The sequence below is a fragment of the Mytilinidion resinicola genome (genome assembly GCF_010093595.1).
Source record: "Mytilinidion resinicola strain CBS 304.34 unplaced genomic scaffold BDZ99scaffold_18, whole genome shotgun sequence".
Taxonomy (NCBI): Eukaryota; Fungi; Ascomycota; class Dothideomycetes; order Mytilinidiales; family Mytilinidiaceae; genus Mytilinidion; species Mytilinidion resinicola.
This window is the reverse complement of record NW_022985454.1, coordinates 560,493-624,297: the sequence shown is the minus strand read 5'-3', so window position 1 is coordinate 624,297 and position 63,805 is coordinate 560,493. Positions and strand designations below refer to the sequence as shown.

The window sequence follows — 63,805 nt, the reverse complement described above, 5'->3', positions numbered from 1 at the left end:
TTGTGCACTAAACTTGCCCCGGAGGTCGAATGCGATTCTCTAAAAAAGAATGGGTCACAAATCAAATGCCTCCTAAGCACATTATCAAACACAAACAAATGAGAACCACTGGCAAAATTGGAGCTTCTTAATTTATAGCTTGGTGTTGGATCAAACATACGCTTGTCATTTCTCGATCACTGGTGACGGAAATTGTTGCTCCACGTGGGTATATGCATTCATCTTCAAATATCATTCCTTTACATGGTCTGCTTTCGTCCGATCTGCTAATTGATCCCTGGGGTACTACCAAATTCCTGGTAAGGAAGTTTAGCTCCACCGACTCCGGACGGTCAATATAACGTTTACAACATTGCCCTCGGGCCTCGCCAGCATTTACGTTGTTGTCTGATTGAGCTCAAGAGTCACGGTAAGCGACCCTTACTTCTAGTCGGGACATGAATAATGCCAATGCACTCAAGAAGAGATACGCTGCGTCTATGACGCTATTCGCGTCAGTTCCATGTGAACATCAGCCTGCGCTGCCTTCCGGGCATCGGTAAGCAACCGAAGGCATTACCGAGCTCGTTTGAATACAGTACCCTTAGCAGTGACGGGGAAGTTCATGCAGATTTATGATAAGGCATTGTGCGCATCTCCTTGAGTCGCCCCGGAGATGGTCCTAGTAAGGACGACCAGTAGTAAAGGGGAGGGCTAATCGTACACCCCCTAACGAATAATCGTACACCTCCTAACGACTAATCGTACACACCCTACCCCTGTCACTTCACCGCCTTCTGATTGGCTTAGAGGGTTGCTCCGGAGCTTCCGATTAGCTCGCTTCACTTGCCCACTAATTCCGAATGCTCTCTCCAAATGCGGCCACGTAGCCTCCAACGCAGCCTATCTGGTTTGTGTAGCTGTATATACGGCCGTACGTGAGCTCGTACGTGAGCTCGTACGCGAGGCTATACAAATCAGCATGGCTATACAGCCTCTCTGTTTTACAGTGCATCCTGCCCGATTTGTGCAGCTGTATATACAGCTCGTACGTGAGGCTGTACGTGAAGCTGTACGTGAGGCTATACGAATTGGAAAGGCTATATAGCCGTACGTAAGGCCGTACGCGAGGCTATACAAATCGGAAAGGATGCGCCGTAAAACTGAGAGGCTGTATAGCTATGTCGATTCTTATAGCCTCACGTATAGTCTCACGTACGAGCTCACATACGGCAGAGATGCACGTGCAGATAGACGTAAGGGTGAATGATCGGAGGCCTCCTGCCGGACCTCCGAGCCAATCAGAAGCGGTAAAGTAGGGGTTGTATAATCATTCGAAAGGGGGTGTACGATTATTTGTTAGGGGGTGTACGATTATTCGTTAGGGGGTGTACGATTAGCCCTCCCCGTAGTAAATAAGCAGTGGCGATTGGCGTGCTTGCACTAGTAATATAATCCTATCCGTGCTACTTATTCACGTGGAACAAGGGACAATATAATAGCATGACGCCCCAGTGGAGCGTGGAAAGCCGGCCATCGACTTGAGGAAGCAAAATGCGTTACTTTATTTCAACTAGCTTTCACCCTTACGCAACAAAACCCACGTTCGCGAAGTATTACCAATCCCATCCCATGTTGTCCCATTACAGCAGTCGGAATATGTCCCCTAAGGGGTCATGCCACCTGCATTCTTGTAATCCATTTTAATCATCTAGACCATAACCATATTTGTCCCCTTTAGATAAAGTAAGGGAGAGGATCCTCGGGTGAGTTAGGGTCGTCTTTTACTCAACCAGCACCCCTTCATTGCCGTCCCATATGTGCCACCCATTATCGAGCAATAACATGCCCTGCTCTTGTGGATCGCTCATAACGCCATCTCTTTCGATTAAGGTCCGTAGTGCATCCCACTCATATTCCGGCATCCAGAACTCCCTCTGTCTATCATCATGGCTCTCCCCTTTCTGCGGCGAGCGATACTGTATTCGCCATAATTCGTCTTCTCGCGAATTGGCGTAGTTGGATACACCTTCCTTCCCAGGGTTATATTGCCATTGAAAGATTGGATAATGAACTTCAGTGCCGCCGAAAGCCAGGCCTCGGTACCACCAACCGCGACATGATCCACTCCCCAAAGTCCAGCCAGGGGCTCTAAGCAATACTGGACAAGTGCCTGTCAGTAGGCCTTGGGAGCCAGCGCTGGTTAAGAGCACTGTATGGATACGCAAGACCGGCCGAGATGACATTTCCGTTAACTTAATGGTCCTATTAGCTTACTTAATAACCTTAAAATGCCAGTCTTCTTAGATTAACACTAAGTTAGACACTCTTATTTTGCCAGTGTTCCTAGCCCTATTCCGTCCATGAGACTCAACCCGATCCACAATCTACGCTTTCAACCCGTTTCGACTAGTGTTATCTATTATATCAAGGATCTGAACATTCATTTTCAAGTTTTCAAGTCTGAAGGCCTTTCAGCCTTGCGGGGCTCTGCGAAGGCTGTGCACACCTTTGCAACTTCAGCGACGCAGCTCCACAAATCTCCCACCACCAGTATCCCATCAACACTTGCGTAATCTGCAAATTCCCCACAGGAAAATAGAGTACCATAGTCCACTCATCGCACTGTGTGGTGTCAAGCCCTATTGCGATGGTGGAGAATGATGAACCGAAGACCGGCGGGCCGGCTTCGACGAGTTTCCTGCTCAACAACGCTCTTTTCTCGATCATGCAGATTTTAGGCTCTTTCAGAGTCCCCTTGGTTGCGAAACATGCTCCCAAGTCATCTCAAGGTACTGTGGTAACTTCAGAGGGCAGCCTACGCTGTTGGATTTGAAAATCTCTGCCGGATCTGGGTGTCGACGCTGTGACTCAGGTTGAAATTGATGTGAACTCTGTTGTATTGTAGATGCCGTAAAGGCGGACTATGTAGAGGAACGAGATGAACTATCCCTTAGGGCGCTCCCTTGGTCGTTCCCTTGGCAGCAAGGAAGGCGCCAAGGAAAGGCACTCCCTTCCCTCGACAGCAAGGAAGCACCACAACTCCGTAAGGAAGAGAAAGGGAGAGTAAGGGATACCTAGGGGGGCGGTGTGCACGCAGGTGAACCGTATGAGTTGCTGATCCTAGGTTGCTGCAACCCGAGTCTGTGCCTTTCTCTGGGATGGCATACTTGTAGCCGCTCCTGTTATTCAAAAATGGCAGAAGTGGGAGCTTCACAAGGTTTCGGGCAAGTTCATCCCTGGAGCAGGAAGCTACTTAAGACTCGGCATCCAACGAGACGGTCTGAACAACGAACCAACTGAGTGGGTAGACTTTTTCACAGAACCTGAGAATGGTGAGTGTTCAACAAAGCCAGGTAAATCATTGAATATGCTTACTATTGTTGATAAAGAGGATGTGAAGCTCTGTAGGGCCTCAGCAGTGGCAGAGCCCACTTCTCCCGAGCGGTATGAGACAGTAAGAGCATGGATTAAGGAATGTGACATCAAACATCGGGATTGTGACGCATTTTTGAAGGAACGTCAATCGAAAGATCAAGTGAGCTCGAGATACAATCCGACGAGACTCTTGAAAAGTAAATCTCGACGATGGAACCCTAGATGTTGCTCTCCGGAATTGGTCCGACTATGAAGAGATCCTGGAAAAGTACGCTTGCCTTAGCCATTGCTGGGGAGGCAGCCGGCCCTTATCTTTGTTAAAGTCGAACTGCATCGAATTTACAACCGTATACCCTGGTCATCTATGCCTCCTGCCTTCCAAACTGCAATCTTCGTCTGTCGATATCTGGAGATCCCGCACCTTTGGATTGATTCTCTATGCATAGAACAAGATAATAAGTTTGACTGGGATGGAGAAATGCCAAAGATGGCATACTACTACAACAACGCCTATCTCACAATTTCTCTGTCGTCCTCACCGAATAGTACGCATAGTAGCTTACCGAGACCACCAAAAGCTGGACGGGTGCTGCCACTCCTTCAACCATACTCGTTTGTCTCCGTCCAGAAAGTGCCATCTCACTTCGCAATGTCATCAACCCGATTCTGCATCAAGACTTCAGATGCCCTTCCGCTCTTTAGCAGGGCATGGGCATTGCAAGAGCGCTTGTTGGCCCGCCGGGTTTTGCATTTTGGGCCTGAAGAATTGGTCTGGGAATGCTGCTCGCTTCTGGATTGCGAGTGCCACAAACCGCCAGATGCGTGGACTGGACTACATGAATCGAACACTGAATCTTTCAAGATGTCGCACAGATGAGCATTGAAAAGGGATCTCAACCTCAACGATTACTGGCAAAAGCTTTTGTCTCTCTACCTTCTCCGGAATATGTCTTTCGAGAGTGACAAAATTCCCGCGCTTCTCGGCTTAGTCGACTCTCTGGCTATAACTACGGCATATGGACTGCGTCCGTTTAGGGATTTTGTGCAAGGGCATTGGAGAGACCACTTGCCAGTGTCACACTTGTGGAGCAAGCTGGATCCGGAAGGCTCTCGGAAGCCCCATGTCCCGACTTGGTCATGGGCATCCATCAACGGTTCTTGGGCTTACCAAGAACCACCAACTGTAACTGGATTCATTGTGACTGGGCGTTCTGAATTTGGAGTCAAGGGTCTTAGAAGTAATGGTTTGCGACTAACGGGAAACTATGTGGACGCAGAATTATATTATGCATCGAAATTTCTTGGTTTGCATTGCAGAAGAGTTTTGATGTGGAATGAAAGCACAGAAGGCCTTGAACGACGCTTGAAGTTCCAGACCTTCAATGAAGTCTTTAACATTGCAAAGCCGAGCAAGCGACTAGAACAACACTGATTGATCATCGCGAAGAGGGGTTTTCAGGGAAAATGGATCAAAGGAGTCCTTCCCGCCATGGAAAAGTTGCCGAGAAAAGCGCCTGTTGACGACTTTCGGATTGTAATATTAGCTATAACTTTATAGGCTTACGAGGAAAGACTTGAGATGCCCGAACAATATATTTTGCTCGGCACGGGGGGTTTCTCGCCACCTAGGGACGGACCTTACCAAACTTACCTCTCGCAACTCCATCGTCTTCCAAGTAAATCTCACTTATATTTGATCAGCCCTTGCGGTAATCCCCTCAATATCTACGAGAGAACGGGATGAGCGAGATCATCGCTGCCTTCGAAGCCAGCGCGACCGCTCAGGCTGAACCACATTTGCTGCCTTGGCAGCTAAATTAGCAACCCGTCCAGAATGTCGTGTGCCGGGGATCGCGGGACCAGCTTGTCGGACTACAGTCGGTTCATGTCGCACTCCGCCACAGCTCACGCAAGCCGTTGTTCGCTCTTGTCCAGGATTGATCGCGTTAGGGAATTGAGCGTCGCGTCCGCATGGGCATGCAAGACGATCGGCGAACATCCCGTTTCGTGGCAGGCCACGAGCAGCCAGTCTGCGGTTTTTAACTCTCCTGTTCGCCCGTCCAATGCCACCCTCCGGCGTCCGCGTGATCCCTTCAAGGTAGTCACGTCCGACATCTCTCCGGCCCCTCAGTAAAGTCCACTGCGTTCGACGGTGCTCAGCGCAGAATCCAACATTAGCGGCTGGGACGGCTTGAAACATGCTGTTATAGCAGGTGCACAAGTCCTGGACTGGGGAGGCATCCGTAGGCCACTCACGGGGAGCAGCCACGGTTCCAAGGTTGAAGGGTCGGGGATTGTTGATACCGCGAGTAATCCGTTCCTGGTACAGTGCCATCTCTTGGCGCTCGCAGTCATCGCAGAGGAGTGTGCGGAAGAAGTTCCTTGAGGTTGAGATGTTGTTCGGGTTTTGGACTCCGCCAGCACCAGCTACAATTGTCTCCTGTAGGCCATTGAATTCGGTCTCCGCAGTGTTCACATCGCAGATGGGGAGCATTGTAGTGGGGTGAACACAGAGATCATCATTATGACAACCTTCGCAGACGTCAGTCCAACAATTAAGATCGAGTTTACACGACCTGCACCAGAACCGTGGTCTTGTCAGGTCGGTGCATGGACGTGTCATCCCGCAGCAGTCTGCATCGTCGCATTGGGGGTTCTGTGCCGGGGGATCCCGAGGATTTACAACTGGGCGGTGTGCGGCTATAGTCATTTTAAAGAAAAATCAGGTGTTATATTCGTTTTGAGGTTTGAGTTAAAGTAGTTGATTAGGAGAAGCTGGAAATGACCCTCGAGGCGTGTAGTAAAGTAGTGTTTGGAGAGTATATAGATAAGAAAATGGCGAAGAGCAGGACTTCTTTTCATGGTATATTGGCAAGGACAGTACAAATATACTTCCTCCTTACAACAAAGGATTGTGTTTAAGCCAGAATAGAGAACGAAAAGACGGCTGATGAATGAAGACAAAGAACAGAAAATCTTGAGACAAAGAGAATAATAATAGAGGCATTCTTTGATAGTAAGCGATGTGTTGTTCCGAGCTCTTTGTAATGTCGGGAGTCACACCTCCAGTCCGTGTACACCTAGCTGATGCTTTTCGAGTTGGCCGAACTAGTTCAACGATTGCTTGGAACTTTTCAACTTTTGCCAGTACGTTGTAGTCGTCACGGGATTCAAAATGCGTAGGGGGACCAATATTCACGTCTAAGCTGTCAGCTAATTGGATCGACATCAGAAAAAATTTGGTTAACTTACTAGTAAACACTTGACTTAGTCGGTAAGGAAGTTCGAACTCTATGCAAGGTAGAACATTGTGTTAGGCCCAAAAGAATACAGTGACATACTCTGAATGGAACGTGATGAGTGCATATAGATCGTGGGTGAGTATGCTCCAGTTTGCCTATCTAAGCTCATACTCCCTTAACCACATTCCGTAGTATCATGACCCCCCCTCTAACTTTCTTGCCTTCTCCTTCTCCTCCAGCTTCCTCCGCGCTGCTAAGATCATGTCGTCACGCCGTCGCTGCAGCATCTGCTGCCGCTCGTTCTTATCTGCTGACCATGCTTTCTTCGGCACGTTCGACTCTGGTATTGAAGATGAGGGCTCGGCGCTGATTTTCGAGGAAAGATTATAACGAGTTATGAGATCAGGGTGGGCTGGCTTTGAAAGCGGTGCCGTAGCCCGAGAGATTGGGTTCGAGGTGCGGAGAGTTGGGGGTTGGAAAGATTGTGGGGGCTGCGACCATGTATTGCATCAGCAGTGATTCTCAGAAGTCAAAAGCAGTGGCACTTGCAGACTAGCATCTGAGTGATAACATGCCACAGGAATAGCGATCTTAGACTTACAGTGTCCAGTCCCCGCCCTTCCACCAATCTCTCAACCGTCGCCGTCACATTCCCACCATTCCGCTGCAGGTCCCACATGATGTCTCTCCGACTCGCATTTGGAAACATTTGTGCAACGTTCTCGACCTGGGCAGGGTTTATCCGGACCCCACGATTGATTGTAGGAGTCGTCGCTCGCGTGCCGGTGGAAGAGGTGGTCCCTGGCGTTGGCTTTGAGAAGTACCACCGGATGGCGAGGAGGAAGAGGATTAGGAAAACGAGGGTCTGCGGTATGTTGACTGTTTGCTCCGCCATCTTTGGCTGCGAAGTGGTGTTTGTAGCGCGAGAGCGTTGTGAGGTGGAGAAGTTGTACCGGGAGCCGTCCGGCTACGTCAGCATTCGCGGTGAAGGAGCGTGAGCACGAGACAGGGCAGCGTCCGAAAATATGCTCCAAGTGGTGAATGAGGTTACTATGAATGCTTGTAGGAGCGAAATCGTGGCTTGATCGTGATCATCGTGATATGCATCCAAAAAGCTTGGGGAGATCCGTAGACTGACTAAGCTGCATATTCCACCTAGCCAATTTGGGCTCTCTGGTTCACGACATCAGCCATAGATTTTCTGGCCTTCCTAAGCCACTCCTAACAGTGACCTCGTGGCGGACAATAAACGCTGTTCACTTTGACCTGATTTGGGTCCTGCGGCTTTTGACATTCATGTTTGGTAAGAGAGGCTTCTTGGGGCCACCCTTGACACCGTCGACATAGTGGCAATATCATGGAGGTGCACATACTGTCTTGGAGGCACGGCACGCAGATCAAATTCCAGAGGCGCGCAGATCAAATCCCAGAGAATTCCCATTGCTTTTTGAGCTACTTGTAGAGCTCCGCCAAGCCCCTGGCCGCTTCAACCCCCAGAATCAGACCGCAATAGTCACGAGCTCATTTGCAGTCGGTGTGGCGCTACACATCACCCTAGTTCCAATCTCCAGAGCCCAGAACGACCAGCTTGCCATTCTTTGCATCCTCGAAGATGTCCTCAATGCTCCAAGCCTCGTATCGGTATCCCTTTGGAAAGTTGGGCTCGATTTCGAGGTTCTCATCCTGAGGAATACCCTGTTTGATACCGGAGACAGCCTTTTCGTAGTTCTCGTAAGCGTAGGCCTCGGGGTCGTGGAAGTAGATCCACTTCGCCAACCTCGGCCGGGCCCGTCGGGGGTCTATCTTGGCCTCATCCCACTTGGTATTTTGCATAAGCTCGACGTTGGCGAATCCCATCTTCTGGGCACAGGCATTACGGATGAAGCTATATCAGGTCAGTAGCTGCAGCATTAAGGAAGAAGCTTGAACGTACCGAAGGTAGCAGTGGACATCAATGGACTGTGCAACCCTCTCCTTGCTGCCCCCGATCTGAAGGCAGGAGGCAAGGTGGATCGCATCCTCGATAGCTTGCGTAGCTCCATTGGCAGAGGCCGGCAGATAGGAGTGTGCAGCATCGCCGATTTGCACGATACGACCAGTGCTTGAGGACCACGTCGGCTGCGGATCGCGCCAGAGAAGCTCGAAGTTGACGATAGATTTCGGAGGCGTGCACTTGACAAGCTCCCGGAGCATCGGAGACCACTTGAGGGGCCCAATGATTTTGTCCATCTCCTTGACGACCTCATCCGCTTCGATGGTGGCGTTCCACGATTCAGATTCAGAGCCGGTGGCGTCGTGATTGATGGTCCAGACGATCAAGTCCTTCAGAGTGAACGTGATAGCATACGTAGAGGGTCCCAACCAGGTGCGGACGATGGGCTTGCCGTCCTTCAAGGGAATGAAGTCCCTGACTTCTGGATGCTCATCCAAGACTTTTCGTGGGAATGCAGCGCGCCACATTGCCCTGCCGGTAGCCTGAGCACGAACCTGCCCACCGACAATCTTTTGCGACTTGGACCCGACGCCGTCGGCAGCAATGACAACGTCGGCAGTGTAGCGAGTTCCGTCTTCGGTGATGGCTCCAGCTTTTCCCTCGCCCTCGTCCTCGAAGTAATCGACGACCCGAGCGTTGTAGACGGTGTTGATACCGATTCGCTCAGCCTCGTTCACCAGCAATTTGTAGACTAGAGGGCGCATCTGGAACGTGCCTGGCGGAATGCCTTTCTCGAGGCCGGGGGCATCGATGCTAGTGACCGGCATGGCTGGCATCATGGCCTCGCCCGTGTGCTTGCGAATTTCAAACCACGCATCGTTCAGGGAGATGGAATCGTATGCTTCCTTGAGCTTAGGCCAGTGCTTGAAGAAACGGGTCGCGCTGAGGCCCATGAAGTACATATCGCCTATGTGTACACCGGGTTAGCGTTGTTAGACTCGCCTCGTAGGGCTAAACATACCTGCAGTGTTGTAGGTGGAGCTGCGCTCAAGCAGAGTCACGTCGTGGCCCTTGCGAACGCACTCCAGAGCTGCAGCCAATCCTGCGAGGCCTTGGCCGACGACGAGGACATTGATGCCAGTCTTTGGATAGGATTCCACTGGCTTGAAGTGCATGAGAGATCCCGTGCCAGAGAGAGGGTTTGCCATAGTGATGATAGTCGGGTCTGATTCAGAGTGGAAAGATTTGAGGACAGTAGAGAGAGCAGGAATAGAAGTCGAGGTAATGAGGTTGGAGGTTGGAGAAACCAGGTATGAGGTGGAGCGCAGGACTGAAGTAGCTGTCAACGTCGTCGCTGCCGTGTTGGTGATTTGGAGCACATGACCGTTCGGCGAATCACAGGCCTCCGATTTTAGGCACTTGGCCATTTCACTCCTCACTGCTTACACTTCTCTGCCGCTGTCTGAGGTTCCTCGAGGTGTTTCCAGAATTGCGAAATTCATATTCTGGAAGCATCAGTAGACTCGCTGGGGCACCTTAGACAGCAGCTTCAGGGTGTACATATGAAGCAATTCCCCAGATTCTCATCAACATGTTGAAGCACTACATGCACTGCCCGAAGAGTGTACACAAAGCAGGGACGAGGCAATGGTCAAGTCAAGCAGTCCGTGTACGCTTCTATGCCACCGTCTGTGGTCCCTCAAGGTGCTTTGAGATATTTCATTCAATCGGCTGGGAAAACGTCTAATGACCTTGCAAGATGGTGTCCGTATAGTGACAGGTCATAAGCCTGTGCACACGCGTTTACCAGTGCTTGGGGTACGCACATGGAATTTCAAAAATCCAGATGCGATGTCAAATTTCAAGTAGTGCAAATCAGATTGCCTCTTGACTAACTGGCTGCTTACTAGCTGGGCTGCTCCTCGCAGTGGTGTCGAGTGAGCAAGATTGGAGTCAGGCAGTGATGAATCCGTGTGCCCAGACTTACGACCTAGGATTGTAGCATTTGCAGTACCAGTATAACAGTTCGTATACAATGTTTCACCGCTGCTCGGGGCGCTTCAAAGGTATATCACCAATCGGAAGAAGGTTCAGACCCACTGTTTTGAAAGATCAGTAAATAGGTATGCCGAATCGAAGGTGGTGTCTTGAAACTTGATCGCGAGTGAAAAAAGACGCTCTGATGGGATCGTGCCTACAGGGGTTAGAAAATATATTGCAAAAATACACAAAGTAAAGTTTGCATACACTATTTTACCACTGCATGGAGGGCTTCGACGTGTTTTCCAGAATCGGATTGAGACGTAAACCCATCGTTTTGAATGGTCAATCTCAGTTTCGAGTGCTTCAAAAGCGACTTCCAGAACCAAAGGGAAACCTTTTCCATCTTCTTGAACAATCATGGTACTCGCTGGGCCACCTCAGGCGGCGGCGCCCGAATTCTCGTTGGCTCGAGCCTGTAAATCTCCGAATAGGAATATTACATATCAGTGTCTACAAATGGGCGGCGCCTGCTGGAAACATACCTAACACAGGTGCCATCTCAAGAGCGGACGCAACGACATTATTCCCTCAAAGCTCGGCGTTGAGCGAGCAAACAAACACGGTGAGATTACATCCGACTCTCCGATTCCCAATTGGCAAGCGGGATCATGCTATATCGTGCATTATCTTGCTGCAATCCCTTTAGTAGGTTGGCAGAGCAAATGGTCAGTATAATGCCTCGCCATAGGTCTCTATGCACTCTCTGCCGCTGCCAGGCGTACCTCAACACCCTTTTGTAAATCTGGCAAGACGTAAGACATAGCATCCGTCGTTATGAATGGTCTTCAAATTGACCGAGGTACCTTATACAGCAGAACTTATTACCAAACCATTATGGATGTGACATACTCGCTCGAAGTGTTTCAACGTGACAACGCCCTCCAAATCTAGACAGCGCAACATTCATCGTCCTAGAACTGGGGAGCATGTAAGCGGTACCTGGCACGTCTAGCGGTTCCATGCCGGGTGCACGGAAAAGGCCAAACTATTGTATCAATTGATACTGGCTTGCAACCTGTTGGAGGTCTCAAACGCAGTTGACTCCGGGAATGTTTAAGGAAGTTACTGAACGAAGCTGACAGTGAATAGCAGCCCCCGTTCCAGGCTTCACCAAGTAAAGAGTGCACATGTCAATACACCCCTTTCCGCAGATGTCTAGTGACGTTAGGAGTGTCTCAATGCGTCTACAGACTGTTCAAAATCATATACTTGCCTGGGTACCACGCGTTCCTGCAAAGATAGTAAAGCACCTCATACTTACAGCGGCAAGCGCGATTCGAGGTCTTGGCACCGACGATTGATCAGCTGTACATAGTGGACTGCTTTCCGAAGTCGCCTTCTGTTATCAGCGGCGAAGAGCTCGAGCGTCCAAATGCAGAAGTCGCAGCTCACCGCTTGGCCGTCACTTCACCGTCATTGCTCGCCCTGGCCCCATAGACTCTCTGCTTCATCGTCAGTCATAGATATCCTTTCCTCCACCTACCTCACATACATCGGCTGAACAAGGTCTTCAAGCCCATCCTCCTGCCATCCGCAGTCCTACCTAGGTACGTAAGATCTTCGTGATCCTCTCCTGGCGTCGTCTCTCATCAAGAAGCAGCGTCACTGACGTTCACTCTCGCTAGCTTGATGCAATCAGCTAGTCCGTTGCCGCACGCCACCTGAGCCGCACTTTCATCTGCGTCTCCTCGTGAACACTCTACAATTCACGAATTCTTTCTCTACTCTGCCTAAGATGCAATTCAGCATCGTAGCAGCAGCCTTGGCCATGCTTGCCTTTGCACTGACAACCACCGTGGGCGCATACCGTCGTTGGAACAAGGCAAACAGTCCTTGGGGGTTCCCGGGCCCGGGTCTGATCCCCTACATCGGCCACGTTCACGACCTCCCTGAATGTTTCTGGCTCAAGCTCGCAGAATGGTCCTACAAATACGGCGGTATCTACAAGACGCGAATGATTGGATGGAACTTCGTCATCATCTCGGATGAGTCCATCGCTAATGACCTCCTCGTTAAGCGCGCAAAGATCTACTCCGACAGACCCGCCGTGCCATCCCTTATTGACTCGAAGAGCAACCATGGGATGTTGTCATACCTGCCACTCATGGGTAGGAACCGTAAGTCGTCACCCAAGTCGAAGTCTCAAAACCTATGCTGATGTCAGCTGTAGAAGCTTGGGTTCGCCAGCGCAAGTGGGCTCACTCGTACCTGACGCAATCTTCTGCAATCAAATACAAGGGCATCATGGAGTTTGAGGTCAAGCGCCTGCTCTTCATTCTCCTCAGCGACTCCGAGAAGTTCAGCTTCCATATCGAGAACCAGGCTTCGAAGGTTATGTGCACGCTTGCATTCGACGATCCCAGCTTCAGTCCTCAGATGCGAATGAGTGCCTGGGGTCTACTTACTCAGATGTCACCGAATGGTCCTATCACAAATGTCTTGACACCGCTCTGGCACTTGCCACTCTTCCTTAATCCGTGGAAGCGAAGCGAACTTGTCCGCCGAGGTATACAGCAGGCTTTCTGGATGGACCTGTTGAACGGTGCACGAGAGAAATGGCAAGCTGGACAGCTGCGACCGTGCTGGGCGAGACAATATCTGGAGCTTGGGGATAAGTCCCCCCTCCTTGGCGACTTCGAGGGTCATTCTGCTCTTGGCATGCTCGCTTTGGTTGGCGTATTCACGGTCGGAGGACCCACCCAAACCTATTTGATAGCGATGATCCAAAACCCGGAGTGGATGGTCAAGTGCCAAGAGGAGATCGATCGCATATGCGAGGGTCGGCCACCAACTCTGCACGACTATGGCAATCTTCCGGTGCTCCGCGCTTGCATCAAGGAGACTTTCCGATGGAGATCGCCTGTCCCGACCGGTAAGTTACTATGCATAATTATGGAGTGTATGCTAACCTCGGATAGGCGTTGCCCACGAGTTAGAGGCTGACGACTACTACCGCGGCGGCTTTATTCCAAAGGGAACGAGGGTTATTCCCCTTGACTGGTAAGTCATACCAATGGCTCCCCCACGATCTCCCTGACGTAGATCTAGGGCCATGATGCGCAACAAGGCGAAGTACCCCGACCCTGAGAACTACCACCCAGAGCGCTGGCTTGAGCCGGGATGGCCAACCTACAAGGTGCCTCTCACTGAGTTCCCGACAATCAAGGGAATGTCCTCTTTTGGTTGGGGCATTCGGGCCTGCCTCGGACAAACTCTCACTCAAGACGCGCTCGTTGTTCTATGCGGGGGTCTCATGTGGGCCTTCAATGTCAAACACAAGACGGACCCGGTCACCGGCGCCATCATCCCCATCTCGCCCAAGACAACCGCCGAGGTCATCACAAAGCCACTGCCATTCGAGATGGTATTCGAACCGAGAAGCGAAGAGCGCAAGGCTACCATTGTTTCGAACTGGCTCGAAGCTGAGGCCAAAGACACCAAGGAACGCCATGAGTTTCTGCGTGCAGCATCTTCCCACTAGCAGACGTTGAACTAGCTACTGCGCTCTCAAAAATGCTGACGAACATTGACAATTAATCAACGGTACAAAGTGTGATATATTGACATTCGCCAGAGGACGGATTCTCTACTTGAGAGAGCTATGCAAGGTACTCACAATATGGCTTGTGGCTTCATACTTATGGTATTGAGTTTACTGAATTTGTCTCAAGGAGACAACTACTTGCGACTCTGCAGACTGGGAGAAGGCGTCCTGAAAAGGAAAGGCAGCGATAGATGGATTGCGGTGGAATTGCGATGAGATTACAATGGGGCAGTCTTTTCAATGTTTACCTGCGGACCGGTTTCCGGTGGATGGTTGTGTTATAACCTCTCCACTCTGCTCAGTTTGATAGACCCAGCTCAACAAACTCATCTCTTGTTATAGCTTACTTTTACCTCTTCTTGCTTGCTGAGACACATGCGTGCACTATATGCTGCTTCGTGAATGTGCTGTGTACACTTCTTTGCTACTGCGGTAGTTCGCCGCGTTTTCAGGCATCTACATCAAACGTGAAGCAAGCAATTTCACCCGCCGAATTCACAGCAGAGCACCCCATGAGACATCGCTGTCTACTGCCTAGGGCACAAATCGGGGAGGGTCATACATACCGATCAGTGCGAGTGACGAAGACGAAACCCGGGCGTGTAGGCCTAGCGACACCGACATGCTGGATCCTGCTCCTTTCACAGTATGCAACCGCACCTACCATTGCGCAACCCATCATTCTCCCAGACCTACATCGACAGGTAGTGTAGTCACCCGAGCAAATCACCCGCCCACACCAACCAAGCACGTGAGGAGCCACGAGAGTAGGTAGTGAAACATTGACCACGTAGCATTGAGACATTTATGGAAAAAGCAAAATCTGACCCAAAAGATCTTTGTAATACGAATGGGTAGATAGAGACACTCTAGGAGACACAGCCGAGATGGGTAGGTGGGTAAGAGTTGCCACTGTCAGGATTTCACCGCTCCCGCTTCTACGGTGACTGAGATACTCGGAAGCCCCCGACGGCTGAGAAAGGTATGTACGAAGTGTGTGTAGATTGCAGATGCATATATCGCCGCGCCCGCCTACTTACCTAGCTGGGAATTTGGTTGCGATGGGCGAGGTGGTGCTGGATGATGGTGGGTGTCAGCATCACCGCTCGCGGCTCCGAAGCGCGTCCTGGCGTCGAGAGGAACATCGGTCAGGTTTCACGCTTGAACCGCCGACTTCGGTCGTAGGCGTGCCGATACGGAGACGGCGAGGTGTGTTGAATGACGCTGGTGATGGAGTTTGGAGTTCGATGGCGTGCGATGCAGTTGTCGCCGTGTTGTCGCGAATGGTGCTCTGGAGATTTCGATGCCGACTTGGGTGGTGGGATAAGCAGAGCTGAACCTTGGGAGCACTCGCTCGCGGGGACTATGAGATGGTCGAACACCGAGCGAGCTCTGAAATGGAGCAGAAAAACCAGCAAGCAAATGCGATGCGATGGAACGTTACCAAGACGGGTGATAATGACAGATAGATGGCAGCCGTTCGTTCCGCGTGCTGAGGGCATTTTCGCGACATTGAGTGGTGCGACCACGGCCCTCAGACCCAAGCGCCATCCATTCATAATCCAACATCACGAATTTTCGCTCAAATCACGAATCCCAACGCCAAAACCAGCAGCTCGATCGAGGCCCGAAACCCCCATCCTCACAATCAGATATGGGGCCCAGGATGGCGTGAAAAGTCTCGCCATCCTCTCCCTCCCCCGGCATCGCCCGACCCGCCGTGGCCAGGTTGCGAGGATTCTGGAAGCCAGCACTAGTGCCCGAACGGGAGCAAGAACACGGGGAAGATATGCGTGATGGCGTCAGTGCCGAGTTGCGACACATCGCCACATCGCATCCATCATCGGCAGTGACCGGCCCAAGCAGCCCTTTTCGGGCGAGAACTCAGTGCGAGGGACGTCGTGGTCATTGTGCAGGTACCTGCGTTGATCGGCAAGGACGCTGGGGTCGGCCTGGTTGATGAGCGGGCGGGAGGGAGTTGTGGGATGTGCGGATGGGGGAATACATGGGCGTGGGTCGTGGGGTCTGGGGTTATGTGTGATGGGCGTGTATGCAGTAAGTGACTATTTGGGTTATATGTACATCGTGGTCGTGGAGGCTGGTGATCAATGCTGGAGCAGGTATTCCGGCTTGAGAAGATGGTCGTATGCATTGGGTAGTGAAGAGCGCAAGGTTGCCGTTCTCGGCGATCAAGAATCATATCATATCGAATTTGGGCAATCTAGATAGTTGGAGAAGATAGGCGATCATCCATGGATCAGAGAATACGGAGCCAAGGGTTCTATTTCCGCTGAACGTTCGTCCTTTGAGCTGCGCCACAAGCCACGAATGGAAGTTTGCCCATGACGTGTCCAGGGGCTATTTTGCCATCGCATCATTGAGAAAGACGAATACAAATGTGAAATCGTCTGTGAAGTGAGATATTAAACCCTAGACCGTAGGAAAATGAGGCTGGGTGCGTCAAATGCGCACATTTTCGGCTGTTTGCCTCTTGAATTTCTCCGGAGACCCTTTCTACGCACTACCCTTAGGGCTACCTAGCCTGGAACAAAGTCTCTACTGAGCGGTAGATAGAGGACTAAGCATCCAGCCTGAGGTCGGATTTCTCGGCCATGGTCAGAATGACGAGACCGATGCCAAGTCGGGACCGATAGAGAATGAATAGACACCCATGCGGTGGCATCTTCGCCACCTACGCGATACACACGTACACACACGGTACACTTTGTAGGGGTGCATACTACATCGTCCTGTCGACGCAGTAGTGACAAATTGTTCTCTCGCTCGTTCTATGTGAACGTCAGGTGGACATGGCGCTTTTGTTGTAGGAGCACGTGACTGTAGACAAATTGTGAAAATGGAAAATGACTAGCACAAAGTAAAAGGCGACATGAGAAGAAATGAAGGAAATTCCGTTGAATACCAACCAATAAAGGTCCTGCCGACTAATCCTGCCGAATTATCTCTCACCACTTTATGTCGCCTGTTGCGCTTTTCGGCTGCATGAAGCGCACCCAATGAAGTTTGACTCTAACAGGATTGGTGGGATCGCACCAATGCGATGGACCGGGTTGAGAAGATTCTCGGGGCATGACGAGGCGCGTGATGAGCAAGATGCAGATGCAGCGGAAGCTGGGGAAGTTGGCTGGACTGCAGCATGCCCAGTAAAAGTCTGCAGTTTTGGGGCCGGCTGGGCCCTTTGAGGCTGGGTCAAGGAGAGGAGCTCCAGGCAGCCGTTTCCCCGCAGATGTGCTCTAGATCGAGCAGAGGAAGGTAATGATCGACTCGAGATGACAGCCACTTGAAACCTCGAGACTAAAATGATTGACGACTACGCATACCAGTGAAGGGAAGGGAAGAGACGATCAAAATGGGGAAGTCAGACATAGCATCTTGCGATCGCCCCATTGCTTGAGAGACTAAAGCATCACTCGTTGAGAGATACGTAATGATGGAACGACGAGAGGAGTCAGGTTGCACAGCCGCCACTAGCTGGAGGGAAAAGGACGAGGGTGCACTTGACGATATTGTATCGAGTAAACTCTGCTGCCTTGAGTGGCCGTTAGAGGCCAAGCAGGCATGGTTATCGGGTCGATATGTTTGGTCGGGGTGGATCAATCACGGCCAGCGTTGATGGTGTAATCATCTCGGCTCCGTTCCGAAGGAAGGTCGAAGCCGCAAGCATCCCATACTTTGCCCCGGCCGCGAAACTTGGCCTGCAGCTATCTGATCCATCATCGGAGGCGTCGACGCGTGGGGGATGAAGTGGAGCTCCTAGCACAGGGGAATACTGGTACTGCGGGAGACTAGCCGATCACGAAGGATGCGCGGAAGACGGCCGAAGGTTGAAGTCGAGCTAGAAGGGGCTGGAGATGACACCACAGCGGCGTCTGAACGTGTTCGCTGGTGTTGGGGTTTTACAGCGCACCAGTCGCCTCATGTATGAATCCAACACGTTCTGCACTGTGATTGGCCGGGGAACCGGGACAGATGAGAATGGAGAGGAAGGCAAATGAAACCACAATCGGCGGCGCGGAACAGCGACGAAGGACAGAATGAGGCTTGGCAATGAAGACGGCATTCTTCTACGATGAGGAGAGGATAGGAGAGAGGAGTGAGGTTGACGTTAGGTGGATTTCCGAATTGGGCAAGACGGATCACCAGTTTTGACCAGCGGTCTGGATCTACAGGGCAGACGACCTCCGCGCGGAGAAGGCTTTGCTGCCCTCTCGCTGGGCTCGTCGCGCTGCATCAGCATCGGCGTCGTCTCCCAAAGGGTGAGGCAATGCATGAAGCTTATCCCAAGGGTGAGAAAGGCAACGCAGCGGCAGAGCCAAGCACGATCCTCCTCCCGCGCTGGATTTAGCCTGTGGTTGAGTTCAGCATATCCAGGGGGCTGAGAGGTTTGCTGATGCCGCGCTGCGAGGTGAGGATGTGATGCGACTTGCATGGTGGAGGCATCGGATCTCAAGGTGCCTCTCAGCCACAAATGAAAATAGAAGGCTGACGGGCACGGTATGACTGCAGCGCCGTCGATATCGACGCACCGCTGAAATCGACGGCGCTACTCCTGGTGGTACGGACGTAGCGCTAATAGAGATGGCACTGGGCGAGCCAGCGGTGAATTGTCGCAGCAGAGCAGCGAGATGGTGACGTCTTCGCTGCACCTGGAGAGCGGCTTGCTGCTGGTTGTCGCTCGTCGGGATCAGCAGACTGCGAGAGGGCCGGAAAGCGATGGCACGTGGAGCCCATGAGAGACGGCGCAACGGGAGAGGCGCGACGGAATCGACGGGCACCATGGACGGGGCACCATGGACGAGGCATGCAGCCATCGCCGTGGGGCCTGCCGTCGGGGAGCTGTCCAGATGTGAATAGTGAAGCGCCATCAGGCTGCCCAGACGCAGCGCGCCCTCCCCAGCCTCGGGCACGGCGATGCGCTCCAGCTCTCCAAGCGTCTCTCTCTGCTCTGCCTTCTGCCTTCTGCCTGTTTCGGCGGGGGAGGCCTCGAGTCAACGGCTGCTGCGGTGTGGAGGGGCGCGCGGTGGCTTGATTCGCCGGGCTGGCGCTGAGCAGGAGGATCGGGGAGTCCTGTCGATGAGGGAGGCTGGGGTGCTGCAGGCCGGCGCCGCAGCAAATCCCATTCGACGACGGCCGTGTCAGCCAGGCCGAGCCCGGCAAGGGCAGAGGCACGGTGCGGACGGTGTGGGCAAGTGTTGCGCTGCCGTGGTGTGAAAGACAGGCCCCCGACCGCCCGGACCGCCATGGAGGATAGTTAGAAAAGCGTGCATCCCACGCCTCGCAAATCGCTCTCCCCACCTCTCCACGGCCTCTCCCACTGGCCTCTCGCTGCAGCCCGTTGCGCGCAAATTCTTCCGCCCTGCCCATTCGAGAGCCCTACAGACCCTCTCCAACTCCGCCACCAATACGGCCTGCGGTGCTCGCCCGATCCTCGCCCGATGCCTTTTGGCTGCTCGCTGCTCTACATATACTCCACCACCCGTGTCTCTCCGCATGCCCTGACCACTCGCACCATTCCATCACCATACTTGAATTGCATTTAACTCTGCTCTGCACTTCACATCCATACCATTATAATCATGCCGCAATCAATACAGTGGCGCGAGAACCACGCCAGTGACAGCAGCGCCAACAACTCCGCTCGCAGCGAAACCACGTCGAATCCACGGAGTACTGCGCCCACCGAGTACAGTTACCACGAGACGTATACACAGTCCGATACCTCCAATGGCCGCGTAAAGGGTCGAGCCGACACCTGGACCACCGACTATGCGAGACCACCACCGTATCTCCCCCGGGCCTCAGTCGATACTTATGCGTCGACATCAGAGGAGGACCTAGCCGAAGAAGACGACGACTACCCACAGTACGAGGTCCCCCAGTACAACCACGAGGTCTTCCCCATCGACGCCATACCCACCACGCCTAGGGACTTTGCTGACCTGTTCCCCACGAGCAAGCGGATATCCATTCGCCATGACGACGCCACCATCGACGGGAACATGAACCTGCGCGTGGACACTCAACTAGAAGGCCGCCGGGGCAAGAAGCAGTCGTACACCCTCTTCCACCTGCGCATGCACGACCTCAGAAACCGAGAATTCTCGCTGCGGCGATATTGCCGAGAGTCTGGCCGAGAGGTTTGCCATTCCATCCGCAAATACCAGAAGCCGCCGACAGAGAAGAGGCCCGTGCTGGCACGAGCGAGCAGTGCTTTCGCGACTCTGAGGAACAAGCCCGACACCCGACCGTCGACCGCAGCAGGCCTCAAGCGATCAGACTCGGGCTATGAGTCGATGAAAGGCATTGAAGATGGCTCACGCCCCAAGTCTGCCGGCCATGCGAACGGTCGTGCCCTGTTGCCTACCAACACGCTCAAGCTTGAGTTCTCGAATTATGCTCACCTTGAAGTCAAGAGACGGGGCGCCAAGTCCAACAAACGGTACAACTTTGAGTACTGGGGCCACCACTACGGCTGGAAGCGGGTGTGCAAGAAGGATGGCGACATGGAGGACGTTTCATACTACCTCCTCCGGGAGGACAGCGACCAACCGCTAGCACACATCTGCCCCGTCAAACTGACTCCCGACCAAGCTCACGAGGAGGCCGCACGCGGGGGCTGGGTCCCTCCTTGTTACATGCGGATCACCGACGAAAGGATTCTAGATGCTACGACTGACATCTCCGAGTAAGTGCTACCAAACGCCGGCCATTACTCCGACTAACAACTTCAAGTGTCGTCGTTGCAACTGGGTTGATGGCTCTTGTTGATGACTGCATCAAGCGGCGCTTCCACACCAAGCAAAGCACCCAGCTACACATTCCCTTGATCCGCTCTGGATCCTTCAAAATGGGCATGGAGTATGTTGGTCCGAAGCGTCTCATCGACGAAGTTTTTCATCGACGAGCAGCTCCAAGTCGACAACCGTCAGCGTTGCATAGTTGAGGTTTAGAGAGCCGACCGACTGACCCGCATTCTCAACGTCAGACCCGCTGGGCGGAACTCTGCATTCGATTCTCGTACATATTTCCGTTCGCACGACTGGGCATACTGCTCGTTTCGCTAGAACGTCAGCTGCGGCTTGCCGTGGCATTTTCGTCAATCTGTCTAATATGTGGGGCGTCGACACGACAGCAACGGAGTGAGGCGTTTAGGATATATCGGAAATGGAGTGTTTGCTTCGACGTGGGATATCACATATTATTAATGGCTCTACGACAAAAGGAGGACGGCTTTCACTTCGTATACATATGAGCTGAAACGAATGATGAACATATTTACTCTTCTCGGCTTCTTCTGGCGTCATGAACTCCGCATTTGGCTCTGATGAAACAGCTCGAGGACTCCGACGTTTCAGTGAAGGCGCCACACGTGAACGCTCCGGGCAAGTTTCGGGTAATTGTGCCAACTTAACCAGTTCCAGCACCAGACCTCACGCCATGCTGCCGGCATCCGCATGCTGAGCAACATGTCAAACAGAGAAGCATAAGTAGGTACCCGGGGCTGTCACAGCGGGCCCTCCCTCAGCTCAAAGGTATTGGCGGCAAGCATCACCATACCCGGCCCCCGTCCTGACGCCGAGCAAACGGCTACTGCCCGGCCGCCCGCTGCGTCAGGATTTGTGCACGCTCCCTGCTAGGCTCTGTGGGCTTGCAGGCAGGGTAATTCTCGCAGAAGATCGACTTATCGTGCTTCGGAAAAGCTCGATCAATCTGGCCTTAGGGTCAAGACACGTCGAGTAGAAAGCGTGCACCCAGCTTCATGCACAGTGAGTTGGCTAACCTGCCAGCGTGCAATGCTTCGACTATTCCTGGTCCCTCTCCACCCCCCTCTCTTTTCTTCTTAAGCCGCCATGCTAATCGCGTTCAACCACGAGGCCCCTGATGGGGAAGGCATCGGCCAGCACGCCGCCGGCTTCGATTCATGCAATTTGCCTGCAGGCAGGCCCCCCGTCTCGTTGCTGGCTGCCATTGGCCCGCCTTGATTGCAACGAGGTCATCATCGACGGACGCCAGAAGATGCCAACTGAACAGTGCAGGAGCTGGAAACGGCCCGGCCCACCCCCATCCATTGCATTGGGCCTTGGAGCCATGCGAACGACCCGTGGGCCGCTGGTCCCCAGTGCCCTACGACAACACAGAGGTCGTTTCCGTGAGACCTGCGTGTGCCTTCCCTGCTCACCGTCTGATGACTCCGGCAGCGTGCACCTAGGTGCAACATGTCGTTTCGTCTAGCCTTACAGGTGACGTGAGGGTTAGTTGTATAAGTAGTCCTGCGGATTTCGAGTGCAGGGCTTCTCTTCCAGCTAGGCACTTTTCAATCTTCCTATACAAGCGCTTTTGCATTCAGACCGTCCTGCTCTGCTTTCTTTGGTTGCAGCCACACTCTCTTGGGGCCTTCGTTCTTGAGCACTAAAAGCGTCGCTGCTTGGATCACCATCACAATGGCTGCGAGACCCACTTTCTGGCAAGACAGGTTGAAGGGTTGGTGATGGATCTCCACCTTCGTCAAGGATCAGGTCTGACTGATTCATGTCCAGATCACTGTAACGCTGCCCAGATCGAACAGCCTAGATGGCAAGACGTTTCAGATCGTCGAGGTAAACTTCTCGAGTCTCGGAGAATATCCAATCCCCTTCCAGGTTTCTTCATTAGCCCTAGCCCCATAATCGTTCCTCACTTCCAACACGCATTAACATCCTTCACTTTCTAATGCTCTCACCACCTGCTAAACTCATTCACAGGAGGCCGCACCGCATGGTCTAGCGTCGTTGTAGTCGGGGAAAAGCAATTCCCGGCCCGCTACTGGTACGACGGTAACTACGTCGAGCAAGCCCGCGAGGACGCCGCCGAATGCGCTCTCCAATTCTATGGCCAGACGCCCGCTACCACCACCTACCAGCGTGCCTACGGTCAAGTCAGCAGCTCATAATGCCGGCTCATGGGCTATCTCAGTGTTGCACCTCTTCACGCAGGGCGCTTTGGAGCTGAAGGAACGAATGATTTCGGGTTCATGGGCTGGATTGGGCTGGGAAATTCGGGACTCTTTTTCTCCTCTTCTAACTTCCTTCTATCGGAATGCCCTCTTTACTCTTCTTCTCATCGGTGGAGTCGGATTACGGATTTCTCTCCACCCTCGGATCCCTCTTCTTGAAGGACATCTCGAGGGTCTTTCATCTTTCTTTAATTCGGGAAAGGGAGCCCACAACGGCGTTTCCGCGCATGGGAGTTAGTAATTCTCCAGGGGGCATTCAGGGACATTCCAATTTGTTTGGCAAGACTGGGCACTACTGTACGATGGAACGACGGCACTACATTTCTCAAAGCCCTCGAATGAAAAGCTACGGAATCATATCAGTATCTTATGACAGGTCCGACATTTACGAGACGAACTAGAGAATGACAGCGGATGGCAGTTTTGCCTGGCATGACTTGACCTGGCATGCCCTAGCCATTCTGCTTTTCTCTGCATCGTGCATGTTCGTCAGGCGTGCTACAACCTTTCCCCACGCGCCCTGGCTGCTCTGCCACGTAACCCACCCCTACCTCCGTACCCCTCTGCCTGTCTCGTCAACACGCGCTCTCATCGGTGAGGCGCTCGTGGCGCGTCGCGTTCGGCATCGTTCACCAGCCGTCCGCCCCATCCCCATCCCATCCCATCGTGCATGAAAACCTGCTACTGCTGCGTTGAAAGGGTCATGCATACCATAGCTGCAGCTCCCAGGATAACAAGGTGCAAGGGGCCAGCAACGAGGGGACGTCAGACCAGGGGCTTGCTAGTAAAATATGTCAGCCAAGCAAGCACGCAGCAGGCAAACGTGTCCGAGGTCCTTTGCTCGAGCTCGTTCGCCATCACTCGTTCCGGCCAGCAGACGCGGCGGGCGGTTCGACGCGGGATTCTATCTCGTCGGGATGGCATGCATTGCCAAGCTGCAACTGTGTGTCTGGCGGGGTGTGATTGGACGGGCGCTGTGGGGACAGGAGCGAGGGATTTTGCGGCTCCTGGGACCGGGAGAGGGGGGGAGCATGAGCAAAGGCAAATGGTGAATGTCGGAGGAACGGTGGGAGTGAGGTGTGCGAGGACGAGCTAGGGGGGATGGGGAAAGGCGGGCTTCTTTGCAAGCGAGCCGGCCGAGAGGCACTACTTCGGTTGAAGGAAACGTCCTTCTGCTTCGTGTCAACGCACTGCACTGCGCGGAGCCCGGCTGCTTTTGCCCAGATGAGTGGTGCATGCTGACAGCGCGTGCTTGCCTGCTGTCGAGGAGCGGGATGTGGTCTGGGTTGACCCCGGGTATGTACGCAAGGGACACGCTGTAGAGAGTTCGAAGAGGATAAGACGGGCGGTATACGTCGGCCCCTGTTTTTGTTTGCTAGATGGATGTCGTCGATCGAAGGGTACGAAAGGGGCTTCTGGCTTCCGGGCTGGCGTTCAGTGCCATGTTTTAACGAGGGTGATGAAGGATAGACGGAGATGCTGTAGGCGGCGAGAAAGGCCGGTAAGACTTGTAGGTATTGGCGCTCCATCATAATCAAATTTATCGTTGCGACTTCTCAATTCTATCATTCAAGCTTTTGAGATCATATTTTGAAGTAGCTGCATCTGGCTAGCCATTATATCACGTCGGTCGGCTTCCCCTATTTCAGTCGTCGTGGAGGCCTTGCGGAAGCCCCGTGGTCATGTTCCCATCCCCGGACGAGCCCGAACAGTTCGCCATCGTCCCAGGATATCTCGAATTCCGGTCCGTGATCGCTTCCTCTACATGTCCTCGGTTAGCTGGCGTCATACAAAGGTAGAAACAAAAGATTCCAGAAAATTGGGGCGACACCATGCCAAGGCCAATTCGAGACATAGTGAGCAATTACCTCTTTTGGTAGGATACCAATTTTGGGATCTAGAACTTGCCTCATATAATGTTCGTATGGTTCTTGTCTATGCATCTAGGCGAGCATAGTGCTCGATTAGTACCATTAGCCGTTACCGTCGCGCTTGAAATAGCGTGTATTTCCATCAATTTCGTCACCAATTCTTCATCTCGAAGTACGAGTCTCTCATAGGCTGTAAGAAGTGATCTTAACTTCAGTCTCCGCGTCTTCCGCCTTCCTGCGAGACGATTTCCCTTCGTTGAGATGATACGTCTTGAGGCTTACGCACTCATTCTTTCCACTACTCCAGCACAACATCGCCTTTTCCACTTGAAGCGTATCTCAAAAAGTACGTGTTCTTATAATATTTTCCTATGCAAAGAGGTACGTTACTACACCTCACCATACGACTAAAAGGCTAATGCCAAGTCGTCTATAGTAAGGAGTCTTCTTAAGATTCTCAGCCCAAATATCTATTCTTACGACGAGTGATGGTTTTGCTAGAGAGATGCTGGCGGCCTTCTGGCTTGATTGTATTTGGAACAGAATGCGTCCTAAATTTACTTTCTTAGGCTGGTAGAATCCCCTCGACATCGGCCCCTATCCGCCAGCTAAGTATATCTTTTAGGCAGTGCGGCATTGAGGGCATAGAATCTGTTCAGCTCGCCCCAATATGCGTGCCTGTAAGAACAGTGTGCAGGTGAGTTGGCCATGCGGATGGGGATAGGCAGCGCTTTAAAGTTCATCCCCACAAACCCCCCTTCCTGCGATCAGAGACAATTACTCAAAAGCTCTTCGAGTTCGGACCGCAAGCGCACCAGACATAGCTGGCTCTATACTGAAAGGTGAGACGCGAATGACTTTAGTTGGCCTAGCAACATACCGTACAGCGGAGGTGATTGCGCTCGTTTTGCCATTTTGTTTTGCTAGTTGGGTTCGATCCAAGATCGATTCCCACTAGGACTAGTTATGGGGTTTGCATTCTTGAATTTCTTCTTCCCTTTGCTAGAATCGAGCCTAGAAAATCGAAACAGACAACGTCGCCAACTCTTCTGTCATCATGGCCGCGTTCCAGCCCCCAGCGCTCGAATTCGGAGTGCCAGTACTCTCGGGAATTGTCCTTACGGCATCTGAACTTCAATGGGGAGGGTGGCTAGGGCGCAGAGAATCTAGCGTAGTTCACTCTCAAGAGGGGGGTGGTCGTTTGCTCCTTTTTTTTTGAGCTTTTTTTCGAGCGAGCGCCTCCAGCAGATGATCTAGTGCGCTCATCGTGCTGTTGTTTTGTTTCTAGCCCGGCAGCTCTTTTCGTTAAGCTCTCCTCCCCTCATTCCTGTCAATTGCCTCAAACATATAAACACTGGCAGACATTTCTCACCCATCGGTATATCTCAAAGTCGCCAGTGACGAGGCTGCAACCCATCGCGCAAATCAAAAACACGCGCCCTTATACTCTTCGGCCCTTGTAGGCGAGATTTAGGCTTCACTCCCGTCGAATCCGTCGAACCGTCGAACCCATCCTTCAACAGCTACTCCGAGTCAGCCGTAGCATCATCACCATCGACTAACCTTCGGCGGCGAGTGCCTCACGACCTCTCCCCGCAAGCTACGCCTAATGAAGCCGTCGATACGCGACCTGGACCGCCGGAATATCATAGAAGGAGACATCTTGGGGCGTTGGAATATCATGGGCGGGACTGGGCAATCTTGTGCGGCAGCTTCCCTTCTGCCATTGGACCAGCAAGGCGTTTATCCAATATGGAACTCGAGACGATAGCAGACGAGAGATGGTTAGCAAGGAGGCGGGGAGCTCCAAACGGAGAACGAGAGGATTCTGCGCGGAACTTACAAAGCAGATCTCTGGGGACAGGGCGACGATCCAGAAAAACTCCGACAATAAAATCCTGCTTTTGTCTCCACCGCGTCAAAGACAAGCAAAGACAAGGTTTAGGTAACAGCCTATTTCTTCAATTGGCCTTCTTAGAGCCTCCCTCGCACGCATGTATGCTGCGCTCGGCTTAAGTCAAGCCGTGGGATCTCTCGTATAATCGGCATTGCTCCGCCACCTTTCCGCCTTGCAGAAGCTCTAGCGAAGTAATGTAATTGACTGCTCACAAGCCACAGGACGTCTCCTATCCTCCGCTCCCATCCCTCCTCGGCTACAATCGACCACGACTACGATCTATCTCTCCGGGCCCACTACGCCGCCGTACGAAGCGCCTTTTGCTGCTCCTCAGGCCCGGTGGCGCAGAGGAGATGACCAGGAGAAGTGGCCCATACGAACACTCTCTATCGCGACATCCCCGGAATTAGCTTCTTTCCAGATTCACGAAGATGATGAAGATGGATAATGCGAGGGTTCTGTCAAGAGGGATAATGATGCCCCGGCTCGGAGGGATAGAGCGCTTGGTTTCTGGAGATTACGAGATTGAATGGGATACAGTATCCCGAAGAAGCCTGTGTATGACCTACACGTCCCTTGTTTAGTAATTCAATACCGATGTGAAGCCCCCACACGATGAGAGGACCGTGAGGTTAAGCTCTTGACTTACTCTTAAGAACTCGTGCTTGATAAATCACAGAGACCGGGTTTCTCTTAAAGGGGGTGACAAATGATCAAACGGTCTCCGTCCAGGACAGCCAGCCGTCGCTCATCGGTCATCGATCCTCAAACTGCAGATGTCTAAGACGACGGTAGAAAGACCAAGAGGGGACAGGGCAGTGTATAGCAACTAAGGCATTTGGGAAACGAGTGTACATACCCGGAGCTTTGGCAGTGACAATACAAGGAGGAAGAGGAAGACGGAGACGACATATGCTTTAGAGCTTCACGGACTTGGTCGCTAGAGCGGGTAAAATAGATCTAGTACAATGAAACAATATGTACTTGTTGAAGCTACTCTTCTTCCACTTTTATATCTGGTCAACGTCGTTAATCTCTCATTCCATCTAAAGGAACGAGAAGTCCAAGTGACCACGTCGCCCACCTGTGAAAGCTCTCGTTTTCAAGACTCCCTACCAACTTTAGCATCAGATTTCGCAAGTCAACCCCTTCCAACTCTTGCTGCTAGAGCAGAATCGCCCTCTATCGGGCGTTCCCCGACGGCCTCATATCCATCTCAACCAGTCTCTTGAAATTGTGATGACCGTTTGACTTCGGTTCTCCGAGCCTTCGCTCGAGCTCAGTCGCCCAGGGATAAGAGTTGGGTACACACCCGGCATCCGCCTCAGAGATCCGTCAAAGGCCATAATGGGCTGCGCGGAGGTTTGGTTTAGAAATCCGCGGCTGAGGTCTGATGAAGTTTATAGTCCATAGTGCTTTCGCATAGATGCTAAGAGCGGATACTTAGGCTCTAATAGATATCTGAGAACGGGAATGCTGCACTGTGCGCGCTAAGCCGGGCCTGTGCCCAGGTAAGGGAGTGTGCCGAGGGAGGAGGCAGACGAGTTTGTAGGACGGATTGACGATGAGTCCCGGCTAGAGCTTGAGCTTGCTGTATAGCGAGAGTTGGCAAAAACGTGGTGATGTTCTTGCTTCGGAAGTTTAATGGTTCGTCCTTGCTTGAATAGTAGCGGGAACGTCAGTTCGATTACTGGATGGGGACACGATTTAGTGATATTGGAGAATTGGGTGAAATACAAGAGTAGGGCAAAGTAGGATTGTAAGTATATTTCCCGTCTCTTCCACGGGCACGTACTATTTTGGAGGTTGATGAGAAGAACGAGGGCCAATTCGAGCAGAAATCAGGGGTTGGAGGCTGCTTTGAGAGTGACAGCTGGACGCCATCGTTGGACCACGATATTGACTGTGAAGCTTCTCTAAACCGGCTGCCGGCGTAAGAGGGTTGAAAGTTAGACACTTACATGATCTGGCTTAGATCACAGTGTATGCTTCAAAGTCATGGTAGTGCTTGGTCTTTGGAGAGACGCAATGTTGGCGTGACGAGGAATTTCCGGTGGTCAAAATCGGTCATGAACGTCCACAAGGTAATTGAAGGGCAAGCACGGGAAATTGAAAGCATTCGATGATGGTAAGTTGTATTCCTCACTCTATATTGAATGTAATGGCTACTAGAGTCCCGAAAGGGCAGGCTAAACGTTGAAACACCTACCTCGTCCATTGCCTAATAAAGCACCTGAGTCCAACTACTGGATCGTGCTCAATCCCCAGACTACAATCGGCCCCCAACATCAGAGGAGCTGGAAATGAGAGATTCGTTGAAAAAACTCAGGGGGCCCTCGCAATGGCCAGGTCCAGCATCGGCAAGAGCTCAACCAAGTAGCGGCATGACATCAAGCTATCATCTCTGGCCGATCTTCCTCTTTCGGCATCCTCAATGGCAGCAGCCTCACACAAATAGATGCCGGAGCCAGGGGCGGCACCGATGCCGACTTCAGCCCTAGGCAAGATACCGCACCCTCGGCGGGCGGGGAGATCCCGCTCACGAGGCTGCCAGTCACTCACAATGAAACCAGAATTTGGCCGAAAGGGGCAGACTAGAAGTGAGGGACGGGGGTTGAAGTGCGATCCTACCTGGTTCGCGGCAGGAGTTGACGTGCGGTGCGCGAGCGGCTGACGATAAGGGGTGTCAGATCAATAGAGGATGCAGCGGCTGCGGCACTGTGGCGTTTTCGCCTGATGAGGTGCCGGCCATGCGGGAGGCGGCACATCCACGCTGGAGATTGCGGAGAGGCGATGGCCACGGTGATGGCGGAGGAGGAGCGGGCGCCCGAAGGAGCAGGCGGACGGTCGAGTCGGCGAGAAGATGGGCCGAGACTGGCGGCAATCACATGGCCGACGGTCACAGGGCGGCTGTCCACCGACGCCTCGTTCTCTGGCCCCCAGCTAGGCCGTGGCAGAGCAGCAGGCTGCCTTCTTCGCCATGTCGACAGTTTGCCGCAGCGGCGCAGGCACGGGCCAGCGGTTCGTGGGCTGATCTGAGGCCCCCCCGGCCGGGCTGCTGCACGTTCTACCGCGCCGAGAGCGTCGCATTCGCTCTCGGATGGCTGCCGGCCGTGAGCTGCCCGCCAGCTGCCCGCCATGTTTGCCGGAAACAGGAGCACGCGCTGCCCTGAGCCTCGAGGTTTGTGCGGCGACGTTGGGCCGTTGCCGCCGACCGCGGAACCGCTGCCCCTCGGTCCCAAGCCGCGCGCGGGAGACGGTGGGTCGAACGCAGAGTGAAGCATGGAGCCGATTACTAAGAAGCAGAGGTCAGCAAGTGCAAACGAAGGGCGAGAGACGGCACTAGCAGGCGTTCCAACGGCCCGAGCTGTTGAGGCTGGGCAGAACCAAGCAGTGGCCAGCAGGAGGGAGTGTAACCCAATGCGTCTTGTGTCATAGCATTTTCTGGAATGGGCAGCCTGCCATCGGCCGGACGGTGCGACTCTACCTTCTCGCTACCAGCTTTTGGCTGGGGAAGCGTTGTGAAGCGGCGGCCGGCGAGCGGCAGTGGGCGACAAAGAAACTCATGCATCCATGCTCCCACGCTTCACTGGCTCTCTCACCATCCTCTGGCGCCGCTAGGTAAGCAGCATGCCTTCGTCGACAGAGCAGCGGCCGCGTCACTGCCCCTGCACGGGCTCACGAGACGACGATATTGCTGAGCTCGGAAGCACACCCTCCCGGACGCCAGGTGGCTGAAGAGGTTGGCAAGGCGCGGCCGGCTTCGCCATCCAACCGGCCACGCACAAACTCTATTGTGGGGTGCCTAGTTGCACGAGATCCGCTGTGCGAGTCCTAGGGCGACAAAGGCTCGGGTCGAGGCTTAGGACTGCAACTAGCCAGGAACCTGAGCACTATCTGTAATAGCTGGCACTCGTATAGTTCGTCATTGTCGCCCATTAGTCTGTCTGGACGCTCAATCGCACTGCCCCTGACGGCCGTGCTCCACAATCTGCGGGAGTCACGCCAGAACTGAGCGCTGCCAGCTGACAGGCGCCACCGTGTCTGCAAAGACGTAGGAGCGTCATGTCGAATCAAACGCGATCGACGTTGACGTCGTTGATGCCGGAAGTCATGAGAGGATCGGACGATAGGGGTAGGTGGAGAGGGCGGACCCCAGATCAGATGGAGTTGTCCAGGGCCTGCTTCAACCAAGATTTAGAAGAATGCAAACAAACACAAACATTAACACTGAGGACTAGATGGCGCGACGATATTCTGATCCATAGTTGAGAAGTGACCGAGGTGAAGCGGACTGGGTCTCCACGATAATGTCGGACAGCCCGAGACAACGACCTAATTGTCGGGAAAGGCTGGAGCAATGGCTGCTCTCGAGGAATGAGGGTTCAGTCGAGGCTGGTGGCCTATCCTGTGCGGGCCGGACCGCTAGTGAGGGCGTGTGGAGGGCGCTGGAGGACTGCTCTCCAGACGTCAGTGCCGTCAGCGTGGCCAATTGGTTCTTGCAGCCAAGCAGTGGGCTCGGTGCGACGCATGCACTGATCGGGTGGTGAGAGAGGTCGACAGATTGGACGTTGGTGGTGGGTGGTGGGCGAGGGACTGAGACAGCAGCAATGTAGGCTAGCTTGCGGAGGAATACTGAGGCCGATTTCGATGGGCTGCGTTTCCGACGGATATTCGAGGCTTCCTGGAGCGAGCAGCGGAGAGGTTTCTGGACGCTGCTTGGCCCCTGGGCGAGGAGGTTTAGGAAGCGACGGGAGGCTGCGTCGTCTGGTTGCGCAACGGCCGCTCCCTGCATCTTAAGGGCAACGATATGACTTTCAGGCTTAGCCCGACGATCACCGTCTCCAGATTTCTCCGGCCGCCACCAGTAGCCTGTCCTCGAAGCGGCCGTTGCACTGGCTCGTGAGCACCCCCAAAGATGCGATGAAGGCTGCTGGAGCGTCTGGGGCGAATCACTTGGCGACAGCTCTCGGGCCACGCACAGGAATGCGCCTGAGCTGCGTCAGATGACCACGCAGCGGCAGCACTCAGCAGCGACTCGGAGAGCGAAGCTGCGGCAAGCCTTCGGGCAGCTGCTGGTGTTTGAGGCCCTGATCGGATCTGTGGTGATCGACGCGGCGATTGGGCCAGATGCCGTCAGATGCCATGCTCAACGGCCATGGCTCAGGCAAGGAGTGGAGCGCAGAGCAGCTGGTTCCGGTCAGCCCCGAGCGCTGGGACGTGGGCGATGTGAGTGCTCTCCGTCTATCGGGCCTGTCGCGTGTCCCGAGGCGGTGTGTAGGTGGAGTCAGGAATGCCAGCTGGCCACGCCGGCAATGCGATTGCCCTCAGCGGCCATGACTGCAGCGTTCTCACGATCCAATTCAGCGCTGCGTCCATTGGGGATGGCCAGTCTGCGAGGGCTAGTGTGAGGCGTGAGCCGTGGATGGCGGTGGAGTCGCGATGCGAGGTGGATCGATCTAACGGGGCGGGCGGGCCTTCCGCGGTGGCGCTGGCGCTAGGCCCGTCCCGGACTGGCACGTCATCTCCTGCACGTCACGCTGCTCCCTGTCGCTCGTCTGCTGCACCAGCGGCGCAATTCACTGAATCCTGGCATGCCCTGTCTGCGAGGGTGCTGCGGGCCTGGGACGCGTCTGCCTCTGGACGTTTTCTTCCGGCCCAAGAACCGACTGACCACGCAAGGGAGCACTGGAGGCATCGCGAATATGAGCCCCAGGACCGCATCACCTGTCGCCCGCCGTCTAGGACACCCCAATCATCGCCAGCCGCGCCCCAGCCTCTCCCGCTCCCCGCCGCCCCTCCGTGCTGTTTTCGGCGTGCCGCGCAGCTCCCGACTGCTCGGGATAGAGTGCTGGGGATGATAGGAGCCCGGATCATGGCGCAGAGCCTGCTCGTCCTGCTCTCCACAGCCAGAGGGTTGCATCCAGAGCAGACAGCTCGCAGCCGTGGCGTTTTTGTGGTGAATGCTGGCGCGGGTTTGCGACCTCTCCGCCCCAGAGCCCGCCCGCAATAGCGTCCGCCGTATCGACTTTGTGACAGGTAACGGCTCCTCCCATCCACCCCCCGTCCTGTCCAAGCTCTCCTACGCCCTCGCCCCCATCCCATCCTCCCCAGCCATTCACTCGGCACGCCGTTTCTCCGCCCGATCGCCGCTGCCCCTGCGCCGTGCGGGCCGTGGCGTCAGAGAGAGGCAGCCTCTTGGCCGCGAGCCTGGCGTGCTCAGCCAATCCCTTCGCGCTCGCCTGGGGTTGCTGCAGAGCAAACTTTGATCATCCGTTCGCCTGCTGCATGTTATTCTTAGAGGCGGCCGAAATGAGACATTGCATTCCCAGGCCGGCGGACGTGAGCTGCCGTCTCGAGGCCCTAAGCAATCGAGCTGTGTTGCGCGCTCCATGTTCCTGCGTCCATTCACTGGCCAATGGCTGCCCCCATCCCGCCCCAGCGCGCCGCAGCCGCCAGGCCTCCGGCGCAAGGAATGCGGCGCGGCGTGGGCGGGAGACGCTTCGAGAAGGGATGGGTGCTTGGGCCCTGGGGCAAATCATTCCTCCCTGCCTTCGGAGATATAGATAGACCGCATTGGGAACTGGTGTGCTGCAGCTTGCCAATGCTACCCTGTGCTAGAATCGCCGTGGTCTGAGCCTGGGCAATACGATGGATGCTCTTGGGGCTGAATCTGAGCCATCAACAACTGGTGCTTAAAGCGACCTAGGTAGATATTTCTCCTTTCAGCCATCCAAGGATACCACCCGGCACAACTGCCAGCTAGTCGTGCCCTGTATCCGCCGTCGATCCCCCCAGTCCCTCCCCAAGTCCCAGCAGATCCCAAGCCGTGTGCTTCTACCGCTCATCAGGTTAATGCCCGGTGCTTTCTTTGACCTCAATCTCTCCGCTCGCCGCCTCCCCCTACTGTCTCCACACGCTGTCCCAAGCTCTGTCTGAGCTGTCCCTTTGTCATTAAACCGCGTTGCATCCCAAGTCTGGTCCGCCTGCTCCACTACCAGGGGCCGCCAAACCAAAGATCACGGGGATCGCAGGGTCCTAGCCGTCTGTGCGACCGAGCCGTTGCCAGAAGCCGATCTGGAAGAAGCTTGGGTGCTTATATGTCCTCTGCCTTCGCACTGCCGGAGACATCAGACTCACCATTATTCTCCTGTTTCCCCTTCCGTCACTCGATCATTCGAACAACGGTCGGCGACGACAGCGGCGAATCGAATACGAAGGCCGAGCAGATCACCCAATAGGACTATCAGCATCCGGGCTTCCGCGTGGATCGCTAGCCGGCCCACCTACGAGGCAGACAAGTCAGATCGAAGACGAAAAGCCACCCCGCAAACTCTGGACGCCACGCAATTTTGGCTGCCGCAGGAGAACCTGGTACGTTTCGAGTCGAGCTGGCACACGCGCTGGGGACGTGACTGACTGACTGACCAGGCCAGACTCCGCCGAAATCGCAGCATTGCCCAGCAGCCAGGACCGTTGTGAGATCCCTCCTGCCTGTGCGTCACCGCTGGATCTGCGGAGAGCAGTCTGAGCGTTCCGCCCGTTTTAAGGCACAGCATTCCGCCAGCAAGCATCCCGCACATCACCCGGGCCGTTGACCTTGACCACAAGCTGCGTGACAAGCGAGCGCGCGTGCATCCCGAGTCTTTCTTCCGCCTGTCTTTCTTGTGTTGTGCGTATCCGGCTTCACCATCTCAATCTGTGGGAGAAAGTGGTTCGGCACTGCGGCCTGCCCCAGGGACCCTAACAGGCATCACCATTCCAGTCACACGCCAGATAGCTGCCGCAGCTAATTGAGAATCGCACCCCCGGGCCGGCTAAACCCCCAGATTCCCTTGAAGCGAGTCTGGGCGACCTGCCCTCTCAGGCCGCGTCTACGCCCGAACGAGCAGCGAGAGACCGGAAACCGAGCCGCCCGAGCAGCGCAGCCGGGCCGCGAGCGGCTACGCAGGAGGCAGCGAGGTAGCGCCTGGAGAGCATCGAGGCGGTTCGAGAGAGATCGAGAGAGATCGAGAGGTTCGAGCAGCGGCGACGATCGAATCCACGCGACGGCCCGTCTGAGGCTCTGCTGCTGAAGCGCCCGCTGGCCCTAGTTCACGACAGCGGCAGGACGTGCCAACCGCCGGTGCAGACGAGACCGAGCGGCTATACGGCCAACAGGAGCGAGCAAAGAGTAGAGAGCGAGCGGCGCGTCTGCAGCGATGAATCAAGGTAAGTCAGCCTTAAGCCCCCCGGCACTGTTGGGCCAAAACCGCCCCCCTTCACTGCCCAATTCCTCTCCGCACTTCCTCTCCCTGCCGCCCTGTCGCCCTGTCTGATGCCCACTGCTCCCCTCCACGCCCGCTGCGATTCTTCTATATCTCGCTGGCCGCCGCGGCTGCGACCTCATGTAGTGCACTCTTGCAGGCCATCCCGACGCCCGATCCCCATTGTGCAACCCCAGGGTGCAGTCTGCGTGGTCGCTTCTTCTCACGCACGTTGTCTGTTGTTGTCCCACCGTGTTGCACACTCGCAGAGTGCGAAAACGGCGCCCCCGGGCGATTGGCTAACTGGCCCGCAGTCATCCAGCCGCTGCCTCTGGCGTCCGACTACCCCCTCTCGTCGGAGCAGGAGTGCAGCAACATCGAGCACATCGGCTCTCATGCACATCACGGCTTTGCCGTCCCCGATACGCTGAGGCGCGACGGCCAACCGTCCTCGCTGCACTCTCTCAGCGGCAGCAATGGGCTGCGTTACATGCCCCATCGACCACATGAAGCACAGTAAGTTGCTATTCTCTTCATTGGACCCTCCCAGCCTGCCCCCGGCCTTGCAGCCTGCCAAGTGCGGTAGTGTTGCCTTGCCGTGCCGCCCCAGCGCGCTCCCGCACCATTCGACGCCTTTTCGTCGTGCTGCCTGACTCCGCTCCCCTCTGAGGCGCCAATGGACAGCAGCCGAAACAAACACGTCGTCATGTCGACCCTCAGCACGCAGGTCGTACACATACCGGCAGTGTGGTGCACCTATCTTTCCCACCGCGCCGGTCTGTCACATTGATCACACGACAACCCAGCAGTGTCATATCGTGCCTGTCAGGATTGACAACTAAAACCGTGCCACCGTGCTGCCCATGTTACACATAGCCTCCTGCTGGCATCACTTCCGAACGCACGCCTAGAGGTCGTGGCTAACAGGCTAGCTATAGGCACCAAACCGGCACTGGGTTCTCCGACTCCAGCTCAGGCTCCATCTCGACCAGTCCGAGCTCAAACACATCCTCGTTAGCCTTCTCGTCCTTTTCGGCAGCCAGCGTCGGATATCCCACCCCCAGCCTGGCAAACTCGTACTCGACTACGAACCAGTATTTTCCAAGCAACTACCAGCAGTTTGGCAACTTGAATATGCGCCCAAGGATGTCGTCTATGTAAGTAGCCTTGACGCTCGATAGCCTTTCCGTCCCGTCCAACCTGAGTTTTGGTGCATGACAGCTGACAGCAGATGGTAGAACGGAACATTCGACACCGGGTATGCTGCCTCCTGCACGATCACCAGGGATTGGCAATCCAGTGTCACCATCTCTGGGAGCATCTGCTAGAGATAACTACACTACTTCCACGCCTGGTCTTCACAGGCATTCTACTCTCTCCCCTCGTGGGCACCTCGATTCGCTTTCACGAGCTCATCAGTACGGCTCGCAGCCCGAAACTCCTCGCAGCCTCCTTCAGACCACTCCACTCTCTCCGCCATCGGCCTCCTCGTACAGTAGCGCAGGGACCATGTTGAGCTACTCAAACAACCCACAGGCCCTGACTGACACCCCCCCCTTCAACCAACAGGAGAACTATGGCGACATTACTTGCGATGGCCAGACCATTGTCCCTCACATTGAGGCCAAAATCGAAAAGGGTTTCTTCTTCTCCAACGATAGAGTTTGGACATGCTATCGACGGAACTATTTCTCTGTCCTTGTGTCATACGCACTAAGCCCACACATCAGCAACAACGGACGTCTCTACCTGACCCGTGGGAACAAGCCAGCGGAGCAAATCCAGTCGATTGCAATGTCGTTGTCGGCTGCCGTGGATGGAGCTACTGGGAAAACGATAGAACTTATTCAACACACCCCTAAGCGAGACAAGGGGCCTCAACTTGCCATCACCAAGCAGCTCCTCTCTCCGACACCTCCCGGGAAAGCGCATAACGATCACACTTACGGCATGGCTCACTACCAGTCCACGCAAAGTGTAGGAGGGCCTTTTCTACCGCTCCAAAATGAAGGAGAGCAGCCTCATGGGTACGCTCCCACAGGCCACTCCGCGGCCACGCATCAACACATCTTTGAGCGAATTCAGTTCAAGTCTGCGACGGCCAACAATGGAAAACGTCGGGCACAACAGCAGTACTACCACTTGATTGTGGAACTGTGGGTCAACATACAGAAAGGCTGTGATGATAAGCCCAACTGGTTTAAAGTCGCACAGCGGGTGTCTCAGCCCGTTGTTGTACGTGGTCGCTCACCAAGCCACTACCAAAATGAAGGACCACATGGCACCGGAAATTCAGGGAGAGGGGGAACAGGCCCTGGTGGACCTGGCCATCCTCATTACGGCCCTGGGGGACTACAACGCTTCATGCCCTCTGGAGGCTTAGGCGGTGGTGGGTTGTCTGGCGGATACGGTGCGGGAGGTTATCGTCCCGGCAACCAATACTCATTGGACCCCAGCCCAGTAGGGAGTCACTCAGTTAGCTCAGCTAGCTCATTGAGTGGAGGTCCAGTAGAGGGCTTGGTTGGAGACCAGCATATGATGGACGAAGATGAAAGTAAAGCGATCGATGGGTACGACGGCTACCAGTACTATCCCAGTCCGCTCTACGACGCCGGCATTTCCCAAGACAAACCACCTCCAGCATCATTTCAGGAGGCACGAAGGATCAAGGAAGAGTCGGTTTCGACTGGCTGGCAGGGTGGAGGGTGCGGCCGCTTCCAAGGGATAGAATCCAGCCGTGGCTACTACCCCGACCTCCTCGCTGCTCATACTAACCACACCACGTATTGAGCACCAAACACCCTTCCACGAATCCAAAAGTAAATGCCATGCATCTACATTACGCAGCATGACGACTACGAGTGAGAAGACGAACAAGACGCCATGCCCAATCTGGAAGGGTTCTGCGTTTATACACCCAACATACTTATCACCATATCCAAGTCGTTCTCCTTAACGAAGTTCATCTTCGAGTCATTATTACCACATCCCGCTTCGGGCTCCGATCAAGCTGGCAATCAACCCGCCAAGCCATAAAGCGCTTCCATCGAGCTGAGCCTCTTGCACTTTCGTAGGCTCGGCACGGGTAGGGCGTAGGCACAGCGATGTAAATTGGAACGGGGCGTTCGATACTAGCAATCGCTATGCCTGGTAGGCCGCCGTATTGGGATCGTATTGAGAGCCACAGACCATGCAGCAACCACGAAAGAATCCCCTGCATCTGGTGCCGGGCTTTCCGATTCGGTCACGCAGCTCGTATTGCAAAAAGATTACCGAGTGCAGACGGCCGGCTTCCAAGTCTACCTCAGGTTCTGTCGACTACAAGTCGCATCTCCTTCGAACTTGTCATCTGTCATCTGCCCTCTATGCTACCTAGGTATGACCGTCACGAAATTGGCTGAACGCTTGCTTTCTTGTCGTAAACTTCATTTCATATGTTGTAGCTTGCACCTTGCAAATCTTTTTTTTATTTCTTTTGTAACGGTCATGAGATCTAGGTATCAGGATTAGGAAAAGGGTAACACTAAGGCACGGATATCTGGAAACGGTCACTGCACTGTATGGACAATGGGTTACGGGTCATGGGTATGGTATCGGCATGGATCATGGGCTACGGTGCAAAAGGGCGAAAACTCCTGGCATGGAGTATGTCGGTTACAGGTATACCGGCTCCTTTACTTGTTTTCAGTCCACGTTTCCTGCGTCGACCTGTAATGTTTTGTCGTGATGGTCAGCCACACGGATCGGCCGCGCGATGGGGTCAGCGATGGGGATTTGGACGATGCTTTGTAACGTCGGTGAAAGAGGTGGAGGAGGCCTGCATAGAGCAACATGGGATGAGGGCGAGAAGAGATGGACACTGGATGAGTGCATTAATGACGGCGGCAGTGTGCTGTGTATGATTACAGTTTCCTATCAAAAGCATCTATGTAGTTTGACGAATGCAGGCGGCCCTCTTCCTTGAACCATCCTGGATCTGACTGTAATGTGCATGGTTGGATGTTGGTGATGTGGGCGATCTTTGCACGAACGAAATGCGATTGAAACTGTCCCCGTTGGACTGCAATACCCTAATCACTACAACCCATCTGCGGAGATGTTGGTCAGCATCTGTCGCGAGCATTGCGAGAGCTGGGCCAACAGGCCGACTGTGAAGGACAGAATAAGCTCGCTAGCGCCCGCCGCCATACCCGCACCAGATCTACGACGGCGCACCAGCAATGACTCGGGCAATCCCCACATCGACCACGTCGTCTCACCCTGCCGGACCCAACGACAACCTCACCCGCTCAATCTCCACACGCTCGAACACGCCCTCTCCCAGGTCCTCAGCATGGCCTGGCACGATGCTGACAGCTGGCTCACGCTCGCCTTCGCGCCACACCCGGGCACGCTCGCGCTGGCGCTGCTCGTCGTGATTACGCTGCCGATCCTGCTGCATGCCTACATCTACCGCCGCCGCGCGCCCGACAGCTTGCCGACGTTTCTGCTGATTGGGCCCAGCAGCGCGGGCAAGACGAGCTTGCTGACGCTGGTGAGTGCGACTTCGTCGAGCTGGTCCCCGACGAGCTCAGCCCGCACTCGTCTCGATCCTGGGGAGAACGCCTTGTCGGCGTCTTCACGTCCCGAAGGAAGGGTCCCAAAGACGAGGACTGTCAGCTTCACCGCTGTCACCATTCACCCAGCCCTAATTTAACAGAGGCGGAAATTAGTGCCGTCTGGGCTGGCCGATCTTGGGACCAGAGTCCCCAAACACTCAGATTCTGATTACAGCTTCGAGCCCTTCAAAGTCCCGACAGACCGTTCGCTGACCACCACCTCTCACAGCTCTCCCACGGCACCCCCTCCGCAACCCACACCTCCTCGACCCCGACAGCCGCGAGTCTAGCCCTCCCTATCACTACGACACCCGCCTCCTCCCGCTACCGGTCGAACAACGACCCCTCCGCTGACCGTGCACGCAAGTTCCGTCTGCTCGATACCCCCGGCCACGGGAAGCTGCGCCACTACGCGCTCTCGACCCTCGCGAAGACCGGACCAGGGGGCGCGCTCAAGGGCATAATCTTCGTGCTGGATGCCGCAGCGTTAGGGGAAGACGCAGGGGCGGCGGAGGCTGGAGAGTATTTGCATGACATCCTGCTACTGTTACAGAAACGGCATACGGGGAACAAAACCTCAAAAGGGCCAACCGCGATCCCTGTGCTAGTAGCGGCGAATAAAATGGATCTATTTACGGCGTTGCCAGAGAGTCTGGTGAAGATTCGGTTAGAGAAGGCAGTTGAGGAAGTCAGGAAGACTAGGGGGCGGGCGCTTAAGGATTCGGGAATTGAGTTGAGTGCTGGGGACGGGGAGGAGGAGGAGCGGGAGGGGTTGGCAGATGGGTATGAAGGCGCTTTTAATTTCAAGATGTTGGAGGATTCGGATATTGAGGTCAAGGTTGCCGGGGGGAGTGTGAAGGGGGATAAAGGGGAGGGGGCAGATGTGCAGGAATGGTGGGGATGGGTTGGAGAACAATTGTAATTTTGGAAATGGACAAGGGGCTTTTTTGAATAGCGAAGGGTGGAAGATTGAATAGGACAGGGTGTATTGGTACGATAGCTTATCTGAATTGACTCAAAATTTCAGCTCTAGGTGCGCCTTTTAGGCTGCTTACCACTGTACAGTCATATGCACACGCTTCGTTAATTTCGTCACTTAGTTCGATCTCATTCAGCAAACCCATCACATTCATCAATCACCACGAATCTTCAAGTCACCACAAAGAGGAAAATTCCATCGTAGCGTATCTATCTTCTCGTTTTTCAGCAGTTCTCGGGCATGTAGTCTCTGTGCTCATCAATACCTTCCATAAGGGCGTTTGTTTGTGCAGACGAATGCACGACTCATGGCTTCATGTAACAGCAGGTCTCATTGCCGTCGATGATTCCAGCACAGAATCGTCCATCGTCGAAGCTGCTCTTTCATAGGAAGAGACCGCGAGGAATTACGACTCATACACTTGGCAATTCCCTTTTTGAATTAAAGACCCCACCACACACACGACTCATAGGCGCGTGAGGTATAGTCGTTTTGAAGTCGGGAATCCAGACCAGGAACACATAATAGCACGGTTGGCCTGCACAAATGCCGAGGAAAAGTGATCATGCTGGTGGCGCGTATTCGGTGCAGGAGCTCCGACGTCTCACACTGCTCTTGCATGAGTATTTGGAAGTGTTGAGTACGACTCATAGGTACGGCCGGTCTTCTGATCACAACTCCACCGGACACAAGACTCATCGTTCGGACTCCGGACGTGTTTTGGCGCCGAGGGTCCAGGCCAGAACCACCCATCGCAAGCTGCTCTTCGGGGTTGAGGCGGGAGATATTTGATTTGCCGGCGCCGCGGACTCCAGCGCAGAATTACGCATCCGTCATATCGGGACTTTGTACAGTTGAAGAGGCCGGAATTGCGAATCATTGATTTATAATTCTTCCGGGTTCGACTCTACCTGGACACAGGAAACATGGCTTGCATGATTCCATGAAGTTTCTGGCACCGAAGATCCAGACCAGAAACACACATTGAACCATTTCTTCTTTGCTTTGAAATTGGAACGAGGGACTGGGTACAGGCAGGACCCATGCTGGGTGTCCACATTTAATGTTGAATATGTAGGACGGCTCATGGAGCCTTCAAGCGCGAATATTAGAACCGGCGACCCTACATGCGATACCAGGACTTGGATTTGAAAGGAAGTCCGGGCTCGAGACTCGAACTAGCTATAAATTGCAGCTCGACAGCGTTCATGACGAAGCCCATCAAATCGCCCGAGGTAGGTATTTAAAGTCTGAACGAACACACAGCACATAATTCTCTTTCGAGCCAGTGGTTGACACATAGAGTGAATGTATCAGCCGTCTTTTCGAAGTCTGTGCACTTAGCAAGGACTCTACACTACGATCTAGGGATCTCCGCCAGGCGAACGGCTCATGAACTCGTCGTCTAGGAGGGTTGAGCCAAGAGGTCTACCGGGAACATGACCCATGATATGGTTGAGAGTTTGCTTGAACTATGCAACTCGTCCGCGCACGGGCTCATCGCATTCGTCCCACGGTGAGGATCCAGCCACAAAAGTCCACGCGATCCTGCGATACTTTTAAACTCTTTTTCAGCGACTCCATAGTTCCTAGGCGACGACGATTCTGAAACTTCTGCCTAAGGCGGCGGAGGAGCATCTTCACAACCCAGGCCATTCGACAAGACCACCTCATCATACAGACAGTTCGAAGGCAGTCCCATGACAGGGACATGAGTACCATGCAGACGATTTTTCGAGGAATGGCAACAACTCCAAAGCACCCATTTCGTAAACGGTAGGCCAGTCTCATTTCTTGACAACGAGACTACTCAAAGGCGACCATCATAACTTCGACTGGCAGCTTTTGCGACGGAACACCTGGGCTCGGCCTATTGGAAGTTGTTGTATGCTGAGATGAAGACGCTCTGGACTCGACCCACCACCAGCCATCAGAGACCTCCCGCAAAAATGAGTAACCACAGAAGCCTCTGCCAGATCCATACTCTGAACTCTACATGCCGTATCGAAACAGAGTCGCCTGGACATGACATTACGCTCGCTGGAAGTTTGGACAGTACCAGACGGAGTACCATTGCCATTTGATCTTGGACGTGCTGAATGAACGTCACCTCTCATGAGGACTCGGCCTGGTAACTGTTGCTAAAAGCTAGCCCTCCCTTTGATGCGATCTGGCTTGACATGTAGAGTTGCCACAGTTTGTCTCATTATCTGACTCTGGCTGCAATGGCCCATGAATCCCTGTGCCGAGACTGTTTGAACTGTGCTGCCTCCTGCGGAGGCGACCCAAGACAGGAAACAGCTCCCAACTACCCATTCTTCGTCTATCTCTCCTTTTCGGCACCAGGTCAATTGACCGTTTCGATTCCTATCCAGCCGCCCAGACGGAATTGATGACCATCTTCTAGAGGCCCAAACTTCCCACAAATTTCCCCATGGGTTGGCCTACTAGACCACAGTCCCCTTCTTCCACAACTCCCAGCCCAATCCCAGCTGAAGCCCATCCGATGAAGAAAAAAAAGACTCTCAGAGGGGGGCAAAGCCTTCCTTACATATCCCGTCTGCCCCCTCCCAGCGCCTGTCGGCCATGGATAATCACGGAATCTACCGCCGTGGCCACGTATGCGAGAGCGGAGCACATCGGGCTTCTGATCGAGAACGACACGGAGAGGGCACGAGGGAGAAAGCGGTGTGGACGTGTTCCGCCATGATTACCATGGAGAGCATTTCATCTTCCGGATTTCTCCTTCTCCGACTGCAGAATTCGGATTGTGACGGTCGGGGATCGGAAGACACGTCCATACACCTGTCGCCAGCGTGCTCTTCTGACCAACGGCGGACCCGGAATTGCGCGAGAAGAGAGTGCTGTGTATACGTGGACAGTCATTCCCCCTTTCACATGCTACGATGCGCCTTCCGACCTCCGTCTTGTGAGGCGATGTCACGCGGCGAGGAATGTTCCCGACTTTCGGGGATGCGACCGGCATGTGTATCAGGCGGAATACCGCCGCGAGGTCCCCGCCTTTTCGTTATTCACGGGGTGCATTCCGAATAGCACGTGGAAAAAAGTCGTCGAGTGAAGATTGATGGACGGATTTTCCTGAGCTGCCTCGATAGGGCAGACGGACCATCATCAGCAATGGGAAGCGAGCCCTGTCTTCGATTCGATGAGAGTCACACGTTTTTAGAGGTTGGGAACTTTTCGAAGCACGCTAAACGGTGTCAAGCAATGACTTGGGCACCGACGTTTCAATCGCCAAAGCCACCTGCGAGGAATAAAAGTTGTTCGAATGTGCTTGCGCCATCAAAGGGCGCCTGGGATAGTGGAAAGGTGCCGTACAAATCCTCGCTAGGAAAGTCCAGTCGCAGCTCATCGTTGTCCCCGGGAGGTGCATCTCGTAGTAGCGGATCGATAACTGCATCGTCTCCGGAGTCGACCAATTGCAATTCTTCGTTGCCGCTTGCTGAGGGCTGAGAATCGCGACCCCAAAACGACTTCACAAACTTGGGCATGTCTAGAAATCGCCGTCGCTTTTCCGCGCTTCCGTTAGACTCGTCATGGCTCGGTGAGCCCGCTCTACGCTTTTGGGAGTTTGCACGGCTGCGGTCAATGGCTTCGAGCAGCTCTGATAGGAGCTTGACGCCACGAGCTGCGATGGCGCTTTGGTTATACTGCTTTAGCATCTCTATGCTTTCTTCGACTAGGAGTTTATGCTCGGAGGTTTCTGGCTCCTCAGGCGTTCGGTGGAAGACGTCCAGGCAAAGTATGATGCAGGCAGCGACGCTAAAAGAAAATCAGCAAATGCAAAATCTCAATGAATAGTCTGACCACTGCTCACCTGAATGCGGGATAAATCCATAATACTGGCCCGTCCTCTTCAACGGCTTGTGTATGTTCCTTTAGGATTGTTTTTGCGGCGGCAATACACGTCCGCCGAGTAATCGAAAAGGCCGGGTTCGTGAAGCTTAGTCCCAGAAACCTACGATAGTCAGCACCCTGCTTGCAGATGGAGCACAAAGTTGCTAGTTCGCGATGACTAGTTTTTTAGTGCTTGGAAATGTTCATGAATGTTAAATGCGGCCTCTCTAGAGAGCTCAATGAAGGGCTGTATGAATCACGTGATTCAAATCGGGGCTGAATTTTCCCTGGGCAGACCTCGTGCTTCGTCCGAGTCTTGCTCATAAAGAGGGGCATCCCAGACGGTGGCAAATAAGCGCATATGATCTAACTGTCTGCTCTGCTAAGATAGGGACTTTATCGGCGACTTACGCTCTATGAATCATACATATTTTGTGAGAGTAACTAATCGCAAGGGCTCTTCGGGCCCACGGCACATAGTGAGGCCAAGCAGGATCAATCTGCACGTTGGAGAGAAATTGGGGTCGGTGAGCAGTAGCCAAAGCACGCATTTGCTTGTCATATCTCAATACTTGCTCATATTTAGTGTAGAGTGTGTTGGAAGCCCCAACGGCGTCTTGAAGTTGCGGCATGACGTATGCGACTTCCAGTAAGTATCTTGGATAGCTGAGAATGGTCGGTTGAGAATCTGGAATAATCGCGGCACTATCGTCATTTCGATTGCCTGGCTTCTCGGTATTAGAGTGTAAGGGCTGAATCAGGTAGCTTTCGGAAAATGGAATCGAGAACCAGTCTTGCGTGCATAGCTGTGCCCAAACCCGCCGTCCGCGGAAGTCTCTTTTGCTAGCATGGGCTGGCTCAGGGCCTAAACGGTGCAGTCCCAGGCTCTGCGATATCTTGATGGCGGAAGCTAAAAGGATAGACTGTTGATTGGAGTACCCAATCATATGAGCGGAGATCGTCAAAGTTGCGATCGCTTCCACCGAATCCAAGGAGTAATGCGCCATGTACTCGCCGCGGTATAAGCAAGTGATCGTTCCTTGGTACCAGCGATGTGAAAGCGTGTCTTGCTCGGTGTCCATGAACCCCCATGTTTGAGCAATTTGTCGATTAGCGCAAGTTAAAGAGCCAGCCAAGACAGAGAATAGCAAGGCAGCCCATTGAAGGGATATACCCGAGCTCAAAATAGAGCCGTTGTGGGTATCGTAAAATTCCTGTAGCTGGCTCCGAAAGGTAGGAGCATGGAAAGAGCCGTGGTACCAAAGTAGGCTTTCGAGGTGCCAGTCTACTAATTGACACACCTGGCGCCGATCCGGTAGGTGCAATTGCAAAACTTGCAACTCTGACATGGCATTCTCTGCTCCACCTGCTCCAGGGGCCCCTGCCGCTGGGCTCTTAGGTTGAATTGCTTCGTGGTGGTCAGGATTCTTCATCCGGCCCCATGCAAGGAACTCTAAGATGGACGCTGCGTCTTCGATCTCGGAGCCTTGCCTTGGACGTGTGTCCGTGTGGGCTAAGCCCGAAGACGACGAAGCTAGAGGCGGCACATAGCGAGAGCCTGGAGCAGGCATGGCAGGCATGGAAGGGCGCATTGCTCCCGTGGAGTTCAGTCGCGCTTCTAGCTCAGCAATTCGTTTCGACAGTGTCTCAACGACGGCTGACTCTCCATGGTGCACTTCTAGAGGCGGTGTAAATACGTAACTATTAGATTCGACATCGCGGGTGCAAGCATCTTGATTTCCCCTAGATAGATGTCTAAGCAACTTACCAATACAACTGAAAGAACGCGAGCTCATAGGAGAGGAAACGGGGGACGCCGACTTACCTTTTGATGCAATTGCTACACGGAATCTCCTTATCACATTTGATTTTTCGTCGGGTGCAATCTGCGCAAGCAAGGCGTCTGCGGGCGGTCGCCATGGAAGGTGGAGGAGAGATGGAGTTCCGGCAAAATCGGGCTGCGGCCGAAGGTTTTCGGGCTCTCGGCCGGCTGCTTTTCTTCTTATCAAAAGGTGGGAGATCGATGTTTTTGGGTGATTAGTTTGAGATAGATAGCGCGGAACAGTATAACGGCAGCACAAAATACCAGTAGAAATACTACCCAGCTGTTATATTGCAGTACACTTATGCCTACTGAACCATGACAAAATACCAATCCCACGATGCAGCATGAGCTGCAGGAGTGAGTCTGTCGGGAGTGCCCGTAACTGATGACCGCAGTCTCATATTGCTCGAGGTACAAAGGATGCGGGGACAGCCTGAGAAATGCGCTTTTGAATAGACATCCAAACACACAATTTCTTCGACGCTTAGAGATTATATACTCATCCACTCGGTCTTGAACTGCAAAATGGCAGCTAAAACCACGTACCGAGAGCGAGCCATCCCCAGAATATCGCTTTCCGACTTCGAGAACAATATCGACGCCATCACCGCCCAACTATGCGACGCCTCTGAGAACGTCGGATTCTTCTCCATCGTCGACCATGGCATCTCGATTCAAGAGATCGAGGACATGTTTGCTCAATCTCAGAGCTTCTTTGCCCTGCCTGACGATGTGAAAGCAACGGTAAGGCGCGCCGTCACTACCATTACATTCCCTCTCATATACTGATATACGACGCGTCATTCAGGTCCCATGGTCCCCCAACAATGTCGGATGGGAGAAGAATTCCCAAATTCGACCCTCTACCGGTGCCCCGGACACGAAAGAGTCTTATCAGCTGCAGTTCGGGTCCTATATGAACGACACCTGGATCTCCCCCTCACACCTCCCCGAGTTTAAGGAGAAGAGCCTGGCCTTCATGAATCGCGTGCGTCAGGTCTCGGAGCTGCTCATGATCTGCTTCGCACGCGGCTTGGGCTTCCCTGATGACTACTTCATCAAGCTTCACGATGTCAGCCGGGAGAACGTGCAGTCGGTGCTACGACTCCTACACTACTTTGAGCTCCCAGAGGTGTCGGACGGGAAGGTATACCACCGGGCTGGTGCACACGCGGACTGGGGTTTCTTGACGCTGCTATTCCAGCGCGAGGGCCAAAGCGGGCTGGAGATATGCCCAGGACGCGAGGTCGTGACAGAATTCGCACAGGGTGATACCTGGTCGAAGGTGCATCTTGAAGCTGGAGATATAGTCTGCAACATCGGGGATCTCCTAATGTCGTGGTCAGACGATCGATTCAAGTCGACCTTCCACAGGGTCAAGGCGCCGTGCGAGCCAGGCGATTATTTCGGGCCGAGGTACAGCATGGCCTATTTCAACCAGCCATGTTCAGACGCTGTCATCCAAGGTCCTAAGAAGAAGTATCCTCCTGTTACTGGTGCGGAGTTCACAGCGAGCGCAATGAAGCGGAACTTCGCAGTTCTAGCGGCAAAGAGACAGCAATTGGAAGAGGAAGATCTGAAAGCTAAATCGATAGCACCTACCACTGGTACATCTGTGGCGGCTGGCGCCTGAGACGAGTGTTTTCTAGCATAGTGACAGTAGGTCGTGTCAAGCAAAAAAGATAGTTTTCTTCATTGACGGTCTTGGTACGGTCTACTTACTTCTATAACTTCATAACTGTACGCCATAAGGCACTTCAATCCCCCTAAAAGCAGTACTTCAGATACCACAATGAATGTTTCAAAAATTTCGACTCCGTTATTCCTTTTGCTTGCTGCTACTCCTTTGCTACTCCTCTTCACTATGTAGTCCTGTGACTGTCGTTGCGAGTTTGCGAGCATGCAAGAGTTCGTCTGATTGACCCCGTCGGAGAATCTGCATCTCTGATATTGGATTGAAGCACATCGAGAAGCGGTGAGCGTACAGACTTCTTCCTAAGCCTGTGCCTAGTCTCGTGTCATCAGAGCTTTAGGTGACTAAGATGGAAAACTCTGATCACGTGGAAGCGCGAGGCGGACCCCTATAAAATAAACCTCCAAAGACCTTGGCGTCAACCCGCAAGAGCACTTGTGGCGTCGGACAACAACACGACTTCCCTTTTACCGCAGCACCCTAGACGAACATGCCCCTTTATCCACACCCCACCTAGTCGATATCCATATACATCTCGGAATGGAATCGCAAGACGACATTCGCACCCTCGCAGAAGCGGTGGAGCGTGTACAGCGTGCGGAAGGAGATGCACACGAGAGGCTACAGGAGGCAAGACTAGCAGTCAATCTCCTGGAACGTCACCTTGAATATCTTGCGAATGGAAAGACTACTTACCAACTAGCTGCCACCGGCCGCCCTGAGCAACCCTTAGGCCCGATCGAGCAGGTGGAGCTCGAGACAAAAGCGAGGCTGAAGACAAAGATTTCCGAAGCGCAAGCGCTCGAATACGAGGTTAGAGACATTGGCAACGCCAAAGAAGTAAGTACCTGCTGCCGTAATGTTGGGGAGCTGGCTTAATGACACGGTTTGCCAGGAACTCCATCGTGAAGTCAGCCGCCAGCTGCTGGCGCAAGGTGCCTCCGCATTGGAAGACCATCACCTCTATAGCCTTGGTGCCGTTCCAGTCGCGCCAGCGTATCTTCAATGGCCCGAACAGTCGCCCGCTCAACGCTCCGAAAACCATCTTCAATTCACTCCTCATATTCCTGGTGCTACACCCCTGTATGGGGCTTCGCCTCTAGAAACCAAAACCGAGGCCGCTCTAGAAATCAAAACCCGGCGCTCTGAGTATTCAGACGCTGTTTTTCGTCGCCCTTTCCACGATCTGACGCTGCCCCCGGGAGTGGCCAATCAACGAGCCATGATAGAGAGAGGACGGATGTTGTTGGCAAAGGCTAGGCCGAATGCCCAAGCTCCCCAAACTGCGACACCTCTCGCAAATCCTCAACAATCTAGATCACTGGCACATGGACTCAGCTCTAAGAGCAATGACTACGTACCCGAACCCCCTAGGCTGCCACTTACCCTATTTCCTGAACAATCTTCGCAAAGGTCATCAGCGTATATATCGCCCTACCAATGCAAGTCACGGGCGGTTGGTGCGAGTTCTCTGGAATACAATACTACGCCGGACACTCACCAGACTACCGCTACTCTTCAACAGTCTTTGCAAGAATCACCAACGTTTACGATCACCTCTTCTGATCGTGACAATATGTCAGAGCTCTTACAGAATGCAAATTCTCTCGGCAGTGCTCAACAGGGACAGTCAATTACGACTATGGCCACTTCTGGGGATGCCGTCACTGCGACAACGAAACACAAATACCGTTGCCTCGTTCATGGTTGCGACTCACGAATGATCGACTTCGAAAAACGCTTTGCGCGGATGCATGCGGGCTTTCAGATTGACTTACCGAAGTGGCAATATACGACACCCGAAGGCGTGCAAATTCCTGGGCAGGAAATCGCGGAAGCTTTGCGTCCAGATCTCAGTCCTAAGCCCCGACGCCCTCGTCGACGACGAGTGGTTAAGACCGCGACCGGCATCTACGGTTGCCCCATTCAAGGCTGCAAAGATCGGTATTGGAGTTACATGCAATTGAGGTGGCACTTAAAGTGTGATCATGACGGGTTCAATATCAATTTACGGAAATGGCAATATGTGACGCCTGAGGGGGTCCAGATAGCCGGGCAGAATATCGTGAAAACTCTGCACCCCCTTCTTGGTTCTGAGCGGATGCACTCCTCGTCACTGGACCCCAGTTCATCAAATGATGGTCCACAAGACATGGAGCAGAACTTGATTGGTACCTTATATTACGGCTGCCCTGTTGTAGACTGCGTTACTCGATATTTGCAGCTTCCGAGTTTGAGTTCGCACTTCCTCCGATTCCATGGGGGTTTTGTGCTTGACTTACCGAATTGGCAATATACAACACCCGAAGGCGTCCAGATGGCTGGTCGAACTATTGTGAATAGTTCAATTCCGGCAATTAATCCTACCGCCTGGATCGATTCTCAAAAACGGCACAAATGGAAAGTCAATTCTCAAGAACGACGCAAATTGAACGTCGATTTTCGAAACCGATGCAGACTAAACATCGATTCTCAAGAACGATGCATGTTGAACGGGCTTGCCCCAATCTTTGGTTGCCCCATTCAAGAATGCAGAGATCGTTATTGGCATTTCCGAAGCTTGCAGATTCACATCAGAAAGGCCCATGAGGGATTTGCTGTTGATCTATGCAAATGGCAATACACGACACCCGATGGAATCCAGATGGCTGGACAGGACATCGTGAGAATTTTTCATCCAAGTATTCATTCTGGGCCTATACAACCTCCGTCATTGTATCCCATCCTATTGGATAATAACCCACGAAAGCCAGAGCAAAATTTGAGCTATACCAGCCATTACAGTTGCCCAGTCTTAGGCTGCAAGTTGGTTGTACAGCTTCAGACAGTGAAACACCACTTTGAACGTCGTCATACGGGGTTCCGGTTTTGCTTACCGCACTGGCAATATACGACGCCTGATGGAGTACGGATGGCTGGGCAGACGATAGTGAGAGGCCTGGATGAAACCTCCAACTCTGAACCCCTGATCGATACCTTACGAAAACCCAAGCTACGCAAACCCAAACAGAGGAACGCTAACCCTAAGCGGTATGGCTGCCCGATCGCAGGCTGTGAATTCCGATGTTCATTGGATGTGGACTTGTATCACCACGTCAGGCTGGCTCATAACGGATTCCATGTTCACATACCAAGTTGGCAATACACCACACCCGAGGGAGTCCAAATGGCTGGGCAGGATGTTGTGAGAGATCTGGGTCCACTCTCGGTACACCACAACCGTTACGGCTGCCCTATCCCAGGCTGCGAGTCTCGATATGCGCGAGACACGTCCTTATATAAGCACTTCAAGGAGACTCATAGGGGTTATCAGGCCCATTTTGCGCATTGGCAATATACAACAGCCGAGGGAGTTCGAATGGATGGACAGGATATTGTCAAAGATCTATACCCGGACCTTCCGCAACAACCCGAGCGGCTTTCAAGACTCTCGAGACACACTAACCGTTATGGCTGCCCGTTTTTACGCTGTACGTATCAGTTTGTGCAGCTCTTCGACGTGAGCAGACACTTCGAGCAGACTCATAATGGTTGCCAGCTACACTTGAAGGACTGGCAATATACAACACCAGAGGGAGTCCTAATAGTAGGACAGGACATCGAGAAGAAATCCGTTTTTAAGCCGCGATTCGCTACTGCTGCCCGATCGCGGGCTGCAAATCTCAATATTCGCAGGCGGGGCACATATCGAGACACTTCAAAAAAGCTCATAAAGGCTACCAGCTTCACTACAGAACTTGGCAGTATACAACACCCGAGGGAGTCCGAGTAGACGGGCAGGATGTCGAGAAGGACCCAGCTCCTAAGCGGCAATTTCCAGACTTCTCGACGCAGACTAACCGTTACGGCTGCCCATTTGCAGGCTGCAAGTCTCGATATACGAGCCGATCAGTCATGGCGCGACACTTTAGATTTAATCATGAAGGCTATCAGCTACACTTGAAGGACTGGCAATATACAACACCCGATGGAGTCCTTTTAGATGGCCCGGACATCGGCAGCGAAGCCGGAATTGTTTCAAACTTGGCTTCTAAATCTCCACCTGCGCATCCCATGGATTCTCCCAGTCGGGACAACGCCGTTTCTTTTCAGGGGTCTGCTTCATCATCGGGGCTTACTTCATCGTCAGGATCTAGTTCAGCACCGGAGCTTCGTACATTAAGGAACGGCAAAACGTGGGCGGCCGTGAAAGCCGGCGACAGCAGTCGCGACGAAGATGTCTCCATGGACGATTTGGGTAGCGAAAGTAGTGGCGGGAACAATAACGACTCCGGCAGCTCCGACGGCGAGGAGGAAAGCGACCTCGACAGCGTCAACGATGAGGAGGATAGCGATTCCGATAACGAATCCGACAGCTCTAACGGCAACGAAGACACCGACCTCGACAGCTCCGACGACGAAGAGGATGGTGGCGTCTACGGCTCCGACGGCGAGGACGACGAGATGAAACTCGACATAGATTCAGGCAGAGTTTCATGATCTCAGGTCCGTATAATGAGTGTGGATTGGGATGGTCCTGGTACTATAGAGGAGAGTCTTCAGGTTAAGTGCAATCGAGTCTTAGGGTTTAGAGGTCGATGGCCCAGCCAAACGAGAGGGTTGGTGTGGTCTTTGTGTAACTAGGACGGTGCTAGTATGAGAAACCAGCTTTCTCTTGTGTACTCAGGTTGAAATTGATGTGAACTCTGCTTGTATTGTCGTGGCCGTACGGGCCGAATATATACTAATAGGAAATGGCCCACCCCCTAGGTCTATCAGCTCAGCTGAATAGAGGCCAGCTGAAAGGAACGAACCCAGCTGAGAGGACCCTGGTGTAGCTGAACAGAGGACCTCGCCACGCTGTACGTAGGTGACCGTGAACCGTATGAGTTGTTGATCCTAGGTTGTAGCTGTTACAACCCGAGTTGTGTGATGATGATCTTGATTATGATAGAGTACCGTGCACATAGAGTATTTGTATTCAGACGAAGCGTCCCCATCGACTTCTAGGAAATGGAAAGCGATGTAAGACGCTAGGACGAAGTGACTTCTCAAGTTCTTGTGGTGCTTCCAGGGACTCATTTGGATTTTGCTGGCGCTTTTTCGCATTGGACAGGCATAGCGTCGTCACATCCCCTTTCGTTCAGATTTGTTCCAGGTCCGCCTCACGATCTATAGATGATGCCTGCCTTCAAACATTCTGCTCGTCATGGACTGATGACGGGGCCCCGGCCTACTTGGCTGCGACTTTCACGCATTCGGATACTAGCCGAGCTTCTTACTTGAAGCATGTCGTGGCCTCCGAAGCTTGCTCCCCACATCCTTGGAATATGGAGAAGTGGGGCATGGAGACAACGGGGATTGCTAGTTGTACTGTTGTGAGATGATTTCTCACAATCACGGGAGTAGTACTCAGGATTCCATGCTGTGAAGACGAAACAAGCTAGCTAGCCTCCGAATCTTGAGGTACAGACCGCCATGCAAATCTCATCGTACAAAATGGGGAAGTCTATCCACTCTGCACAAAGGGCTATCTAGACACAATTACCGTATAAGGTAGTGTTTCCGGACGCCTTTAAAATGGAATGGCCAATCAATCTTCAACCCAGTTCAACATTGACCCAAAAAAGGCGGTTTACTGGGGTCGACTCAGTTTTCGCGCTAGTTCACCGGACGTGATGGTATGCTGTATAACCCGGGGCAGACGAGGGCGTCAACGCGGGACTAGCAGGGGCTTGGCCAGAATGAGTCACAAGGTGCTATAACTACGCTTCAGACACGACGCGAGTACTACTGTCGGCCCCTTCCTCTCTAGCAGGCTTACTCAGCACCTTGTGTATATCTTTCCTCCCGTTCAACAGCTAGCTTCCTCACCTTCATCAATACAACAGCTTTTGGCTACATACCTTATCTTGATCCGCCTTCCCTCTGACTGTCGCTCACTACTCTATTTAAGCTATAAGCTCTTCATTTCACTGCACCGCAGCCTACAACCTCTGAATCATGTCGGCGCCAGGCGGACGAGGATTCGGAGGCAACCGCGGGACGAGCCGTGGAGGCCGTGGTTTTGGAGATCGCGGGGGCTATCGTGGCGGACGTGGGCCTGGTGGAGCTGGCCGCGGCGGTGGTGGTGGCCGCGGGCCTGTCCAGGAAGAGGTACAAATCTACGTGTAGGTTATTGTCGACGTGAAATCCGTCGCTTTTGGCTAATACGGACTCAGACCACCAGACAAAGTTATCCCAGCGCCGGATGCGCGCGTCGCAGAGGTTGAGGATGCCATCCAAAAATCGGCGGGAGGTCCAGCTGCTCTTGCCGCACTGACTCTGACTGAGGGATTCCCTCATCGACCTGGCTATGGTACCAGAGGCACCCCTGTGAAGCTGTGGGCCAACTATGTCGAGATGATTCCTCCGCCGGATCTCATGCTGTATCGATACGATATAGCTGTATCGCCAAGCGCCGCAGGTAAGAAGTTGACTCAGATTGTGCGTCTCCTGTTAGAAACAGAAGCGTTGGCCCAATTCCGCTCGGACTTGATCACAGACTTCAAATCTACTCTGCTATCGTGCCGTAAGTTGGAGAGCGACGAATTTCTGGTCCGAATCAGATACCGTGCTGAAGATCAGGACGAACCCCGGGAGGAAGCCACTCAGTACCAGGCCCGGGTTCGATACACAAATGCCCTGTCTACCGCTCAGCTCGTGGACTATTTGGAGTCCACTAACCTGTCACAACCTCTTGATGACATGCAGCCTCTCGTCCAGGGCTTGAATATATTCCTGAACCATTACGCAAAATCAACTGGGGCCTTGGCGACGATAGGCGCCAGCAAGACCTTCTCTCTCGGCCCTTCAGCCGCCAAATGGGATCTAGGCGCCGGCCTAACCGCCTTACGAGGCTACTTCACTAGTGTCCGACTTGCAACCTGTCGAATCTTGGTCAACGTGAACGTCAGCCATGGAGCTTTTTATGAAGCAATACCACTCGAGCAGTTGATATCGAAGTATGGAGCTGCTCATAATTACAACAAGGGCAGATTGGAAAAGTTCTTTGGGAAACTCCGGATTCGAACAACTCATCTGCCGGAAAAGAAGAACAAAGCAGGGCAAATCGTCCATAGGGTGAAGACTATCTTTGGACTTGCCAACAAAAATGACGGTCACGGTCTCGCTCATCCACCGAGGGTAAGTGAGTACGGGGCTGGTCCAAAGGATGTGGAATTCTGGCTTGACAATCCGTCTCAATCGAGCAGTTCATCAATAGCTGCCAAAGGTGGCGGTAAGAAGAAGGGGAAAACGGGAGGTCCTAGCGGAGCCCCAAAGCCGGCCTTGGGTGGCCGATACATCAGCGTATACGACTTTTTCTTGCAGAGTGAGTCTTCCCTACCACCGTGTGGAGATATCTTGTAACCTTATGGATAGCTTACAACATTGCCGTTGCCAATCCGAGAGTTCCAGTGGTCAATGTGGGCAATAGAGCCAACCCAACCTACCTCCCCGCTCAAGTTTGCCATGTCATGCCTGGACAGAATTCGAAGTCGAAACTTGATGCCGGCCAAACCCAACAAATGATACGGTTTGCGGTAAGGCGACCAGGGGATAATGCTACTTCGATTGTTCAAGAAGGATTGGAGACTGCCGGCCTTTCTCCCCGCACTAATGCCCTTCTGGTATGTATATATTTCAACACCATTTTATTATCATCGCTTACCTTGGAATAGACTGACTTCAATTTTTCGGTCCCGCCAAAGTTGATCACCGTTACGGGACGCGTTCTTATCGAACCTAAAGTCAATTACAAACAAAAGACCGCTTCAGTACGTTTGGGCAGCTGGAATATGGTGAATTTCAAATTCAACACTGCCGGGTCTCTGAAGAATTGGTCGTATGTCATGGTTTCAACACCTGGGAAGAGGGATGCATTCGATGAGCAAGGCTTGACTGAAGTGATTGGGAAGTTCCATCGCACGCTGCTGGATGTGGGTATCACTGCAAGCCAACCAGTCAAAGGCAAAAGAATATCGATAACCGGACCCGACGACCCTCAGCTTGAAAATACCATCAAAAGCGCTGCTAATGCCAAGTTCGCCTTGTTGTTCATTGTTCTCCCGAGCGACAATGCTTCAGAATATTACCGGATCAAGCAGTACGCCGACGTCAAATACGGAATCCACACAATCTGCAGCTTTGGGGACAAGCTTGCCAAAGAGAGAGGCCAGGATCAGTACTTCAAGAATGTTGCGCTGAAGTTCAACCTGAAGCTCGGTGGAATCAACCAACTTGTAGACAATTCTCGGCTTGGCATCATCAACGCGGACAAGACCATGGTTGTGGGGATCGACGTCACACATCCATCTCCAGGCTCCACGTCCAACGCACCAAGCGTGGCTGGCATGGTCGCCAGCGTGGACAGATGGCTCGGTCAATGGCCCGCCGTGCTGCGCATCCAAGGCCAGGCCCGCGACGAAATGGTCACGGACTTGGGCGACATGCTGAAATCACGGCTCAAACTCTGGAAGGAGAAAGGAAAGCACCCGGCCTTCCCCGAAAACATCCTCATCTACCGCGACGGCGTATCCGAAGGCCAGTACAGCAAAGTCATGAATGAGGAACTGCCCCTCCTCCGCAGCGCATGCAAAGACGTCTACCCAGTCCCCGACCAGAAGAAGGGCCTCCCAAACATCACCATCATCGTAGTCGGCAAGCGGCACCACACGCGCTTCTACCCCACGCAATTGGAGCAGTCCGACAAACTGAACCCAAAGCCGGGCACAGTCGTTGATCGGGGCGTGACCATGGCCCGCAACTGGGATTTCTTCCTGCAGCCACACTCGGCGTTGCAGGGTACCGCGCGCCCGGCCCACTACTATATCGTGCTGGACGAGATCTTCACCCGCCACTACAAGACCGCCGTCCCGGCTCCGTTCAAGAATGTCGCGGATGTGCTGGAGGATCTGACGCACACCATGTGCTATCTGTACGGCCGGGCGACCAAGGCAGTGAGCTTGTGTCCGCCGGCGTACTATGCCGACATCGTGTGCGAGCGGGCTCGCTGCTATCTGAATGATGTGTTCGACACGCCGACGCATTCGGCGGCGCCGTCGGTTGCGGGGAGCGCTCAGGGGAGGGAGTCGCTGGTGGGGAATGAGGATGTGTTGATCCACCCCAAGTTGCGGGATAGTATGTTCTATATTTGAGCTCTCCCCTTAGTATACTATCACTAAGCCCCTCTCATTCGATATCATACTAACCGAGCTGGATTTTGGTTGGGAGAGTGGTCCCGACGTGGCCCTCGGACGCTCCTTTTTCGGGCTGGTTCAGGCTGTTTTAGGATAGACTGGTTTACAAATCCACCACACGTGACTTTACGTAGAGTGATATTTTCTATACAGTGATAAACCCTTAGTCACGAACCCGTATCACTCACTATACGAAGGCTTTACTGTATCGACTACAAGGTCATCCTGGCGGGGTGAGAATCGAGGGTTTTCAGCGGCACATCCGGCTTTGGCGTGACGGTTGACTCAGCGGATGCAGATTGCTGAGCACCTTCGTATGAATTCAGAATCTCGTCAAAGAGCTCGCTGTCTGCTCATAAGAATTAGTGCCCATCGGAAAAAAACGCGGAGAGAACTCCAAAGGTAATAGTAGTTACTTGCTGCAGCCTCCAAGGTATTTGTCAAATTCAAGAGCTTCTTCCGGAGCTCCAGATATCCTTGTTTTAGCCTTTCACTCTTCCACGACCCTTCATTGTGCGCTGAGCGGAATTGTGTGCCCCTCACGGTCGTCCCGTTTTGACGATGCCTTGATTGTTGTGGTTATGTTTCAACACCCCAATCTGCACGCTGCCCGACGCACCTCTACTCATGTGATCCTGCGCCGCTGTGGCTGAGTTCGGCTCAGGCCCGGCTCAACTTCGGCTCAGGTCTCTTTAGGTCTGCTACTAAATGTACTATTCTAGCAATGTCATCACTGGTGTTTGCACTTGTCTTTGTTTAGTCCCCCATCTTCCTTCCTTCATATTAACTAGAAGCTCTCAAAAATAGAGAGTCTGCTTAGTACTAGAATAGTCCTTTAGATTAGAGCCGCTGACCACCACCTTGATAACGAGCTAGTCAGGGCCAGGCTCGGGAACGGGGGAGCGTCCAAATGTGACCTTCAGGTCGGGGTGTACAATGGCGTCCTTCATCATAAGTGCCGATTCGAAGCTTTGTTAGTTTGATGTTGCTTAGCAGCGCAAGGCTCGAGCAAGACGCCGCATTAGGTAGCTACAGATGTCTGCAAGCTGCCCATCGCGAATTGGCCGATAGGTTTCTGTCAAGGCTGAAGTATTCCACTTCAGGACTCTCACTTCTCAGCCATTACCACAACTCCGGACATCCCGATTGAAGCGAACATACCAGATGGAAGCACACAGCTGGCTCATCAACATCGCAAAATTCGCACACCAAGTGGCTGATTTCTTATCAAGATAATGTTTTACAGAAGCAATAGGAGAAACTTAAGGAACAGTTGCGATGTCTTGCGTCAGCAGTCCAGCTTAGGGAGCTCGATCTCCAACAGCAGATAGGTAGGTGGCTGGAGAAGTGGCTTAGCGCTCTTCGCCAGCAGCGAAGCTTAGAAGTGGCGACCGGCTCGTGCACGCTACCACCTCGTGCACGGTTTCTTAAAAACCCCAACAACATTGCTAAATTGTAACGCTCTAATAGAATTAGCTAGATTTTTACTATTATATACTACTATACTTAGTATTTAGGAATGGGCGCTGCTAAATGTACACCCTATATTTACTCGGTGTACACCCCTTTTCTACTCCGTATACACCCTTCTTACGTCTGATCTTCTGATTGGTCCGGAGGAGTGCTCCGGGGCCTCCGATTCGCTCGCTTACGTTTCTCACTAATTCCAAATGCTCTCTCCAAGTGCGGCGTGGCCACAAAGCATTACATCCTGATCCTCAACTTCCTCAATACACTCACCATGGCCCTCAAACCACCACCGCCACGGTCCTACTGTACGCTAGATGAAGCCGAGGAAGTGCTTAGAGAGCATGCAAAGGCGCAGGGCTACGGGCTCATCAAGTTCCGTTCAAAACCAGACAGAAAGACGAAGGAAACGAGGAAAATATGGTACCGATGCTGCTTTGGAGGCACCAGAGAGTCTCATGCACGCGTGCGCAGTACGTCTACTAACAAAGTAGACTGTAAGATGAGCGGTACGCTCACTCGGCAGCCTCCTGGAGTTGATGGCTCACGTGTTTGGCTATGGGAGACGGTGGAGGAAGCTCACAACAATCACAACGCTATGCTCAAACCTACGGCAGCCGCCTGTAATAGGAAGCGCTCGGCATCCACGAATGCCCTCATTCGAATAGATGCATTAAGCGGAACAAAGCCTAATAAGACGTATACAAAGCTGTTGAAGAAAGGGGTTACTATCACGGCGCACAACATCACCAATGAGCGCACCCGGTATAGGAACGAGCTTCTCGGCGGCCTTACGCCTATCCAGGCGCTCCTCTATACGTTAGAAACCTCTATATTCCCGGCACCTAACGGCCGTGATAGGAAGTACGTATACAACTTCACAAAAGATAAGCAGAACCGAATTAAACACCTCTTCTTTGCCCATCCGGATTCTATTAAGATCCTACGGGCTAATTACAACATTATTCTATTAGATTGCACCTATAAAACCAATAGATTCGGTATGCCCTTCCTGCATATTACCGGCGTCACGTGTACTAGCAACAACTTTGAAATTGCCTATTGTTTCCTGCTAAAAGAGAAGGAGGCGAACTACAACTGGGCAGTACTGCAGCTCTTCGAGCTCTTTAAGCGCTATTTTCTTGTTCCACGCGTTTTCTTAACAGATAAAGAACAAGCTCTAAGGAACGCACTACGTTAACAATAGCCTACGGTCGCGCGCCTCCTCTGTGTATAGCATATTAAAAAGAATATTATTACCAAACTGGCTAAGGTGTATAAGGAGGAACCTATATACGCTGCAGGCAGCGCGCCACCTGCGCCTACATTAGATAAAGAGAAGGAAGCTATTTAGAAGAAGGAACAGGAGAAAAGGGGGCAGTTCCTTACCTGTTGGACCGCCACGATAAAGCTGGAAGTTATAGCTTAATTTAATAAGGCTTAGAAGAAGCTACTTAATAACTATAAGGAGCGCCCTAACCTGGTAATATATATAGAGAATAAGTGGTGGCTATATAGGTGGAATTAGGCCACCTGCTATACCTGTAAGGTGCGGCACTTTAGTACTATATAAGTGATTTTTCTTAATACTAAGATATCTAAATTTAATACCTAAACTTTGCACGGGGTCTACGTATATACTAAACAGGCAGCGCTAAAGAGGATAAGAGCATAGCTTAAAGAATAACTAAGAAATAAGGAAGTGGCAGAAATATATAATACTAATTCGATTTCTTACAGAGTTATATCGCGAAATAAGGGCTTGCACGGCCTACTTAAGGGCTTCCTTTAGGTGTTAACTGGCTATCTATTTAATGTTCTCCTTAATATACAGAACCTTATCCTTAACTCTAGGTCTAAGTTTAAAAATAAAATGGCTAGATATCACGCCTATACTCCGCATAATGTTAAAGAACCCGAATTCTGTAACCTATATTAAAAGGTAACACCGCAGGCGCTTGTTCTCCTTAAGAAGCAGCTCTAAAAGGCTAAATCGAATAAATATAACCTACTTAATTATACTTAAACGTTTAAGTCTATCTATAGCATTCCGTGTGCGCATAAACTGCACAATCCTCTACACCGAGCGCTTGCAAATCGGCTAGATCCGGTGCTCTATATATAACCGGAAGAGATAGATTACTATTAGTAGTTTGTTCGGCCAGGAGGACATTAGCTAGCTATTCCTTTTAGGCCTTTTAAGGATATAGAGGATCCTGCTGTTGTTAAGCGCCGGCGCGGCCGGCCTACTATTGCGAGGAGAGGCTATTATACGTACAACAATACGCAGCGAGAGCTATTAAGATTTAAGATTGCTACGGGCACAGGTGCGGCAGCTAGACCTACAGGTATACCTACAGAACGCACGCCGACAGTTCCACCGCCAGGACCGCCTATTTTTGTAGCCCCCCGTCCAGCTCCTGTCGCTTAGAGTGCTCCTTAGTTGGCCGCTACACCAGCTATCACGGAATTCGACAATTTGCTTACTAATCCGCCCGAGTTTAAGCATGCAGTAATACCTAGGCCCCCCCCTACTGCCGCACCTACGCCCGCACCTACTACTGCATCTACTGCTGCACCTAAAAAGCATAGCCGGCCGCCTAGTGCAAAGGATAAGGCACCTAGGAAGAAGGTAGCACCACGGAAAGGGGCTGCGCAGCGTTATAATAGCGCTTATCCTAAGCCTTAGCCAGCTCCTTAGCCTTAGCTAGCTCCTTAGCCTTAGGCAGCGCCAGCGCTGCTTCCTTATAAGGAGCTCCAACATTAGATAGCATTGTACGAGCAGTATATAAAGGGGTTAATAGATTAGGATAGCCAGGAAGGCGCGGCGGCGATATAGGGGGGCCAGGTTTAATATAGAAAGGCCGTAATAAGGTAAGGATTTAACTGTTTTAGCATGCTTATAGGTATATAGGCACATAGGTAGTAATATAACGGCCTATATACACTGTAGGAAACGGGAAGTATATATAGTAAAACGGGTATACTGCACAGCCTTACTATAAGTAGCCTTATATACGGCCTTACGTACGGCCTTATATACGGCCTTATATACGGCCTTATATAAGGCCTTACGTGTAGCTGGCCTATATATATAGCCTTACGGAAACGGTAAGAATATATAATAAAATAGTAAGGCTGTACAGCCTTCCTATTTTATATAGATGCGCGTGAGAATTAAGCGCCGGAGCTTCCTCCGAGCCCTCCGGACCAATTAGAAGATTAGACGTAAAAAGGGTGTATACGGAGTAGAAAAGGGGTGTACACCGAGTAAATATAGGGTGTACACCCCTTTTCTACTCTATATACACCCTTTTTACGTCTAATCTTCTAATTGGTCCGGAGGAGTGCTCCGGGGCCTCCGATTCGCTCGCTTACGTTTTTTACTAATTCTAAATACTCTCTTTAAGTGCGGCGTGGCTATAAAGCATTATATCCTAATCCTTAACTTCCTTAATATACTTACTATAGCCCTTAAACTACTACCGCCACAGTTCTACTATACGCTAGATAAAGCCGAGGAAGTACTTAGAAAGTATATAAAGGCGCAGGGCTACAGGCTTATTAAGTTCCGTTTAAAACCAGATAGAAAGACGAAGGAAATAAAGAAAATATAGTACCGATGCTGCTTTAGAGGTACTAGAGAGTTTTATACACGCGTGCGCAGTACGTCTACTAATAAAGTAGACTATAAGATAAGCGGTACGCTTACTCGGCAGCCTTCTAGAGTTAATAGCTTACGTGTTTAGCTATAGGAGATAGTAGAGGAAGCTTATAATAATTACAACGCTATACTTAAACCTATAGCAGCCGCCTGTAATAGGAAGTGCTCGGCATCTATAAATACCCTTATTTAAATAGATGTATTAAGCGGAATAAAGCCTAATAAAATATATATAAAGCTGTTAAAAAAAGGGGTTACTATTACGGCGCACAATATTACTAATAAGCGCACCCGGTATAGGAATAAGCTTCTCGGCGGCCTTACGCCTATCCAGGCGCTTCTCTATATATTAGAAACCTCTATATTCCCGGCACCTAATAGCTATAATAGGAAGTACGTATATAACTTTATAAAAGATAAGTAGAACCGAATTAAATACCTCTTCTTTACCTATCCGGATTTTATCGAGATCCTACGGGCTAATTATAATATTATTCTATTAGATTACACCTATAAAACTAATAGATTTAGTATACCCTTCCTGCATATTACCGGCGTTACGTGTACTAGTAACAACTTCGAAATTGCCTATTATTTCCTGCTAAAAAAAAAGGAGGTAAACTATAACTGGGCAGTACTGTAGCTCTTCGAGCTTTTTAAGTACTATTTTCTTATTCCACGCGTTTTCTTAACGGATAAAGAATAAGCTCTAAGGAACGCACTATATTAACAATAGCCTATAGTCGCGCGCCTCCTCTATATATAGTATATTAAAAAGAATATTATTACTAAACTAGCTAAGGTGTATAAGAAGGAACCTATATACGCCGCAGGCAGCGCGCCACCTGCGCCTATATTAGATAAAGAGAAGGAAGCTATTTAGAAAAAGGAATAGAAGAAAAGGGGGCAGTTCCTTACCCGTTGGACCGCTATAATAAAGCTAGAAGTTATAGCTTAATTTAATAAGGCTTAGAAAAAGCTACTTAATAACTATAAGGAGCGCCCTAACCTAGTAATATATATAGAGAATAAGTAGTAGCTATATAAGTGGAATTAGGCCACCTGCTATACCTATAAGGTGCGGCACTTTAGTACTATATAAGTGATTTTTCTTAATACTAAGACGTCTAAATTTAATACCTAAACTTTGTATAGGGTCTATATACGTGCTGAACAGGCAGCGCTAAAAAGGATAAAAGTATAGCTTAAAGAATAACTAAGAAATAAGGAAGTAGCAGAGATATATAATACTAATTCAATTTCTTATAAAGTTATATCGCGAAATAAGGGCTTGTACAGCCTACTTAAGGGCTTCCTTTAGGTGTTAACTAGCTATCTATTTAACGTTCTTTTTAAT

General features: G+C 52.5%; 24 protein-coding genes across 24 annotated transcripts in view; 14 read left to right on the top strand and 10 right to left on the bottom strand.

The window, feature by feature from the left end:
* The window catches only part of BDZ99DRAFT_466583 (uncharacterized protein), a 1,488-nt gene extending 1,140 nt beyond the window's left edge, over positions 1-348 (top strand). The window contains exon 6 of the mRNA XM_033720811.1: positions 1-348. This exon is cut by the window's left edge and continues 257 nt beyond it. The gene's annotated coding sequence lies outside the window, so the exon portion shown is untranslated.
* A 1,415-nt stretch (positions 349-1,763) lies between these two features.
* Positions 1,764-2,225, bottom strand: BDZ99DRAFT_524589 (uncharacterized protein; the record flags this gene model as incomplete). Its single annotated transcript, XM_033725922.1, has 1 exon — positions 1,764-2,225. One exon carries the CDS (start codon positions 2,223-2,225, stop codon positions 1,764-1,766), a length of 462 nt encoding a protein of 153 aa, XP_033572593.1.
* A 1,401-nt stretch (positions 2,226-3,626) lies between these two features.
* Positions 3,627-4,180, top strand: BDZ99DRAFT_540174 (uncharacterized protein; the record flags this gene model as incomplete). Its single annotated transcript, XM_033726701.1, has 1 exon — positions 3,627-4,180. A coding segment is annotated over exon 1 (459 nt), but the record flags the coding sequence as incomplete, so codon positions are not given.
* A 723-nt stretch (positions 4,181-4,903) lies between these two features.
* BDZ99DRAFT_574519 (uncharacterized protein) lies at positions 4,904-5,851 on the bottom strand (the record flags this gene model as incomplete). The annotated part of the gene is made up of 1 exon (XM_033728384.1): positions 4,904-5,851. One exon carries the CDS (start codon positions 5,849-5,851, stop codon positions 5,108-5,110), a length of 744 nt encoding a protein of 247 aa, XP_033572591.1. The 3' UTR covers positions 4,904-5,107.
* Positions 5,852-6,814: 963 nt separating this feature from the next.
* Positions 6,815-7,494, bottom strand: BDZ99DRAFT_373125 (uncharacterized protein; the record flags this gene model as incomplete). The annotated part of the gene is made up of 2 exons (XM_033714854.1): positions 6,815-7,090; positions 7,201-7,494. Coding segments are annotated over 2 exons (570 nt in total), but the record flags the coding sequence as incomplete, so codon positions are not given.
* Positions 7,495-8,023: 529 nt separating this feature from the next.
* Positions 8,024-9,499, bottom strand: BDZ99DRAFT_466580 (FAD/NAD(P)-binding domain-containing protein). The gene is made up of 2 exons (XM_033720810.1): positions 8,533-9,499; positions 8,024-8,484 (listed from the first exon to the last, which is right to left on the bottom strand). Exons 1-2 carry the CDS (start codon positions 9,483-9,485, stop codon positions 8,154-8,156), a joined length of 1,284 nt encoding a protein of 427 aa, XP_033572589.1. The 5' UTR covers positions 9,486-9,499; the 3' UTR covers positions 8,024-8,153.
* BDZ99DRAFT_466579 (uncharacterized protein) lies at positions 9,389-10,108 on the bottom strand. Its single transcript, XM_033720809.1, has one exon. The coding sequence runs from the start codon at positions 9,957-9,959 to the stop codon at positions 9,525-9,527; it is 435 nt and encodes a 144-aa protein (XP_033572588.1). The 5' UTR covers positions 9,960-10,108; the 3' UTR covers positions 9,389-9,524.
* Positions 10,109-12,310: 2,202 nt separating this feature from the next.
* Positions 12,311-14,056, top strand: BDZ99DRAFT_511087 (cytochrome P450; the record flags this gene model as incomplete). Its single annotated transcript, XM_033724520.1, has 4 exons — positions 12,311-12,692; positions 12,746-13,447; positions 13,494-13,575; positions 13,624-14,056. The coding sequence occupies 4 exons, from the start codon at positions 12,311-12,313 to the stop codon at positions 14,054-14,056; spliced, it is 1,599 nt and encodes a 532-aa protein (XP_033572587.1).
* A 4,653-nt stretch (positions 14,057-18,709) lies between these two features.
* BDZ99DRAFT_480308 (uncharacterized protein) lies at positions 18,710-19,504 on the bottom strand (the record flags this gene model as incomplete). Its single annotated transcript, XM_033722328.1, has 1 exon — positions 18,710-19,504. One exon carries the CDS (start codon positions 19,502-19,504, stop codon positions 18,710-18,712), a length of 795 nt encoding a protein of 264 aa, XP_033572586.1.
* On the top strand, positions 19,444-21,428 carry BDZ99DRAFT_450266 (uncharacterized protein). The gene is made up of 2 exons (XM_033718161.1): positions 19,444-20,825; positions 20,873-21,428. Exons 1-2 carry the CDS (start codon positions 19,717-19,719, stop codon positions 21,081-21,083), a joined length of 1,320 nt encoding a protein of 439 aa, XP_033572585.1. The 5' UTR covers positions 19,444-19,716; the 3' UTR covers positions 21,084-21,428.
* A 1,153-nt stretch (positions 21,429-22,581) lies between these two features.
* Positions 22,582-23,069, top strand: BDZ99DRAFT_524583 (uncharacterized protein; the record flags this gene model as incomplete). The annotated part of the gene is made up of 3 exons (XM_033725921.1): positions 22,582-22,621; positions 22,678-22,737; positions 22,882-23,069. The coding sequence occupies 3 exons, from the start codon at positions 22,582-22,584 to the stop codon at positions 23,067-23,069; spliced, it is 288 nt and encodes a 95-aa protein (XP_033572584.1).
* A 357-nt stretch (positions 23,070-23,426) lies between these two features.
* Positions 23,427-24,186, top strand: BDZ99DRAFT_466570 (uncharacterized protein). Its single transcript, XM_033720808.1, has one exon. It carries the CDS (start codon positions 23,537-23,539, stop codon positions 23,804-23,806), a length of 270 nt encoding a protein of 89 aa, XP_033572583.1. The 5' UTR covers positions 23,427-23,536; the 3' UTR covers positions 23,807-24,186.
* Positions 23,777-24,685, bottom strand: BDZ99DRAFT_466569 (uncharacterized protein). Its single transcript, XM_033720807.1, has one exon. The coding sequence runs from the start codon at positions 24,659-24,661 to the stop codon at positions 23,990-23,992; it is 672 nt and encodes a 223-aa protein (XP_033572582.1). The 5' UTR covers positions 24,662-24,685; the 3' UTR covers positions 23,777-23,989.
* Positions 24,686-29,464: 4,779 nt separating this feature from the next.
* Positions 29,465-30,660, bottom strand: BDZ99DRAFT_108098 (uncharacterized protein). The gene has a single exon (XM_033712380.1). It carries the CDS (start codon positions 30,182-30,184, stop codon positions 29,528-29,530), a length of 657 nt encoding a protein of 218 aa, XP_033572581.1. The 5' UTR covers positions 30,185-30,660; the 3' UTR covers positions 29,465-29,527.
* A 477-nt stretch (positions 30,661-31,137) lies between these two features.
* On the bottom strand, positions 31,138-32,047 carry BDZ99DRAFT_524581 (uncharacterized protein; the record flags this gene model as incomplete). The annotated part of the gene is made up of 2 exons (XM_033725920.1): positions 31,138-31,892; positions 31,939-32,047. 2 exons carry the CDS (start codon positions 32,045-32,047, stop codon positions 31,138-31,140), a joined length of 864 nt encoding a protein of 287 aa, XP_033572580.1.
* Positions 32,048-32,193: 146 nt separating this feature from the next.
* On the top strand, positions 32,194-32,913 carry BDZ99DRAFT_524580 (uncharacterized protein; the record flags this gene model as incomplete). Its single annotated transcript, XM_033725919.1, has 1 exon — positions 32,194-32,913. One exon carries the CDS (start codon positions 32,194-32,196, stop codon positions 32,911-32,913), a length of 720 nt encoding a protein of 239 aa, XP_033572579.1.
* Positions 32,914-35,101: 2,188 nt separating this feature from the next.
* On the top strand, positions 35,102-37,936 carry BDZ99DRAFT_524579 (p53-like transcription factor; the record flags this gene model as incomplete). The annotated part of the gene is made up of 4 exons (XM_033725918.1): positions 35,102-35,111; positions 35,461-35,662; positions 36,085-36,303; positions 36,385-37,936. 4 exons carry the CDS (start codon positions 35,102-35,104, stop codon positions 37,934-37,936), a joined length of 1,983 nt encoding a protein of 660 aa, XP_033572578.1.
* A 600-nt stretch (positions 37,937-38,536) lies between these two features.
* Positions 38,537-39,145, top strand: BDZ99DRAFT_107950 (uncharacterized protein). Its single transcript, XM_033712378.1, has one exon. It carries the CDS (start codon positions 38,707-38,709, stop codon positions 39,046-39,048), a length of 342 nt encoding a protein of 113 aa, XP_033572577.1. The 5' UTR covers positions 38,537-38,706; the 3' UTR covers positions 39,049-39,145.
* Positions 39,146-39,385: 240 nt separating this feature from the next.
* BDZ99DRAFT_466566 (P-loop containing nucleoside triphosphate hydrolase protein) lies at positions 39,386-40,745 on the top strand. Its single transcript, XM_033720806.1, has 2 exons — positions 39,386-39,680; positions 39,974-40,745. The coding sequence occupies exons 1-2, from the start codon at positions 39,480-39,482 to the stop codon at positions 40,664-40,666; spliced, it is 894 nt and encodes a 297-aa protein (XP_033572576.1). The 5' UTR covers positions 39,386-39,479; the 3' UTR covers positions 40,667-40,745.
* A 2,330-nt stretch (positions 40,746-43,075) lies between these two features.
* Positions 43,076-43,874, top strand: BDZ99DRAFT_108037 (uncharacterized protein). The gene has a single exon (XM_033712379.1). It carries the CDS (start codon positions 43,310-43,312, stop codon positions 43,775-43,777), a length of 468 nt encoding a protein of 155 aa, XP_033572575.1. The 5' UTR covers positions 43,076-43,309; the 3' UTR covers positions 43,778-43,874.
* On the bottom strand, positions 43,875-46,507 carry BDZ99DRAFT_540148 (uncharacterized protein). The gene is made up of 4 exons (XM_033726700.1): positions 46,407-46,507; positions 44,993-46,282; positions 44,562-44,702; positions 43,875-44,506 (listed from the first exon to the last, which is right to left on the bottom strand). Exons 1-4 carry the CDS (start codon positions 46,499-46,501, stop codon positions 43,972-43,974), a joined length of 2,061 nt encoding a protein of 686 aa, XP_033572574.1. The 5' UTR covers positions 46,502-46,507; the 3' UTR covers positions 43,875-43,971.
* A 312-nt stretch (positions 46,508-46,819) lies between these two features.
* Positions 46,820-48,226, top strand: BDZ99DRAFT_466563 (leucoanthocyanidin dioxygenase). The gene is made up of 2 exons (XM_033720805.1): positions 46,820-47,150; positions 47,215-48,226. Exons 1-2 carry the CDS (start codon positions 46,932-46,934, stop codon positions 48,037-48,039), a joined length of 1,044 nt encoding a protein of 347 aa, XP_033572573.1. The 5' UTR covers positions 46,820-46,931; the 3' UTR covers positions 48,040-48,226.
* A 3,410-nt stretch (positions 48,227-51,636) lies between these two features.
* On the top strand, positions 51,637-52,730 carry BDZ99DRAFT_466562 (uncharacterized protein). Its single transcript, XM_033720804.1, has one exon. The coding sequence runs from the start codon at positions 51,994-51,996 to the stop codon at positions 52,576-52,578; it is 585 nt and encodes a 194-aa protein (XP_033572572.1). The 5' UTR covers positions 51,637-51,993; the 3' UTR covers positions 52,579-52,730.
* A 1,351-nt stretch (positions 52,731-54,081) lies between these two features.
* Positions 54,082-57,664, top strand: BDZ99DRAFT_574506 (putative RNA interference and gene silencing protein; the record flags this gene model as incomplete). Its single annotated transcript, XM_033728383.1, has 4 exons — positions 54,082-54,248; positions 54,300-55,450; positions 55,501-55,748; positions 55,800-57,664. The coding sequence occupies 4 exons, from the start codon at positions 54,082-54,084 to the stop codon at positions 57,273-57,275; spliced, it is 3,042 nt and encodes a 1,013-aa protein (XP_033572571.1). The 3' UTR covers positions 57,276-57,664.
* Between the last annotated feature and the right edge of the window lie 6,141 nt (positions 57,665-63,805).

Excerpts from the sequence above, each read along its gene's own strand:
- BDZ99DRAFT_107950 (XM_033712378.1), top strand. The coding sequence starts at position 38,707 with ATGGACAATGGGTTACGGGTCATGGGTATGGTATCGGCATGGATCATG.
- BDZ99DRAFT_466570 (XM_033720808.1), top strand. The coding sequence starts at position 23,537 with ATGACAGCGGATGGCAGTTTTGCCTGGCATGACTTGACCTGGCATGCC.
- BDZ99DRAFT_466566 (XM_033720806.1), top strand. The coding sequence starts at position 39,480 with ATGGCCTGGCACGATGCTGACAGCTGGCTCACGCTCGCCTTCGCGCCA. Across the intron at positions 39,681-39,973 it reads AGACGAGCTTGCTGACGCTG|CTCTCCCACGGCACCCCCTC; the intron begins GTGAGTGCGACT and ends CACCTCTCACAG.
- BDZ99DRAFT_466580 (XM_033720810.1), bottom strand. The coding sequence starts at position 9,485 with ATGGGCCTCAGCGCGACCCGTTTCTTCAAGCACTGGCCTAAGCTCAAG. Across the intron at positions 8,485-8,532 it reads GATGTCCACTGCTACCTTCG|CTTCATCCGTAATGCCTGTG; the intron begins GTACGTTCAAGC and ends GACCTGATATAG.
- BDZ99DRAFT_466569 (XM_033720807.1), bottom strand. The coding sequence starts at position 24,661 with ATGGAGCGCCAATACCTACAAGTCTTACCGGCCTTTCTCGCCGCCTAC.
- BDZ99DRAFT_108037 (XM_033712379.1), top strand. The coding sequence starts at position 43,310 with ATGGATAATCACGGAATCTACCGCCGTGGCCACGTATGCGAGAGCGGA.
- BDZ99DRAFT_450266 (XM_033718161.1), top strand. The coding sequence starts at position 19,717 with ATGCCGCAATCAATACAGTGGCGCGAGAACCACGCCAGTGACAGCAGC. Across the intron at positions 20,826-20,872 it reads GCTACGACTGACATCTCCGA|TGTCGTCGTTGCAACTGGGT; the intron begins GTAAGTGCTACC and ends AACAACTTCAAG.
- BDZ99DRAFT_466562 (XM_033720804.1), top strand. The coding sequence starts at position 51,994 with ATGGCGCGACACTTTAGATTTAATCATGAAGGCTATCAGCTACACTTG.
- BDZ99DRAFT_466563 (XM_033720805.1), top strand. The coding sequence starts at position 46,932 with ATGGCAGCTAAAACCACGTACCGAGAGCGAGCCATCCCCAGAATATCG. Across the intron at positions 47,151-47,214 it reads CTGACGATGTGAAAGCAACG|GTCCCATGGTCCCCCAACAA; the intron begins GTAAGGCGCGCC and ends CGCGTCATTCAG.
- BDZ99DRAFT_466579 (XM_033720809.1), bottom strand. The coding sequence starts at position 9,959 with ATGGCCAAGTGCCTAAAATCGGAGGCCTGTGATTCGCCGAACGGTCAT.
- BDZ99DRAFT_540148 (XM_033726700.1), bottom strand. The coding sequence starts at position 46,501 with ATGGCGACCGCCCGCAGACGCCTTGCTTGCGCAGATTGCACCCGACGA. Across the intron at positions 46,283-46,406 it reads TGTAGCAATTGCATCAAAAG|TTACGTATTTACACCGCCTC; the intron begins GTAAGTCGGCGT and ends CGAATCTAATAG. Across the intron at positions 44,703-44,992 it reads ATATGTATGATTCATAGAGC|GTTTCTGGGACTAAGCTTCA; the intron begins GTAAGTCGCCGA and ends TGACTATCGTAG.
- BDZ99DRAFT_108098 (XM_033712380.1), bottom strand. The coding sequence starts at position 30,184 with ATGCTTCACTCTGCGTTCGACCCACCGTCTCCCGCGCGCGGCTTGGGA.